Raw genomic sequence first — 69,834 nt, 5'->3', positions numbered from 1 at the left:
ACGTCAGGGAAGAGAGGAGACATCGGCGCGGTTGCCAACGGGGAGGCGCCGCCGCAGATGTCGACGTCCTCTTCCTCCTCGACGCCGATCTTGCCATCTGCTGCTTGGTGCTGTCGCGGCGGCGGCGGCGGCGGCGACGGCGAGAGCGACGCAGAGCGAGCGGCGAGCCGCGTCCTCCCATCCGGCGCCATCTCCATCGGCGCGTCGTCTGTCCGCTCCAAGAGAAACGAAACCTTCCTCTTCCTCCCGGAATTCTCGCCGCCAGCGTCCACCGCCGGTGCACCACCGGATCGGATCCCGGCGGTGGCCAAGAACCGTCCATCCTTCCTCCCCCCGCCGCAGGGAGCCGCCGCCGGCGGCGACGAGGAAGGAGCCGCGCCCTCGGGGGCCAAGAACCCCGCCGCCTTCGCGAGGAGCGCGCGGACGCCCGCGAGCTCCGACCTGAGCCGCGCCGCCAGCCTCCGCCTCGCCGAGGAAGACATCCCGCCGACGGAGAACACCACGCTCCTCACGCCGAACGCGCCGCGCCCGCGCGCCGTCGTCGGCCTCGACGAGGCGGAGGCGGAGCGCTTCCGTCCCAGGGCAGACGACGGCTCCACCCCCACCCCCACCCCCACCGCCTCCGCCTGCCTGACCATCGTCATCTCCTCCCCTCCGCCGCCGGCCGGGCGCGATCTGCTACGTCAGCGAGCGCGCGACCACGCGTGGCAGGGGTGGGGGGAGATGTGTGAAGCTTAGCTAAGCAAGGCGCCGCGCGCGCCCACGAGGAGAGCGCGCTGCGGTGGCCATGGATGGCATGCAGCGCGCGCGACGGCGTCGAGAGCAACTGTGAGCGGGGGTGGGAGTTTGGACTTGAGTCGGGGACATGGCATAGAGATTAATTAATTAATGGGGATTTTCCGTAATAAAAAGGGGTACCTTTTTAACCTTTTTTCCAACTTTTTCTGTTGAATGGTTTTTCCTTAAGAAATGGAGTCCGGCTGGGCATCCCTTATGTGTGGGAAAAGAAGATTGTATTTTCTGGTGGGGAAAAATATATTTATATGAGGAAATTAAATGCTATAAATATTTCTTTGGATGTGATGAATATGTGATACCAGTGTGCAGACCGAAGATTTCACGAAATCAATTTAATTTGTCAGATTTGGATATATGTGGGTTATTGTTATTGATTCGTGTGGGTAATCTCTCCACCCAACCCGCACTCGCACCCGCACACTCATTCCTCTGCAAGCCAAATACACATCGTATGTTGCTCTACTAGTAGAGCCCTACTTCATTATTCAAGTCAAGTGTCATGTGCCTTCAATAACAGCTAAACATGCCAGACTTCCGTTAACAACAGAGCGTCCTCCCAAAAACAAACTTTTGTCATTTACGTACCTTGCTTCGCTCGCCTCCCCATTGCTCTTCTTGTGATGTTCTTTCTCTTATTCGTTGTCCTCACACCTTTCTCCTCCTCGTTCTTAGGTGGCTTTTGCCATTGGATATCCATTTGACGCAACCAAACTATTGTCTTTTCCGATATTCCTATATTGGCACAATCCAATGCCCGACTTTCGAACCTATAGCTACAATATTGTCACTACAGCCTAGACGGTTTCCGTACTTCGCATAGCCACCCATATCTCCAACCTCAAAACCCTAACCCGGTGGACCACCGCTATTACTATAGCCATCTTATCTATGAATCAAATAATAGGAGATTTATAGCAAGAGAATCATGGTATATGAATCCAACCACCAAGATTTTGATATGATAGAAGCCCAACCTAATATGTATGAAACATTTATAACAAAAATGAATTGATCTTACTGCTGGTGAAGCATACTCCTACTTGTAACATCATTCCTCCATAGCTCAGCTCATCAAGGATGCCCACACTTGTTATAACTTTCTCAGAGCGATCAAGGGATGGCTCATGGCTCATTATTATTTTCCAGCAAGGGGTACACTGCTTGCTGATCACACAATAGTCAGGAAAATCCTGTACAATAAATACCAGGATACAATACCAATACTCAACCATTACATATATATGTAATTGTGTACTGACACTATCGATAACCGAGGCCCAATTACAGAACAGCCCATGAAAAAGCCCATATTGCAATCCGGCCCAGTAAAAGCCCATCTCGCGGCCTCTCTCCCAGATCGGGGAGGTTTTATGGCGGCTTCCCCTCTTTCTTCCTCTCTCCGAGGAGAGAAGCCGCTCGAGGAGGCAGCTCCCCCCCAAAAACCCTAGCTCAGGCTTCGGCACCGCCTCTCCCCCCCTCGCCTTCCTCCCCCCACCAGGCGCCTCCAAGATGAAGCTCGTCAGGTAATCCGCGGCTCCCGCTTCGCTCTCCCCTTCCCAGATTTGTTTTTTTTTCTCCTTTTTTTGTGGTTAACTGGTTCGTTTCCCGTGCGATTTCTCCCGCCGAATTCGGGTGCAGGTTCTTGATGAAGCTGAACAACGAGACGGTAACGATCGAGCTCAAGAACGGCACCACCGTCCATGGCACCATCACTGGTACGATGTCTTGGCGACCTTTTTTTTTTGTTGTTGTTGTTCTTTTTGGCGGCGCGTTACTAGGGTTTGCGAGCGGCGTCTGTGTTGTCTATGTGGCGCGGGATTTGATTGATTGGCGCTGTGGTTGCATTTCAATGGCGGATTCGGTAGAAACACTAGGAGGCCTTTGTGCTGAAGCTTTTGTTTTCGTGACGATGCGGAGCAAATCTAGGGTGTTTGACTAGCACAGTTGCATTTTATTATATTGTAGCTCAAAGGGAAAACCTTTGTGGTTCAAATTGATTCAACAGCAGCCTCTCACTCAATCTCATGAAAAAGTGCCATCACTACAACTGAAAAGACCATATGCTTCCAACAGATCATGACCAGCTATGATAGGTATGTCATGTAGTACAGGTAGAACTTCCTTTGACTCCTAAGAATCATCATCCCTTGAAGCAATTGGATTGAACATTTGCTGCCTTCTCCTTTTGGCACCAGCACCATCTTTTCCTTTTGGCATCAGCACCAGACACCAGTTTGGCTTCTTGTGGTCAATGTCTTAGAGAAGGGGTTTATCGTTCTACTCTGCTGACATCCTCGGTGCCAATTTCTCTGTGTTCCTAGCAGCATATCTAGTTGGATGACTTGGCAATACACAATAATTATGTAACCCCAAATGTGACCATTTTAAACGTTTTGCTAGCTGGCAGCTGCATCCTAGTTTTCCTGCTAATTAAAGAGATCGCTGACAGAGGATAAGTACTAAGCTTCAAACGAGTTTAGGAATTCATAAGATAACACCATGCTAAAGGAAGTCTGCTATGATTTACTTATTTTATCCAAGCTATGATATGTGTGGAACAATAACTGAATAATGTGGCATCTGCATTTGCCTTCACATATGGTCTCACTGACAGTGGTAGCCTATTCTTGGCCAGCCTGATCAAGTCTACTATTTGCTGGCATCTTGCTTATGTTAGAGTAGTGTTTATCAAAGTCTTACTACTGAAACAATTTATCTTCTTTGATATCAATATTACACGTGCCATGAACATTTTTAGCATCAGCAGCTTATACTTGAGGTTTTCAACTTTTCATCCTTATTGGGCATAACCACCTTATTGTAGTATGCAACAATTGTATGCAGAATCTCTTTTAGAAAACAATCATTTGCTGCAAAGCTTCATCCATGCTTTCCATCAAAACAATTAACCTTTAACAGGTTATCCCTTTTCCATACCCTGCACCAAAAAAATCAGAAAAGGGAATTAGAAAGCATGTCATTGAAGTAAAAGATGGCATATACTTGATATTGTTAACCAACATTGAAAATCTGAAACAAATCATACATAAATTTGGATGCAAGAATGGACTGATATATATGCGTATATCATGTTCATAAATTTATATCATTATTTGGCTTCTAGTGTATTATGAAGAGTATTTGATTTGATCTATCATTGTTATGTTACACTAGGTTGCCAATATTTTGACTTCATGATAAGTACATGAACATATGCAATGCTTAAGTTCAATGAACATAGTTTAGCACTTGTGCTGCAGTTATTCAGAGGCCATAGGTAGGTTATGCATTGATTTCTACTGCAGAAGGATTAAGAAGCAGTGCTCTCCCATTTTTCAGTGCTCCAGCGTCAAGGCTTACCTTGAACCTAATGCGCCACTCTTAATCTTAATAACCAAATTTGATCAGGAGAAGTCACTCTAAGGTCACATGTGCATAGGTGGTAATAGTCTGTTGATCTGTTCAAAACATCACTTGTGATACACATGAAACATGCTACAGGTTGAAGCAACAGGTGCATTTAAATTTATCTGCAAAGAAGATTTAATCCAATGCATTTACCAATACAATAGATCATCTCAGCTCTAACATATCTATAGTAGCTATTTCCTTGGATCTTGTAATGCTGCATTCAGATAGTCAGAAATTGACCTAACAAATAAAATATACACAATATCGACAGTGAACATTTTGTTGGATCATCAAAGTATATCCCAAACTAATAGTCTGTATGCTGCAATCGGACAGACAGAAATTGATCGACTCTGATCAAATAGGCATAATATCAATACTAATATTCTGATGATTCTAGATTAGCGGAACAGAATAGCCTAGTAAATATATCAGTTAGCACAGAAATCACAAACAATATTAGTCCGGGTCTGGAAACTATCAGAAAAAGTTTTTGGACCCTTCTTTTTCATAAATTAGTCTCTGAACACTGTATCAACAATACAAGCAGAATAGGCAATCTATTCCAGCCCTTCTACTTTCTCTTATCTATCTCAATTTATACTTTTTACAACTCTTTACATTTTCCTCAAACCCACCATAAGTCTTTCATGCACTTGTTATAATTAATTTGCATTGCCTTTTGTTTCAGCAGAGCTATTCTCATGCGGTCATGCCTATAATCACCTCCATAAGTGACTCCATTATACTCCATATGCACATCCTAACTTCCAGGTCTATTTTGTAGGTGTTGATATCAGCATGAACACGCACCTGAAAACTGTGAAACTCACATTGAAAGGGAAAAATCCTGTTACCTTTGATCACCTCAGTGTGAGGGGAAACAACATTCGCTATTACATTCTTCCTGACAGCTTAAACCTGGAGACATTGCTGGTTGAGGATACACCGAGGGTCAAGGCTAAGAAGCCAACTGCAGGTTTGATAATTGTTTTGTCTCTCTAAGTTGATTTTACTGAGCTGCTGAACTGTTTGTCTGATCAAACCTTAATCCGGAAACAGGGAAGCCTTTGGGGCGTGGGCGCGGCCGTGGTCGTGGGCGCGGTCGTGGCAGGGGACGCTGAGCTTCACTCCAGTTCCCTATCTTGGAAACTTTTGCATCCGTGCAAATGTAATCTCTGCTCTCGTGTTAGCTTGTACGGAGTAGTGTTCTGATTATGGCAAAGACGTTGATGTAAGCACTCGGCACCTCTTTATCGATGTGGATTTTTTCCCGGTTGGTATTTGACCAGATGTTCTTGTTCAAGAATATGCTACGTTACATTGTAATTACTGTGCCATGATGCTCTAGCTTCTCAGTGAGTGGTCGAATCCTTCCCCAACTTCTTACTAATATGCGAAATTTGCATTCCATCTCACAGCATCACGTCTCTACTCTTCAGTTGGTAGAAAGCATTGCCCTATCTCCGGATGATTAGTCGCCACAAAATGCTTATACTGATGTTTGGATGTTCAATGGAGCGAAGCTGATGCATACACAGGATAAAGCCGGCTTAAGTTATACTGAAGCAGATTAAACTAATTATGTTCCACAATCGAAAATACCATGGACACTAGCGACTAGTTACAATAGTTACAAACCAGTTTGTTTCTATGGATTATTTGATTGAAGGAATGAATGTAACACACCATTTCATTTAGTTACACATGCAAAAGTACAGAAATCGTGAATGTTTAACTTTACATGACTGCAATGTAGACAAACTACCATGGATGAACATTTTGTGCACTAACACTGAACGTCGGTAGCTGGAAGGAGTAAAAAACACAGTACCAATACCAGCTATTTTTTCCACAAGGCAACATCGAAATATTGAGGGCCATGTTACACATGATCTGACTTTTCAATTTAGGCTGGATACATGACTAGTTGGATACTGCTGCTGCCTTTAGCCGCAGCAGCCACCACCTTGAGAGGATGAGCCAGCTCCACCACCTGAAGCATTTGGTACCGCATAGCCAACTTTGATCCCATAAGACTGCAGCAGTTTTGGAAGATAAGTTAGTAGCTGTGAAATATAATATATCATACTTCCTTAAAATGCGAGAATATTGATAAAGTGGTTGCTGAACTGGAAAAGAAAAATCATGTGATAAGAGGGGAGCCAGCTGGCACATTGACACTCCAACCAACCTCTCTATCAGAATAGTTTCATGTATATGTTATTACTTGTCAATAGTCTAGAATACAACACCACAGCTTTCTATTCATTAATCAATACTAACTGGAGAACTTAACAATAAAACTTGTAATCAAATAGAAGAGGTGTGTCGAATTCACAGATAGTATCATCCTATACATGTAGTTCAGAAAAAAATGTCAACTTGTTCTTTTGGGGGTTCAAAACATAGCATGACCGATGTATGGTGCCATTGCAACTTACGAACAAGATTGAATTCAATTACATTCCACTAATTATCTTTGATTAGCACAAACTGAACTGAGAGTTTAAAAGGGAAAAGGGGCAAGCAATAAAAAGCTCACCTCATTAGATACATCAAAGACACCATCTTGGATTTTCTTGTAAATTGTTCCAGCAGTCTTGATGAATGCCTACATCACAAGAAGACACACGATAAGTTTTCAAGAGAAATGAACCCTGCAACCAAACTCAAATGTACCAGGGACAAACAATCACCTCCTCAACATTTTGTGCAGTTTTTGCAGATGCCTCCATAAATACTAGGCCATGCTCCTTGGCAAATTGTTCACCTTCCTCATAGCTGACAGCACGTCTATGAGACAGATCACATTTGTTACCAATAAGCATTACTGTCATGTTGGCATTTGCATGCTGTCTTGCATCTTCTAGCCAGCTAGCAAGATGATTAAAAGTCTCTCTCCTGAAGTTTAAGTTAGCCAACTGTGAGCAATATCCATATTAAGAAAGTTAAGATCATAAGCAATATATTGCATTTAACATGCACCTGGTGATATCATACACCAAAAGGGCACCAGCAGCACCCCTGTAGTATGATCTAGTTATAGATCTGAACGATTCTTGACCAGCCTGCATTATTGCGAGAGAATAGTATGAGATGGGTGTGTGTCATGACAACAAACTCAAGAAAGTCATTTAGCTGTACAGGCAGACCCAAAACATAAATGCTTCACCGTATGGCATTTTAATTAAGAATTCTTTACTGCCTAACCCTGTTATGTAAATAAAAAAAAGGCTAATATGGGCATGATATGATGAACAAAACCACTCACAAGGATGAACTGATACCCATGGTTTTAGGAACTCAGCAGAGATGTGAGACCTTTTCTTTTTCTTAAATATCAGTGTCACTCATATGAAGTTCAACTGTTAAAAGTCAGGTCAACAATACCTCTGTGAGCATTTCGATTTACCTCATAAGTATGATAGAGTATATTTGTGTAAAACAATTCCTAGCATATTATAATTTTGTGAGATTCCACAAATATTTACACATTTTTGGTACATTAGCAAAGGATAACGCATTTCGCTACACGAAAGCCACCACAATAGAAACTACCCAAAAGCTACGCGATAGCAAAATCATCACCACATCATCAACTGCACAGAATAGTTTGGCAACATGAACATAAACAAAGGATAGGCATCGCTGAGGCAATTACCAAAAAAAATCGAATACGTTTCTTGACACCGAATACATGTGTCGATTCGGTTAACCCTACATCACAAGCGTACTACGCAAGCTACAAGGAGGGGGAGAACCGGAGAAGGGAAGGGGAAGAGTACGGACCGTGTCCCAAATCTGGAGCTTGATGGGCTTGTTGTCGATGGTGATCATGCGGGCGCCGAACTCGACGCCGATGGTGAGGTCGTGCACGGGCTGGAACCTCTTGTCCGTGAACTGCAGCAGCAGGCACGACTTCCCCACGCCTGCAGGGTGACGCAAAGCAAAAAAACCAAAACCCGATCAGACCCAGACGAGACCAAATCAATCTAAACCACACCAGATGCTCCGCGGCGGGGCAGATCTCCCCGGCACCGGCGGCGGCGCGGCCGGATCCAATCCAAGGAAAGAGGGGAGGGAGCGCGCACCTGTGTCGCCGATGATGATGTACTTGAAGAGGTACGCGTACGACATCCTCGATCCCTACTGCGTGAGGGTGCGGGGTGCGGCCGCGGCGGCGGAAGATTCTCCCTCGGGGGGCGGCGCTGGATCGGAGGAGAAAAGCGGCGGCGGCGGATTGATCGCGAACGATCCGGCGAGGGGAGTTGGGGGAAGGGAGAGGATGACGAGGAGAGAGGAGAGAGGAGAGAAGAAGGGGAATTTTGTTAGCGTGAAGGGGGAAACGGAAACGTAACTGACGCGGACAGCTAATTGGCGTTGGCTGGCGTCCGCGTCTCCGCACTTGGCTTCGTGGGAGGAGCATCCAAGATCCAACGGTGCGGTGCGTGCTGGCACTGCACGTCAGTCGTCAGGGCCTTCTCGGCGAAGGAATAGGATGGGAGGATCCGGACGTTTGGGACTTGAACTGGCCTGTGGGCGTCACGGTGTGTTGTACTTCGTTGTGTGGGTTTGAGGTTCCTCTTTTGTGTGCATCACTGCATCTCGGTTATACGTTTCGAATATGGGGGAAATGTTTGGGCGTGTAGGTGATGAGGAAGCATATCGGATGGAATTCTGCTGCGGCAAACGGAACAGTTGACGAGGTTTCAACTTTGGGGTAGCATCACCACACCGACGGATCAGCCTCCTCTACCTTCGAAGGAGGTACGTGCCTTTGTCACCGACATATGGGCCCGATGAATCATGGATCCACTTGTCACTGACAAAGATATGGTGCCTTTGAAGGCTAATGATTTTAATCCCACATCGACCAGGCGACCATGTTGTTTCTTCACAATTTGCACGAACTTTACCAAGCCTTGTCAAAAGAGAAAGAGAGAGAAAGAGAAACAGAGAAAAACCTTCTTACTAAACTTACTTCAGTTTGGTAATGTCTCGAATGGGACTTTCTTCGTGGGGGTCTCTTCCAGGGTCTCTCCCGAATTTCCCCAACAGTAGCACTCTTCCTTCTCCGACCCCTTTTCCTTTTTCTCTCCGATGGTTCGTTGCCGATAGAGGGTGGAAGAGTGGTCAGACGTCTTAGTGTTAGTAGTAGTTGTTTTAGTCGGGTCTTACCATTTGTTTGGACTTTTTCAGTTGCTTTTGCTTTTGTTCTTGTGGTTCTTGAGTCTTGTTGGTTAGGGTGCCTCAAGATCTGCACGAGGAGAGGTTACGCCTGGTCTACACCGACATATCGGGAGAGCTCGTTCCAAGGGTGGAGGCCTTCTTCATCTCCGACGGAAGTTCTTCGTGAGGTGGTTGATGGTGTCGAGTCAAGCCGAGTTGACCCCGACCTTCTATATATGGAGGCCTCTTTTGGGTATGGTCCTCGGTTTTTTTATGCAGATTCCTATGTTTCTTCACCATATTTCGCTAGTGCTATGGATCTAAGCTTGATTTTTGGAACTGTTTCTGTTGCGTCTTTGTTTGGACTTCGGTGGAAATTTTCTGTTGTGTGGTTGAGATTTCGATTTGTATACCATCGCTTGAACCTCCATATGTGTGAGGCCCCTTTTTGGATTATGTGGTGAATCAATCATATGCATCACCTTGTTTTGTTTCAAGTTCTACCGGAATCAAGCTTGAAGTTGATGCTGCAAGCAGTTCAAGAAGGACCTGATTGCGTTTTTCATTTCTTTCTAAGTCCTTCTTTGCAAACTATAGTTGGAAAGTGTAATATGCCCATTGTTAAGAGGCTTCTTTGCAAAACTGAATGTATCCCTATCCAGATCTGTGTTCGATGTACTATAACCATTCATGTAATCTAACTTAGCTAAACCAAAAAAGGCATGAGTTCTTAAAAAAAATGTCCTGGACACCTGGTCCACCCCGTCCTGTGGCCTAGGCTATCCAACTTCTGGGATGCACACCGAACCCATCGGGATGTCACCATACCAGGCCAAAATCTGCATTGCGGATCTCGTCTTGATCTTGCAAATGCACATCACAACTCTTTCAATAAAGCCATCGGTTTTCCTCTTTGGATTCATTCCGAGAACTAGAGGGATGAGGGCGGTGATTTGTTCTACTCGGAGTAGTTCCTTTTCTAGTTAGCTACTGTCACCTACACCCTCGTTCAAAAAATCAACCGTAGCTATAAATCTTGACATGTATTTTTAAGTTGAACCTCACATGAATGGTGAGAGGGCGATGACTTTGGGACACAAAAAAGGTGGAAGATGGGCTACGACGTCCTGGCGTTGCATGATCTCCTCCTTTACCAAGGATGACCACCTCCTCCCCCGTCTCCCTCTTTGCTTCTTGCCCCTCCTTTTCGCTAGCTTTGGAGTTTAAGATTGCTAGATACGACAGCTTCGAGCTTGAGGCTACGACTAGACGTGGTGATTAAGAGGAGGGGCGGATGCCAATGTTGATTGTCTGGCGACATCAACGAGTGGCTGTGCATAACTAGGGAGAAAGATGGTAGAGCTTGGTTGGTGGTGACCAACACAACTTTGACAAGCATGGTGACACTTCCCTTGGCCTCCTATCTAAGCAAAATTACGATGATGAAGTCAAGCACCGATGCATTGTGGCGGCGATGAGCATTGTGCCTTTTGTTTTTAAATATATGACGCCATTGACATTTTGACATAATATTTCGCTCTTATTTGTATTAAAAATTCAATGCAAATATGAAAAATATAAGTCACACTTAAGGTAGCTTTGATATTTTTTAGATTAACGGATAGCAATCCGGCCTCTATATCCACGGGTGGATATACATAGCTAAAATTTATATATAGGAATATTTATACTCCATGCCTCGTACCCAAGGGACACCAAAATACATGAAAGAAAAACTAGACGACAAAGCTTCAAATGTTCTAAGACGTCCTTGCTAACGATCCGACACATCGTTCAATTAGAAACTTTGATGTTAGGATCGTTGTACCAAATATCAATATGGTTATTGACAAGACTTGTCACGTTGAAAGCAGCACTGACGTAATCTTTAAAAACAACACAAACTCTCGCAACCTCCTCAACACATTCCATAGAACAAAGCCTGAAGTGGTTCATCCATGCCGATACACACTACCCTGAAGCATTCTTCAATTACACCGGAAAAATCCTATCAACCGACACTCACCATCCCATAGGGAACTACCCACCATAGACGACCAAGCATGAGAGGAGGGGAGGGGGGAAGGAGGGGGAAGGTGAGGATCTAGTCCGACCCTGTTGTCATCACCGCAAGCCTCCATCCTGCCTTTGAACAATTGTCGTGCGAATGCCATATGCATCTACATGAGGGCATCCATGTTTGCCTACCACTGCCGTTGTGCCCAACACCAACGTGCCTAGTAGGGCCGCCGCTATATCTGCACAAGGGAGGCTAGAACCAGTTGTCCCCATCGTCACTGGCAACGGCCTCGAGTCCACTGATGTCGTCACATCCATAATGTCGCCTTCATTGTTCTATAGCCTAATGAATGGGGAGCTTCACTACTACAGAAATACACTTTTGTGCCAATTGGAAAACCCTCATATATGTCGGATTTCCTAGCCGATACCACTCAGATGGCACTGATGTGGAGAATCAAAGGTCCCAATTTAGAAACTGGCACCTTTAAGATTCTAGGAATGAAAAAATGTTGGCTCGATGCTTCGGCTACTTCGAGCAAAGAACATGCACACAAATTGAATAAAAAAATCACAAATCCAACAACAATGAACCAAAATCATCCTAGAAAATTGCACACATAACATTCATCCCAAAAACTAAATCACAAATCAATACATGGAAGCCTCCATCGCCTTATCTCACCAGAGACCAGGGCCATCACCGCCTATCAAAGGCCAAGGCCATTGTCCGTCGCCACTGACGCTGTTCATAAGAGGCAAAGGATACAGTTGCTGCTCACCACCACTGCTCAAATCCAGAAGACCATAGTTAAATCTGGGGGATGGTGGAAGATATCAGGGAGGGGGATGGGGAAAGAAAGGAGGGGTTACATACATGTTAGTCATGTGGACCGCCGCCGCCGTTGCTCATGGAGAGGTGGGGATGAGGGGAGAATGCTGTCATTGCTGCCGAGGAGAGGTGTCGCCACTCGCCGTGGTTGACGTCGAGCACCAGGGAGGACTAGATCCAGCGGTCCCTAAACTCAAACCTGCCGAATGTGGCATTAGTGCCACCGCCATCACCGTTGCTGACGAATCTAACTGTGGAGCCTGACGCCATGGCCAATGGTGGCGGGAGGACGAGGACCTGACGGAGCCGTGATCGCTGCCATCGTAATGACGTTGAGGAGAGATGGGCCACCATCGTCGTGTTACTTGTCAGCTCTTCGGGAAAGTGGATCGAGAGAGAGAGAGAGAGAGAGAGAGAGAGAGAGGATTAGGCCGAGGACTCTCACGACCGCCTCTGTCGTCCTCCGCGTCGCCCCGCTGCTAGCCATGATGATGACCCGCCCCACAACCGCAGCGATGGGTTCACAGGAGGAGGGAGACGAGACGAGAAAACAAGAGGGAGAGAGTGAAGGTGTCAGTGAGAGTCTATAAGGACAACTCGCAGGAGGAGGGAGACGAGACGAGAGGAGAAAACGAGAGGGAGAGAGCGAAGGTGTTGGTGATAGTGTATAAGTACAACTTGCGAGTGTGGGGCTAAAAAGAATCTCCCACCCCACCGGCTTAGCTCGATTTTTATGGGTGCTGGTTTTTCTTTAGTACCGACACATATAGTTGCTCAAAGGTGTCGTTCTATATTTTTTTTCATCCCATGGAGGTGGAAAACAGTCAGTAGGTGCTAGTTTTAAGTGAATCAACACCTATGAGCTGGTCCATATTAGGTTTTGTTTTTTTGTAGTAGTAGTGCTTCCAGATCTAGGCAAAAGGAGGAGAAAAAACCAGGGGAAAACCCTAGAAACTAGCACAAGCCGCTGCCGTCCTAGACCTCTCAAGGACAAAGCCCTCGGTGCCCAGGCCCATATGAGGACAAGTATGCAGCACTGCCCATGTTTCACGCCGTCGCTACAACACATGGCCATCCATAGTGGTGGCACTAGGTTTCTTCGGGCTTTGCCAGGTATCCGCATCGTTGTTCTCAACATCGCCGGTGACCTCACCACTACATGCGGCAAGCTTGTTACATCAACCGCAACCTGACTCTGCCTCATTGTCCACACCCTGAGCCAACGCCTAGATTGCTACATCACCGTTGTCCGTAGCCCCACCACACCTACATCCATCATCTCCACTGAGGAAACACCGGATCCGATCGCGTAGCGTGCGGATCCGGGTGGCACCATGGCCTCCCCCATCGCGGCTGAGTTGACTGACCTAGAACACATGGGAGAGAAAGCTCCGCATTAAGGAAGAAAGAAACCTCACACCGAAAAGGCGGGAACAAAAAGAGCCCCGCTATAATCGTCCTTGTGGCCGCCCGAACCAGCGAGCCACTCAAGCAGTGGGGAAGCAGGATTACTGACCAAATTAACAAACTTATTTGATTAAAAAAATTAACAGACTTATCTGCTTTTTCTTTTAAAAAACTTTTTTTCTTAACAAAAGGAGATGTTGTCATTTAGTACCAAATTATCAGTTTGCCAAGCTGTTAGTACGTGGTACTCCCCCGATTTATGTTATAAGTCGTTTTGATATTTTTCTACTTAAACTTTATTGAGTTTGACTAAATTTAAAATTAGAAACATTTAAAACAATAAATTAGTTTCATTAAATCTAGTACTAAATATATTTTGATAATAAGTTTATTTTGTGTTAAAAAGCTACTATGTTTTTTATAAACTTGGTGAAAAAAAAAGTAAAAACAACTTATAATATGATGAAATGGTGGTAGTAGCATTTTTTTAACGGTCACAGATGATCTGTTTTCCCTAATGAGCAAATGCATGTAATTCGCACAGATCGCACATGTGTGTGTACCGTCCTCCCGAAACCACATCATATACTTTGCACATGCGGGGCATATGCACCGCGCATGAGCTGTTCAACCAATCGCGTCTTGTCGCATGCATGCGCAAAGCCGCAAATGCGTCGTTGATAGCTTGATCTAATCAGTACGCGACTCTACGTGCACGTTAATTTCTGCGTACATACGTGACAAAAACCGCGCCATATAATCGAATCAGAGGCGGATCCTCCTCGGTTAATTTACGGGCGCCTCACACGGAACAGTTTTGTACCACACGGGAAATTCTCACCGCTCGACACCTGGATAAATAGGGGCGCGCCTGCGATTCGATCGCCGGGCCTGGTGGCGCAGGCTTGTAACCTCGGCTTTGATTTGAGGGGTAAAAGGAGTTGGCGAAGTTGTGTGATGGGCTGTTCTCTTGTTGGGCTGAAGGGAAAGAGAAAAATTAAAGAGACTGCAAGGATCCTAGGCTCCCCTTGACAGTGTTACGAGGTACCTGCGCTCTAAGTTTAGGGCCCCATGGGCTCATACGAGCGAAACGAGCTTCTCCCATTACCGTGGGAAGATGGTCTCTTTGCTTGCCGCCGCAACAAGCAAGCAGGTCGCCATTCGCATTGCATAAATGTAGAGCAAAGTGAACAACCTCACCCACGAGATTGACCAACTCCTTTTTTCGCATTTATCAGATCTTTAATACGTCATCCGTGTATGAGTCGGTTTTTTAATTCGTTTGTTTTTAGAAATACAGATCTGTATTTAAGTCAGGTTTTAAATTTGTTCGCTTTTGAAAATACATAAGGAGTCGTATATTAAATCTCTTAAAAAAATTCACATGCTAACTTAACATGATTTTCTAGAAAATTATATATGCAAGTAAATTTCACATTGAACAATAATAAGATTAAAATAGTTTTCACCCGTTGCAACGTACGGGTATGTTTTTTAGTTAAGAAAAAAAATCCAATTGACTACCTCAACAATCACGTTTGTCTGAAACAAACTCCTACAATAATCCAATAAGGCAATAACACTTATCTTTCTTGGCAAGAAAAAAAAAAGATAAGTCCAATTGACCCCCCTTAGTTGTGTGTGTCTAAATTCTAAAACACATCCCCTTAACTTTGAAACCGAGTATGAGTATCCAACACCCCTTTTTGAAACCGTCTAATTTACCACATAGTAGAAACCAAGGTGCATGGTTCATACCTTCATGACACCTACAAGAAAATTTAGCGATAAAATAAAACATGCCAGCTTGCATGGTTGCCACCTCCCTTTTTTCGCTCATGTACTACCCATGAGCCTCTTCCTGACGGGCTCCATCTCTCATGCTGCTGACCTCCCGATCTCAAAGAGAAGAGTGGTGGCAATGACGGCGGCAGTCTTCACAATGTCAACTTGTCACAAATCAAGTTGTTAGAAGAAGATAGCATGCACGGTTGAGGATAGTTGGAGACGCTCATCCAACCCCCACCGGCTCATGGGAGCCATAGGGAACGCGGATCTCCACTTCATGAGCTCCTCTCCGCCTTCACCCTGCAAACACCCTGAGTTCCACCACTACCACGGCTCTGCTCCTTCCCGAGTGTGAGGATTACTGTTGTATGATCGATACCAATTGCGCCACCCTCCGCTGCATGTATTCAAGCTAGGGAGGTCGCCTCCGCTGTCGGCCGAAGGAAACCCCAAGCTCGAGGTGGAAGGGGACCTCGTGGACGAGGTGCGATATACAACGATAGTGTCCATGACGAGTGGTTCCCACAATTTCTTTTTGATATCAATTTAATATGGCACATGAGCATCATGCAGGTGAATAGCACTCTGATTCCGAAATTCAAGAAATCACAAAAGAAGAAAGGTAACAATAACTCGACAATCAAAAAAAAGGAAAAAACTAGTTTTGCACGGTCGAACCTTCAGGGCCGCAGCACGTCTGGGCTGGGCTGCTCATGCAATCACGCTAGACGTACGCGCGATAGCGTGCATTCCGTCGGCCTATGGCGGTGACACTTGAACGCGTCACGGTTACTTGAACGGTCACCCACGGGACAGGAAAAGTACACGCAAGGTCCCTCAACTTGTTAGCCAGATACATAATCGTCTCTCAACCGTAAAACCAGACATCCGGCATTCCCCAACTTACAAAACCGGTCACAATAGGTCTCTCGGCGGTTTTCACCCTGGTTTTGTCCCACGTGACGGCTGACTCAGCGTGGGCTAACAAGTTTGATCGTAAGTACAACTACTACCACCTCAGTGCTGTCAGCTCGAGCAAGTTCACATCTTACATGCATTTTCTTTTCGATCGATACGGCGTGCCTGCGCAAACGGAATTTGAACATATGTACGTCAGGTTTTTCATGAAAAAAAGGTACGAGCCGTACGCACCAAAAGTTTGATGTGGCTAGCTAGATTAAATTCCGCGTACGTTGTTTTTGGTTGGGTTATATTATATCCTTCATGGTAGAACGAGTATATCCAGCGCTGGAGAATTGTGTAAAGGTGCATTATCATATAATCTATGGATATATAGTCGATCGAGTCCTTATCTTGATTTGTCCGGTATGACATCCTAAGCATGATACTTTTAGATTTGACAACAAATGTCAGAGCAATTATTCTCAGCCCTATGTTAAAAAATGTTCTTCCGTAATTATATTGTTTCTTTAACATGATAGCGGTAATTAGCTCCAGTTACTAACCTAAAGGCTTCTCACTAATCAGCTAAGCAAAAGTTTGAACATAGATGGATGGACACATCGCGTTGTAACATTCAGGAGGATATCAAATCGGCCATAATTAATTAATTAAAGAGAACTTTTAAAGTACAATACAATGTTAGTATATATTGTCAGTATATAGATGGTAAATTAGAAATTTATATATGAAATTGGAAAGGGATTTTAAGTAATTTCGTTGTTGTGAGTTAATTCGGTCCAATCGAAACTTGTTCATGCGTAACGGCGCCATCGCTGGATCTTGTTTTTGCGCCTATGAGAGACGATGGCATGCGTTGTAGTGGCACGATTCATGGTCAATATTGATCATCATTAAAAAAATATGCATACTTGACCAATTACCGGTAATTATGTAAGTTTTGTACCATATATAGCAGATGTGCATGAAACACCTTACACATTTTGAATCTTGCTAGCTAGGTTAACACATTCATATACAACCCAACAATGGTATCATTTTTTTTTACCTAGATCATTACTTTCTTTTTTAAAAAAAATTGATGCCACAGAATAAAAAGAAAAACTAATTTACCCTTATAAATTTTATACTACAATCTATTTAAGTGGAAGATCAGATCAATCTACACCATTAGATTGCTTATACTAGCAGTGTATACTATTAGTATATTAGTATATTGTACCGTATAAATTCTCTAATTAAAAACAAACGGAAAATTAACACCAACAAGGCTAAAACCAAACCACAATCGATCGGGTAGTTTGCAGCAAAGTCAATCATTCCTATCTCAGTAACATTACTCAAAAGAAGATTATCGTACATCTGGAGTCAAGAATTATTTACAGCATGCAAGCTCTACATTTCGGCCTTCTTATTTTGACTTAAGGCACTTGGGTTTATCTCTCTCTTACACCCTTACTCCAGTAAATTAATTAGGAATATGTATATGTTTGTCTAGATAGGGTTGGGAAAAACATTCTATCTCGTCCACTCATATTTGACTCTTTTCAAATGGGTGCATGCAACGATTAAACCTTGTCAAAATCCGACCAAATCTAGCTACCGGACTTTGTTAAATCCGACCAAATCTATCTACACAGTCAGTTAACATGATGGCAGGAATTTCCACTCGCAACATATATAGTATAGAATATAGCTAGATTGATCGAGAGTTGAGAGTGTCAACGAGCTAGGGCTGATATATCGTCATCAACTACTCGATTGACCTCGAGTCCACGATCAGCAGCCTTCATTCTGCCTATAAATACGCTTGGTTTTCGTCCAAGTTTCTCATCAGTCATCAGTTATCAGATCAAACCAAAAAAACCAAGCATACATGGCGCGTAAGGCTCTCATTGTGTTCACCCTTCTCCTCGTTGCTGCTTTCTGCTTCGTCGCCTCAGCCCAAGACCCTCGTGAGCGCACACACTATAGCTAGCTACATATCTATGTTTACTTTTGCGTATATAGGATTTACACATTGCATACGCTCGTTTATATGTTTATATATAGAATTATAGTTAATAATTAGATTTCACTCCTTCACGTATGTTTGCATCAATCGATGTTCCATGTATATGTATGTGATGTACGCCCACCCATCCGTGCATACAGAGGCCAACAAGCAGGGATGCGGCGGTGGCGGTGGCGGTGGTGGAGGAGGAGGAGGAGGAGGAGGAGGCGGGGGCGGCGGCGGCGGCGGAGGAGGAGGAGGCGGCGGAGGAAGAGGAGGAGGCGGGGGCGGCGGCGGCGGAGGAGGAGGAGGAGGTGGCGGAGGAGGAGGAGGAGGAGGAGGTGGTGGCGGCGGCGGCTACTACCCACCTTGGAACGGTGGTTACTACCCACCAGGCCCAGGCCACCACCACAACCCGCATTGGCACGGCTGCCGTTGGGGGTGCTGCCACCGCGGCTACAGGGGAGATTGCCACCGCTGCTGCTAAGGCGGCGCCGGAGCTAGCCATAGCTAGCTCCACCAATCCACAGCGATCATGAAGCTGAATCGATGTATCAGTGGCAACTGCTATCTACAATAAGTGTATGTTATATCAATAAATGAATAAATATACGTGCTTGGAGAAAAAACACAGTTACTAATAAGTACACTGGTATGTGTGCACTTTTGCAAGGCTACTACGTACAGTATCTTGGTATCCACTTTTCTTCTCCAAATCTCTCTTCACTCACTTATATATTTAACTAGTGTAATGTCCCGCGCATTGCAACTGGTTCTAAATAACATTCATCATAAATTAAAATCCTAAACCATATATTACAACTGGACATAAATGATGAAGAAAATACAATTATAGAAATAATAACATGAAACTACAGATAACTTTGACCGAAACGATAATTCAATATAGTGCTAAGTCCTCATTTTTTTTTCATTTAGCTCTAAATAATTCAGTACGATGGAAAATTACAATTTCCAACAATTTTTATTGGATCAAATAGTAAAACTATTACTGTAAATGGAAAAACAACTGAAAATTGGCTATAAATTTTTTTTAAAAAACTTATTTTAGCCTATAGATGAAAATCATATCACTAATTCTGAACACATACTCATTTCTTTGACAGATATTAAAATTTTCCAATTCACCAAACAACGGTAAGGATGGTGGCCGGATGTATCCCACAATGTAACTCGTCCATAGATAATGGCGATTGGCAACGAAGAAAACTAGAACAATGAGAACACTGCTGACAACCACTTCTAGAGAACTGATATTTCGTCGTAGTACCCAAAATCATAAATATTTTGGCTAGATTAAGAACCGGTACTAAAGCACTCCAAGTCGCTGGAAACATTTTTAGTCTCGGTACATTTTTAGTACTGGTTGGTAACACCAACCGAGACTAATGCTGTAGGATCTTTCCTCCCGGTTGGTAATACCAGTCCGGACTGAAAATTTATTTTTAATACTGGTTGATAGCACCAACCCAGACGACTAAAGATATTTTTGGTACCACTAAAAATGCCTCCAGGATTAGGTTAAAAAGAAAGCATATCTATCCAAGTTATATGTGTGTATTAGGTGTAATGGTAACACGAGTGAGGGTTGAGCTGAGAGATCTTGAGTTCGAATGCCCACATCCCACACATTTTTTTTTGATTTGGTATGTATCTTTAGTACCGTTTATTTTAACCGGTACTGAAAATCTATCTTGGTATGTATCTTTGGTACCGTTTATTTTTTAGTCCCGATTTGCTTGTCACGGTTGCTATAACCGGTATTAAAGATCGTTTCTTCACTAGTGAACGATGTGGTCACAACAGAAAGAGAAATGGCAATAGTGAGCTCTAGTGGTGAACACGGCCGAGTGAGTGCGTCAAAACACATTCTTGGATGATGGGGTTCTATTTTCCTTAAACGCGCTACGGTTGGCAATGAAAAACACCAAAACAACAGCAACACTAGTGTCAACGATGTGGTCCTGGCAGAGAAATGGCAAACTCTGGTAGTGAACACGTCCCGGCAGAGAAACGGTAAACTCTGGTGGTGAACACGGTTATTGGTCCCAACATTTATGTGAGTGTTTATGTTTGTAATATATTACACAAAGAATGAAAGGTGTTTATGGTATATACAAGTTTTACGACCGCCAACACGGACTAGTAGACGTGGTCGTGGGGCAGCGAACGGCACCGCCAGCACGTCATCGGGATCCAATCAGGTTTGCGTCATTTGCGTCGCCTTCTTCGACATTCCCCCACCCCAACCTCTTCCATGTCGGCCCACCTCACCCTCCTCCACAGCCGCTCTGCGCGCTACCATCGCCGATCATCTGCGCCGCCAGCGCCCGTGCGCTGCGTGGAGCGCTCGTGCAGGTGCGAGACATGATAGACCGGGGAAGGAACGTAGGGCAAAATAGATATTTCATACCGTCTTTAATTTTACGAACCTGTCTCGTATGTCTGGAGCCAAGAATTATTTACTGCAAGCTCTACATTTCGGCCGCCTTGTTTTGACATTAGACACTTGGGTTTATCTTTCTTACATCCTTTTTCCTTTAAATTAACTAGCTAGCTAGGAACATGTATGCATGTCTACGTAGGGCTGGCAAAAACATTCTATCTCGTCTACTCATATTTGACCTTTTCAAATGGGTGCATGGCACAATATATTAAACCTTGTCAAAATCCATATACAATTGGATTTACGTTTGTACGTACTAGCTACTGGACTTTGTTAAATCCGACCAAATCTAGCTACACAGTCAATTAACATGATGGCAGGAATGCATACTATGTTGCAGATGTTAATTTGCTAGATTGATCGAGAGTTGAGAGTGTCAACGAGCTAGGGCTGATATATCGTCATCAACTACTCCATCGACCTCGAATCCACGATCAGCAGCCTTCATTCTGCCTATAAATACGCTTGGTTTGCGTCCAAGTTTCTCATCAGTCATCGGTTATTAGATCAAACAAAAAAAAAACCTAGCATAGATGGCGCGTAAGGCTCTCATCGTGTTCACCCTTCTCCTCGTTGCTGCTTTCTGCTTCGTCGCCTCGGCCCAAGATCCTCGTGAGCGCACACACTATAGCTAGCTACATATCTATGTTTACCTTTGCGTAGAAAAATAGATTAAATTAAGATCAAATGCATGTACACCTCAACTCTTCGAGCAAACATCGATCTGCACATATATAGCTTTTATATATTGCATACGCTCGTTTTTTTATATGTTCAGTTAGTTTTCACTCTCTTCACGTATGATTAATTTGCATCGATCGATGTTCCATAAGTATACGTATGTGATGTACGCCCATCCATCCATGCATGCAGAAGCCAACAAGCAGGGTGGCGGCGGAGGCGGAGGCGGAGGCGGCGGAGGAGGAGGAGGAGGAGGCGGCGGCGGCTACTACCCTCCTTGGAACGGCGGCTACTACCCCCCAGGCCCAGGCTACTACCCGTACTGGCCCAACCACGGCTGTCGTTGGGGGTGCTGCCACCGCGGCTACTGGGGAGATTGCCACCGCTGCTGCTAAGGCGGCGTGGCTAGCTCCATCAACCAATCCACAGAGATCATGAGGCTGAATAATCGATCTATCAGTGGCAACTACTATCTACAATAAGTGTATGTTCTGTCAATAAATGAATAAATATACAGTACGTACTTGGAGAGAAAACACTGATACTATGTACACGTACTGGTAACTGTGTGCGCTCTTGCAAGGCTACTTACGTATCGTATCTTGGTATCTACTTTTCCTCTCCAATCTCTTCAGTCACTTATATATTTAACTAGTGTAATTCCCTTGCATTGCAATGGGTTCTAAATAACATTCATTGACATAAATTAAAATCCTAAATTATATACTACAACTGGGCATAAATGATGAACATAATATAATTATAGAAATAACAACATGGAACTACAAATAACTTTGGCCGAAACGATAATTCAATATAGTGCTAAAGGCTCATTTTTTTCATTTAGCTACAAATAATTCAATACGAAGGAAAATTATAGTTTCCAACAATTTTTATTTGATCAAATAGTAAAACTAATATTGTAAATAGAAAAAACAACTGAAAATTAGCTAGAAATAAAAAAAACTTATTTTAAACCATATGAAAATTAGATCCATTATTTAGGAACGGGTACCCGTTTCTTTGACACATTAAAATTTTTCCAATTCACCAAACAACGGTAAGGAAGGTGGCCGGATGTGTCCCACGCGATGTGACTTGTCCATAGAACGGCAATAGGCAACGAAGAAAACCAAAACAACGGAAATGCAGCCGACAACCAATACTAGAGAACTGATCTTTCATCGTGGTAACCAAAATCACAAATATTTTGGCTAGATTAAGAACCGGTACTAAAGTAGTCCATGTCCCTGGAAACATTTTTAGTCTCGGCTGGTATTATTTTTAGTACCGGTTGGTGATGCCTCCATGGTTAGTTTAAAAAGAAAGTATCTCTATCCAAGTCATATGTGTGTAGTAGGTAGGATAATAATGCGTGTGAGAGTTGAGATGAGAGATCTTGAGTTCGAATCCCACATCTCACACGTCTTTATGACTTGGTATGCATCTTTAGTACCGGTTATTTAACTGGCTAAAGATCGAGATCTTTAGTGCCTATTTGCTTGTCACGGTTGCTACAACCGGTACTAAAGGGGGTTTCCAACCGGTATTAAATATCGTTTCTTCACTAGTGGGTGATGTGGTCTTAACAGAAAGAGAAACGACAACAACGAGCTCAAGTGGTGAACACGGCCGGGTGAGTGCGTCAAAACACGTTTCCGGATGATGAGGTGTCGTTTTCAATGAACACGCTACGGTTGGCAATGAACAAAACCAAAACAACGGGAACGCGGGCGGCAGCATCGTGGTCCCGGCAGAGAAATGGCAAGCTCTAGTGGTGAACACGGATTACTGGTACCAACGTTTATGTGAGCATTTATGTTAGGAATATTTTACACTGCAAGAATAAAAGGTGTTTATGGTATATTTAAGTTTTCGACTGCCAAGTGCCAACACGGACTAGTGGACGTGGTCGTGGGGCAGCGAACAGCGCCACCAGTGCGTCATCGGGGTCCAATCAGGTTCTCAGTTGGTTGTATTGTGTAAGGATGAAAACGGTAGGAAATGTTTGGAAAACAGCCTCAACCATTTCCATAATAATATTTTTCTCAGAAATGAAATCGAAAACGGTAAGGTCGGAAACGAAAACGATATCGGAAATATCGGAAAACCGAAAACAGAATAATATAGATGGAAACATGTCGGTACAGATCGGAAACCGGTAACAAATACGAAAACATTAAACTATAGAAAACATATATTTAACTTTACATAAGTATGTTATATGTACAAATAAATTCAAGCTATACTGTATAAATTATAAATTAACTCCATTTTAGCCATGCACTCAAATTAGGGATTTGATTGAAGAGTCAATCAATCTCTAAACTGTGGGTCAAGTAGAGACATGCCCTATATATATCAATATATTTAGAAATACGCTATTTACCATATTATAAGAAACAATAATTTTCATAAGAATACGGTAAATACGGAAACGATCGGTATAACCGCAAAACCATTTCCGTTTTCATTTCCATATTTTTTACCATTTTTATATTTTTTTGGTCGATTACCATTTCCGTATGGCTCGGCCGGTATAAAGTCGGAAACGAACACCGGTCGGCCGGGAATTTCCGTTACCTTTTTCACCCTAATTGTGTACTTGAGCTCAAGATCCCAGCCCTGCTACTTGAATCTTGCTATTGCTATCACTTAAGAAACTTGGCCCATGTTCATTTGTCCGTGCAAGAATCCAGTTCAACTTTGTAGCTGAATCGATGATGTTGTTGGCTTTAAATTCACCATGCACTCTCAAGAATATCTTTTTTTTTTTCTTTTTGGGGAAATTCAATAACATCTCAAAAGAAGTAATGTAGTAACTCGAAGCAAACAACCAAAAGCACTGGTTCTGCACAAAGCCACCCGCATCACGTCAGCTAAAATTGCCGAGAAAGTCGATTTGCACTGGTTACTCTGTAACTAGTTCTGTGGTTGAGGGATATAAATAAAACTCGGTGCACAACTGAGGGATGTATAGTGAACTTTTCCCCAAGTAAAAGAAAAAAACAGCACCTGCATACCGGCCGCATCATGTCTGGGCTGGGTAGCCCATGCATGACCGGCCTACTATTTTTGTTTAGAGTTTTTAACCTTTCTCATCCACTGAATCTGAAATGTTTCTCCATCACCACCCCTGTGCTGTCAGCTGGAGCAATTTAACATCTTCTTTTCGAGACGGGGTGCCTGCGCATACGGAATTTGGATTTGTACGTCAGGATTTTTTCATGAAAAAGGTACGATCCGTACGCACCAAAAGTTGATGTGACCGGCTAGCTTGATTAATAAATTCCGTGTTGTTTTTGGTTGTTGATCGAGTCCAACTCACTACTACAGCACCAATTTTTCCGTGCGGGCTAGCCAATTTTCGCATGCGGGTGGACGGCCCGCACGCACCCAGTCGTCGGGGAAAAACGCGATTTTCGCGTACGGGTGGCGCGCCCGCACGCGAAAACGGAGAAAAATAAGAAACCAAAAAAAAAGAAAAAAGGAACCCTAACCTTAACCCTAATCCGCCGTCGCCTAGCCGAGGCCTGCCGTCGTCACCCTCGCGGTCGCCCGCCGCCACCGTCGCCCTCGCGGTCGCTCGCCGCCGAACACATCACAAGAACACATCTCACATCTCACAAGAACACATCAACAAGAACACATCACATGAACACATCTCACATGAACAAATCACACACAAAAAACACAAGTAACAAAGAGAGGAGGGGGAGAGATAGATCCGGTCGCCGGTCGCTCCGCCGGTCCCCCTCCCCTCCGCCGGATCTGCAAGGGAGGGGAGGAGAGCCGCGCGTCGCCGGCTAGATCCGCCGCCCCCTCCCCTGGATCTACAAGGGGAAGGAGGGGAGGGGGCGGGCGCCGCCGGATCCGTCGCCCCCAAGCCCCCCCTCCGCCGGATATGCATGGGGAGGGAGGGGAGGGGGCACGCCGCCGCTGCCGCGTGCTCTCCTCCCACCACGCGCCGCCGGATCCGCCACCCCCAAGCCCCCCCTCCGCCGGACCTTCTAGGGGGAAGGGAGGGGGGGCGTGCCGCCGCCGCTGTCGCCCGCGGTGGCGGCCGCCGCCGCCGCAGTTGCCGCCTGCTCTCCTCCCGCCGGCCCCTTTGCCCGCCGCCGCGCGCCGTGCTGTCGTTGTGGAGGGGAGGGAGAGGGAGGGAGGGGCGCGCCGTGCACTGAGGGAGAGAGAGGAGAGGAGAGGAGAGTGGGAGGAGAGGAGAGGAGTGGAGTGGAGTAGAGTGGGAGAGAGGGAGGTGGAGCGGGCGGTGGGAGGTGGGTGGCCGGGTTAAATGGTGGGCCTGTGCGGAGTTTGCGGTTGGCTTAAGCCGCTCGCACGGGAGACAGCCTGTTGCCCGTTTCCTATTTTTCTATGCGGTTTCAGTTACGAACCGCATGAAAACAAAACGGACGTGGGGGGGGGAGGAGGGGAGGGGAGGTCCAGAAAAATCTATTATGTACGTAGTGACTGCCGGAGCATCGTCAAGGTGGTACTATTAAAAGTCTCTTTGGCCGCTCGGGCCGTTTCTTATTCTTTGGTATCTTAATGATATTTTTTGGTTTAGCAGCAAATGTCAGAGAAATTATTCCAGGTGAGTGTTCAAAATGTTCTCTCGTAGTTCCATTCGTATAAATGTTGCATCCACTTATTAAAATTTTAATATAGAAATATGTCACAATGATTAACGGTGTGGTTCTATAAAACTTTAAGACCATACTTGTTTGTAATGTCACGTGCTAAAATCTCTATTGTTTGTATGTTGAAATAATAGGTGAGATTTAGGGTGTGTTTAGTTCTTTGGGTGTAAGTTTTTGAAGCGTACGAACGTACATTTCAAGTATTAAAATAGACTAATAACAAAACAAATTACACATTCCGCCTGTAAACTGCGAGACGAATTTATTAAGTCTAATTAATCCATCATTAGCAAATGTTTACTATAGCATCATATTGTTAAATTATGGCGTAATTAGGCTCAAAAGATTCGTCTCGCAATTTACATGCAAACTGTGCAATTGTTTTTCCTCACATTTAATGTCCCACACATGTGTCCAAACGACGTTTTTGGCTAAAAATTTTTGGGATCTAAACAAGGCCTTAATTTATAAAATTTACTCTCTTAATTTTTTTGAACGTAGATTCCGGTAATTGTACTTCACTTCTGACCTTCTAACTAAATAAGCAAAAGTTTGAACATATATGGCACACATGCATGCATCGCCTTGAAACATTCAGGAGGATCAAATTCCCCATAAAAACAAACGGAAAACACCAACAAAGCTAAAACAAAATCACAATCGATCGGGTAGCTGGAAGCAAAAAGTCAATCATCCCTATCAGTAACATTACTCAAAAGAAGATATCGTGTGTCTAGAGTCGAGGATTATTTACAGCAAAGCTCAACATTTCGGCCTTTTTTTTATCTTGACTTTTTGACATTTGGGTTTATCTCTCTTACATTCTTATTAGTAAATTAATTAGGAACATGTATGTATGTATGCATGTCTAGGTAGGGTTGGCAAAAACTTTCTATATGTCGTCTACTCATATTTGACTCTTTCGAGTGGATGCCACGATTAAACAATCTTGTGAAAATCCATATATTCAACAGATTTACCGATTGAGCTAGCAGACGCAAATTAAAGCTAGCTACACAGTCAACTTGATACGGCATGCAATTCTTCCACTCATAAAAAAAATATAGAATTAATTAGATAGATCACGATCAAGTTGAGTGTCAACGAGCTAGAGCTCTACTGTCATCAACTACTCGATCGATCAGGATCAGCAAAACCTAGCTTCATTGTGCCTATAAATACGCTTGGTTTGCATGCCCTGTCTTCTCATCACTTATCAGTCATCACACATTGGCAGCTAATAGTAACAATTAATCAGTAACGATCTCAGATCAAAAAATGGCGCGCAAGGCTATCATCGTGTTCGCTCTTGTCGTCGTTGCTGCTTTGTGCCTCGTCGCCTCCGCCCAAGACCCTCGTGAGCACACTCATTATTTTTATTTCTCACACATGAATGAAGGCGTACATGCATGCATGCTTTAATTCACATGTTGAATATGTGATATATGCGCTCGTTTGTATACATATACACTTAATTTCAGGTTAGGTACGTATAAGTACTCCCTCCGTTTCGAATCGTTTGACGCCGTTGACTTTTTAATACATGTTTGACCGTTCGTCTTATTCAAAAAATTTAAGTAATTATTAATTATTTTCCTATCGTTTGATTTATTGTTAAATATATTTTCGTGTAGGCATATAATTTTACATATTTCATAAAAGTTTTTGAATAAGACGAACGGTCAAACATATGCTAAAAAGTCAACGGTGTCAAACATTTCGAAACGGAGGGAGTAGCAGCTAACATCTACTACTCCGTCCCATAAAAAAACAACTTCCTAACTACTAATATGCATGTACGCGTGTTTCAGCCTCAGCTTTTCGCTTATGTTTATCCTTATCAGTTAAAATTAGAATTTTCAACCTTAAATTCAGAGCTGATTTTAGGATTTTTTTTGTCAAAGTTTATTTGTTAGCATTTGCTTCTAGGTCGCTAAAAATACGTTTATTCACAAACTATTTTTCGTTTGCAAATATGCCATTTGGCTTATTCCCTAAATAAGCCAAACGATGAGCCGTTTGTATCAATATTACATACATGCATATTTTCTAATTAGTTTTAAGTTATTGAGTTAAACTCATCCATGCATGAACTAAATAAATATTTGTACGTTCATGCAGAGGCTAACAAGCAGGGTGGTGGCGGACCACCAGGCTACGGGCACTACCCGCCGTGGAACGGCGGTTACCCAGGGCGTCCCGACCGGCCGTGGGACCGCCCTGACCGGCCATGGGACCACCGCCCTCACCCTGGTCCCGGTGGCCACTGCCGTTGGGGGTGCTGCGGCCACCGCAACCACTGGGGGGAGTGCCTCCGCTGCTGCTAAGCTATATAGCTCCACCACTCCACAGCTCAAGATCAACCATGTCGATCGGTGACACAATTACATACTATCTACTATGATTAATAAGTAGTAAATAATAAAGGAATAAATACACGTACACATACGTGCGGCTGATCTAGAAACACACAGTTATAGTACTGTGTGCACTCCTGCAAGGCTATGTACGTACGTGCGCGTGCGTGTGTGACAGTCGTGTCTTGTTGTATTTTTCTTTTTTTTCCTTGTATGTGTCGATGTCTCGTCAGTGTGTGGCTTTGTGATGTAATAATATATACTCCCTCCGTTTTGTTAGTTGATGCTCTAGTTCATTCTGAAATTGTTATATTTGCGCTACCAGTTCAGCCCTCCTCATAGCGTTGGCTAATTTCCGTCTTTGCCCTCCGTCTCACCACTATTACACTGTCGCCTCGTCCTCCTCGCAACCAGACTCGCCGCCAGGGTTTACGAAACCGCGTTGTTACAACGCGGTTATCGCGGTTACTATGCACGATAACCTTTTCAGTTTTTAAAATCACGGTATGTCTCGCGGTTATCGCGGTAACTGCGGTAACCACCTTACCACGGGGTCCGGTAACCACGCCAAAAACAGTAAGGGAACCCTGCTCGCCGCTGCCTCCTCCTCCGCCGCCACCTAGCTCCCGCGCACTGCCGTTGTACTCCTATCCGGGGTGGGATTCGGAGCCCACCCCGAGCGGTGGAGCGAGCAAGAGTGAGGGCTCGAAGCGGCGGCGCGGGGCGGCGAGGCGCGCAGGGAGTGAGCGGCTGGCCAGCAGCAACCATGCGGCACTACATGCTAGGGGAGGGGCAGCAGCAAGGCACAGAGGGAGCCGGGCGGCGGGGCCATTGCTGCCTGCTGCCATTGTTATTCTTGCCGCTCGGCTGGAGACCAAGCAGTATTGCAGATATGACATCGTCGTTCTTGCCGTTCGACAGGAGACCAAGCAGGGCTTCTCATCTCCTTCTGCTTCTGCGTTTGTTGTTGCTAGCTGATGGAGTACTTTATATCTAATTGAAGAATTTAGAAGAAGTGAGCAGGATTTATAAAGATTTGATTTATTTTTAATAGAAAGATGGAGTTGCAAAACTCTCGATTTGAACTTAACCATGTTGGTACCTGAGCCACTCAAGACACCAAACCACATGTACACACCGCATTTTGTTTTCTTCTCTCCTTCCATGAAACTTTTATTCAGCTAACCCTCTACTGCAACAAATTCAGTTTTTCAGACATAACCAGTTTCAGATGTTGCCTTTGCTCTCAACTCCCAACTCTGAATCTGTCATAGTGCTCAGAGTACATGAGAAATCAGCCAGTTCAATGAGGAATTAATTAGCATAAGTTAGCTTGGCTAGCTCAAGTTACTGAAGTAGTCCAAAGCTTTTTCAGCTTGTTTTTCAGAAAAAAAGCATGGAGTTCTCTGTTTGTATGAAAAATTAGAATTATGTCTGTAATGTCTGGATAACGTCAATCGGAAGAAATCAAATACTCTTCCACTTGCTGTAAGATGTAAGATGTCTGTAATGTCTGAGAATTTGAAGCCCTGTATCACTGATGCAAATTGTTTTATGAGAATGTGAATCTCTGCATCACTGTTTCACTTCTCTGATGCAAATGTCATTTGTTGTATCTCGATTTTTGAGATCATGGAGGACAAATGTGACCATTCCATAGGATGTTACTCCTGACAAGCTCACATGAGGTAAAAGCTAGGATGGATTATGAAACTCCAGTAGACCTCGACTAGTTCACTTGTTTCAATGTACGTAGGAAAAGAACGCTCGAAACTTCAACCGGGGATTATTATTCTAATCGGCGCGGTGTCCATTGGCAAATTATCATTATAGAGTGTTTTCCCTCAAAAGTGAGTTCGGGCGGTGTCCTACGGCTAAAACCACGAAGTCGGAGTGTGCCTTTTAAATAAGGACTAATAAGAATTTATGCCTTGCTACATGTATCAAAAAATTGACAATAACTAGATTATGGCTTGATCTGAATTTGAACTCTTCCTTGGAATACTAGCACTAGATAAAGCGTTTAAATGGCTCACCTAAAAAAAAAAGACTTGAGCCATATCCAAATCTAAATTAACGAGGAAGACAAATTTACCCTTATATATTTTATACTACATTCTATTTAAGTGGAAGATCGATCAATCTACACCGTTAGATCGTTTATACTTAGGTATATATTAGTATATTATACCGTAAAAATTCTCTAATCGAAACAAACGGAAAATTAACAACAACAAGGGCTAAAACCAAATAAACCACAATCGATCGGGTAGTTTGGGAGCAAAGTCAATCATTCCTATCTCAGTAGCATTACTCAAAAGAAGATTATCGTACGTCTGGAGCCAAGAATTATATTTACAGCAAGCTCTACTTTTCGGCCGCCTTATTTTGACTTTAGACACTTGGGGTTTAATTAGGAACATGTATGTATGTCTTAGATAGGACTGGCAAAAACATTCTATCGTCTACTCATATTTGACTTTTTCAAATGGGTGCACGCATGGTACGATATATTAAACCTTGTTAAAATCCATATACAATTGGATTTACCGAGTGAGCTAGAATATTAACATATATAGTACGTTTGAACTGCTAGCGTCCGGAGTTTGTGAAATCCGACCAAATCTAGCTACACAGTCAATTGACTTGTAAATTTGATGGCAGAGATGCATGCCTTCCACTCGCAACATTCTGAATATATAGCTAAATCGATGATCGAGTTGAGAGTGTCAACGAGCTAGCTAGAGCTGATATATCGTCATCAATTACTCGGTGTCGACCTCGAATCCACGATCAGCAGCTTTCATTCTGCCTATAAATACGCTTGGTTAATTTGCGTCCAACTTTCTCATCAGTCATCAGTGTTATCAGAGATCAAACAAAATACCTAGCACTAGCATATATACATGGTGCGTAAGGCTCTCATCGTGTTCACCCTTCTCCTCGTTGCTGCTTTCTGCTTCGTCGCCTCGGCCCAAGACCCTCGTGAGCGCACACACTAGCTAGCTGCATATCTATATATGTTTGCATTTGCATGTACACCCTCAACTCTTCAAGCAAATTACATCTGCACATATATCTTGAAGAACATATATAGCTTTTACATATTGCATACTTCGTTTCTTTTATATATATGTTTAGTTGGTTATCACTCTGCACATGTTTAAATCGATCAATGTTCCATAAGTATACGTATATGATGTACGCCCATCCATCTGTGCATGCAGAGGCCAACAGGCAGGGAGGCGGCGGTGGCGGTGGCGGCGGCGGCTGAGGAGGAGGAGGCGGTGGCGGTGGCGGTGGCGGCAGCGGCGGAGGAGGAGATGGTGGTGGCGGCGGCGGCTACTAACCACCATGGAACGGAGGTTACTACCCACCAGGCCCAGGCCACCACCACGACCCGCACTGGCACAACCACGGCTGCCGTTGGGGGTGCTGCCACCGTGGCTACTGGGGAGATTGCCACCGCTGCTGCTAAGGTGGCGCCGGGGCTAGCCATAGCTAGCTTAGCTCCACCAATCCACAGAGATCATGAGGCCGAATTGATCTATCAGTGACAACTACTATCTACAATTAGTGTATGTTCTGACAATAAATGAATAAATATACGTACTTGGAGAGAAAATACAGGTACTACGTACATGTGCTGGTAATTGTGTGCACTCTTGCAAGGCTACTTACGTACCGGTTGATAACACTAAGCTGGATTAAATATATTTTTAGTAACAACCATTACTAAAAATCCCTCCAGGGTTAGTTTAAAAAGAAAGCATCTCTATCCAAGTCATATATGCGTATTTGGTGGGATGGTAATGCACGTGTGGGTTGATGTGAGAGATCTTGAGTTCGAATTCCGGATGATGGGGTTCCTTTTTTCTTGAACGCGCTACGGTTGGCAACGAAGAAAACCAAAACAACAGGAACGCGGGCGGCAACGATGTGGTCCCGGCAAAGAAACGATAAGTTCTGGTGGTGAACACGGATTGTTGGTCCCGATGTTTATGTTTGTAATATATTACGCAAAGAATGGAAGGTGTTTATGGTATATTTAAGTTTTACGACTGCCAACACGGGCTAGTGGACGTGGTCGTGGGGTAGCGAACGGCGCCACCAGCGCGTCATCGGGATCCAATCGATCAGGTTCTCAGTTGGTTGTATTGTGTACTTGAGCTCACGATCCCAGCCCTGCTACTGATCTTGCTATTGCCATCACTTTAGAAACTTGGCCCATGTTAATTTTTCCATGCAAGAATCCAGTTCAATTTTTGTAGCCGAATCGATGATGTTATTGGCTTTAATTTGACCTTGCACTCTCAAGAACATCTCTATTTTTTTTTCTTTTTGGGGAAATTCAAGAACATCTCAAAATAAGTAAGGTAGTAACTCAAGAAGCAAACAACCAAAAGCACTGGTTCTGCACACGACCGCCGTGCTATGTCAGCTAAAACCATCGAGAAAGTTGATTTGCACTTATTACTTTATAACCGGTTTTGTGATTGAGGGACATGAATAAAACTCGGTGCACAATTGAGGGATGTATAGTGGACTTTCCCCCAAGTAAAAGGCCACCTGCATACCGGCCGCAGCATGAATGGGCTGGGCTGCCCATGCACGGCCTGCTATTTTTTTTTAGAGTTTTTAACCTTTCTCACCCACTGAATCTGAAACGTTTCTAATCTTCTTTTCGAGACGGGGTGCCTGCGCATTCGGAATTTGAATTTGTACGTCAGGAATTTTTCATGAAAAAGGTACGATCCGTACGCACCAAAATATTCCGTGTTGATTTTGGTTGTTGATCGAGTCCAACTGCCGGAGCCCGGAGCATCGTCAAGGTAGTGGTAAAAGTCTCTGGCTGGTCGGGCGGTTTTTTATTCTTCGGTATTTTAATGATATTTTTTGATTTGGCAACAAATGTCAGAGAAATTATTCCAGGTGCGTGTTCAAAATGTTTTCCCGTAGTTTTATTCATATAAATGTCACATTCGCTTTTAAAATTTTTGATATAGTAGTATGTCACAATGATTAATGGTATGGTTTTATAAAACTTTAGGATCATACTAACCGGGTTATGGTTCACGTGCTAAAATCTCTATTGTTAGTAGGGTAATTTTACTATTCTTGAGAAGGTATCTAGAGGTACCATATTTTTTAGTGTAAAATTTGGTATCTCTATGTACTACTTCCTCCGTTTCATATTATAAGACTTTCTAGCATTGCCCACATTCATATAGATGTTAATGAATCTTCTTATAACCTAAAACGGAGGTAATAATAAGTATCTTAAGGTACTAAAAATTTTAGTGTAAAATTTTGATATCTCAAGATACTTTCTCAAGTATAGTAAAATTTATTTTATTAGTATCTTGGATTATAATAGATGAGATTTTATAAAATTTACTCTATTTTTTTAACGTACATACCGGTAATTGACTTCACTTATGACCTATAACCTATAACTAACTAAGCAAAAGTTTGAACATAAATACACACATGCATGCATCGCCTTGAAACATTCAGGAGGATCAAATTGCCCATAAAAACAAACGGAAAACACCAACAAAACTAAAAACCAAATCACAATCGATCGGATAGCTGGAAGCAAAGTCAATCGTCCCTATCATCAGTAACATAACTCAAAAGAAGATATCGTGTGTCTAGAGTCGAGAATTATTTACAGAAAAGCTCAACATTTCGGCCTTCTTATTTTGACTTTTTGGCACTTGAGTTTATCTCTCTTGCATTCTTAGTAAATTAATTAAGAAGTATGTCTAGACAAGGTTGGCAAAAACTTTCTATATGTCGTCTACTCATATTTGACGCTTTCGACTGGCTGCCACGATTAAACAATCTTGTGAAAATCCATATATACAATTGGATTTACCGAGTGAGCTAGCAGACACAAATTAAAGCTAGCTACAGAGTCAACTTGATGGCATGCATTTCTTCTTCCACACACAAAAAGTATATAGAATATACTATATAGATATATAGATTGATGAGTACGTTAATGTCAACGAGCTAGAGCTCTACTGTCATCAACTACTCGATCGATCGAACCCACGGTCAGGCCGAATCAGCAGCCTTCATTATCTGCCTATAAATACGTTTGGTTTGCATATACTACCTTCTCATCAGTTCATCACAGGTTCACAGCTAGTAACAAGTGATCAGTAAGGATATCTCTCAGATCATCAAAAAGATCTAAGCTAGTATACATGGCGCGTAAGGCTATCATCGTGTTCGCTCTTCTGCTCGTTGCTGCGCTCTGCTTCGTCGCCTCCGCCCAGGACCCTCGTGAGCACACACACTATATATACTTATATGATATATACGCTATATGATGTTTACAGTTTACCTTTCCGTAGAAAACAAAAGGAATAAGATTTTGATCGAATCTCCGGTAGACACAGCTTCGATCTCTAGCTATATACGTAGTTATGATCTACGGAGTAGCTTGTATAATTGATCTTTTTTTTTTCTCACGCACGATCGCATGCATATATATACACTATTGATAGCTTTTGAACCTACATGTTGCATACATACGTTCGTTTATATATTTAATTTCAGGTTAGGTAGCAGCTAACATATGTGCACACAAGTTTATATATATCGGTATTCTATGCATGCATATTTTCTGGCTAGTTTGATTTTTTAAGTTAAATTGATCGGTGCATTCAACTATTTAAACGTTTCATCGATCCGGGTTTGCAGAGGCCAACAAGCAGGGCGGTGGTGGTGGGGGTGGTGGCGGCGGACCACCAGGCTATGGCCACTACCCGCCGTGGAACGGCGGTTACCCAGGCCGTGACCCGTGGCGCCATGACGACCCGTGGCGCCATGGCTGTCGCTGGGGATGCTGCCACCGCGGCCACCACGGCGAGTGCTTCCGCTGCTGCTAAGCCGGAGCTAGCTATAGCTCCAACCACTGATCCACTGCTCAACCATGAATCAAACAACTACTATATCTACTATAAATATATATATTGTTTCTCAATAAGTAAAGGAATAAAAATACGTACGTACATACACGGCTGATCATGGAGAGGACGAGTTACACTGTGCGCTCCTGTAAGGCTATGTATATGCGCGTGTGTGCTAGTCGTGTCTTTGGTATTTTCCTTCTTTGTTCTTTTCTTTTCTATAAAGTGTGTGTCGTCATCAGTGTGTGGCTTGTGCTGCAGTAATAATATATATATATATATATATATATATAGTACTATGAAATAAAGAGCAGTGCTGCTATGTCATATAGTAATTAATTTTTCGCCGCACTCTTAATCTCTTATAACTAACGCTGGAATGATTGATATATCCTATCATGAATACCAACTCTTTTTTTTTAACGACTCGCACGAGACGGTGCGAAGTTCTATTGATAGAGCAGGAAAAAAGTACAAGATTACAACCATGGAGAGTCGTAACCAGGAAAAGAAAAAAATACCACCACCCACACGACGACATCGCCAACACACACGCCCAGGAGAAGACTAGTACCGGATCGGCCGCCGCTAAGCGTGGCCGACCGCCACTAGACCAACAAAGGCACGGCTGGCGCACCGATGCTCCACCACCGCACAAGCTTTGCCGACATGTGGGACCCCTGCACCGGCGTCCCCCGCCGACCAGCCTTCGTGCGCCGAAGACCGCGCCACACCCACCGGCAACTCCTCCTCATACCTAGGTCGCCTCCTCCACCGCCGGCCGCGCCTCTCTGCGCCAAGCCGGCCTCCTCCACCGGACGCGCCTCTCGCGCCAATCCGGCCTCCCTCCATCGGCCGCGCCTCTCGCGCCAAGCCGGCCTCCATCTCCGCCGCCCGCGCCTCTCGCGCCGAGCCGGCCTCCGCTGCCATCGGCTGCGCTTCTCTGCGCCAAGCCGGTCTCCGACCCCTCCACCGAACGATACCGCGCCGGCCAGCTGCAGCCGTCTCCCACGCCCTCGGCTAGTCAACCAAGGCCGCCATGCCTCCGGTGACCGCAAACACGGTCACCACCACCACATCCTTGGCTCCCGAACACCCAGCCACCTCGCCCCCGACTCCTTCCCCGCCGCCGACGTCGCCACCACCTCCAGAGTCACAGCCGCCGTCGCCGCTGCCACCGACGCCAACCACCGCCTCTGCAAATCGCTGTTGCGCCGTCGCCCTCCACCACCGAACAGCTAGCAGCCCGACGCCATGTCTTCCGCCGCCGTTGCCAGATGACACGGCAGCCACCACAGCCGACACCGCCGTCGCCAACTGCCGCTGGCCCAGTGCCGCCGCCACCGCCGTCACCACACCGTCGCCGTCGTCGCCAACTGCCACCGGCGTCCAGATCCGGCCGAGACCGCCGTCGCCAATTGCCACCGCCGCCGTTGCCGACTACTCCCATCCTCCAGATCCGGCCGAGAGGCGTGGATCTGGGGGCACCGCTGCCGTCGCCGCCAGGCATCGAGCCGCCGGCCACAGCAGCCGCGCCTCCGAGCCTGCCGCGGCCGCCCGCGCCTGCTCCGCCGTCGCGACTGACGCCGCCGCCCGACCGCCCGTGCCTGCGCCGCCGTTGCGCCTGCCACCGCCTGTCGCGGCCGCCAGCGCCCACGCCTCGCCGACGCCGTGCCCGCGCCTCCGCGACCGGATCCAGCTGCGAGCGCGCCAGATCCGGTGGTGGTGACGCCGGATCCACCGCCATGAGCCTCGACGCCGGCGCCGCTCCGGTCGGCCACTGCCTTTGCGTCCACCCGCGCCAGGAGCTCGGGAGATGGCCGCCGCGAGCCCCGCCGCCGCCATCCTCGCGAGCCGCCGGCTTTGCCGGCCGCTCGCTCAGGCGGCGGCAAGGCAGAGGAAGGGGCGGGGAAGGGCGGCGGCGGCGGCTAGGGTTCCGCCGCCCGAGTCGCCCGACACGGGGGGCGACGCATGAATACCAACTCTCACTCGGGTTACGAACACGTGTGCTGGCGGGACGAGTAGTCTTGGACAAATGCAGGATACATCGATGTAAAGCAATTAACTGAATTAATAAGCATGCATTCAGTATGGTAAAGGAACTTGTACTTGTGTACTTATGTGATCCAGATGAATAAATAGCAATACCGGCTTCAGCCAATAGATATAGGGTTATTATTACCTACCAGATAAGGGGCCCGAACCTATATAAAAATCATTGCCTTCATCTATTTTACCTCAATCTCGCATATACCCTGGTACCAAAAATCCCCATACCATCAAAATACCGTAGTCACGATCTCAAACATCGACACAGGTGAATATTGTTTTAATATTATTATTGTTATACGGTTTAGCTAGGATAAAATTCACTGTGGGAATTCGCTTAGATATTTTTTTTAGAAAATCATGAGCTGCAATTAGGAGTCTGACTTTCATCTCAAGTTAGCATGTGAGTTTTTTTAATAAGATTTCTTATACGACTCTTTTTGTATTTCCAAAACAAACGAACTTAAAATTCAATTCAAACACGGATTTGTATTTTCAAAAGTGAACGAATTTAAAAACCGACTCAAATATAGATGACGTACCAAAATACTGATAAAAACATTTTCAATTCTTATATTTTTTTAAAAAATAAGTATGAATTAGAAAAATCAGATTGGATATGTGACACTCTTTGCGGTTGTTGTAGAAAAAAATATACTTTTTGAAAAATAAGTATGAATTAGAAAAATCAGATTGGATATGTGACGCTTTTTTCTCATGGCATATTTGCGGCAGTATTAGTATGCATTAGAAAATCTTCACTACATGCTTTCAAGTTCGCTTCGTGCAAAAAAAATTCAAACTGGAGTTACTGTTAAACGAGCAAGCATCAAGCTACAGCTGTTGCTGCATTGCTGCTACTACTGCTCCTGGCTGCATGCCCAAGGCCAACTTCTGTGTCCAAATTCGTTATTTTTGTGCTTGTCCCCATCTCAGAATGTCAGGTCCCTGACTGATATCAAAGTGCTCAATGATCTCTTTCAACTCATTGCATTCATTCACCTCCCTCCCTAGGGCCAGTTTCTGTAGCAGTGAGTGTTGGCATAGTTAGGGCATGTTTAGTTCGCGATATGAAAAGTTTTGGGTATCACATCGGATGTTTAATCGGATGTCGGAAGGGGTTTTCGGACACAAATGAAAAACCTAATTTTATAACTCGCCTGGAAACCGCGAGACGAATTTTTTGAGCCTAATTAATCTGCCATTAGCACATGTGGATTACTGTAGCACTTATGGCTAATCATGGACTAATTAGGCACAAAAGATTCGTCTCGTGATTTCCTCCCTAACTGTGCAATTAGTTTTTCTTTTAATCTACATTTAATGTTCCATGCATGTGTTCAAAGATTCGATGTGATGTTTTTGGGAAAAACTTTTTGGGACTAAACAGGGCCTTATACAATTAGATCGGTGCTGTAAGGGGAGTCGTAACAGTTAAGAAAATAGCTCTATTATGTATTAGAAATCGTCACTATAATGGTTTTTTGGGTGGGGAGAAACTAAAGAGCAACAATTTTTGGATGATTATATAGATAAATATACAGATAGAGCTTTGAATAAACAACCATACATCGATCGGTTGTTGTCATATCACAACCGGACGTAAAACAACCGGTCATATTTACCAGAATATCTTAAGCTTATTCTCGGAAACGCTCAGAAACGGAATAAAAAAAAGGTAAAGCCCGAAACATAAAACGGTATCTGAAATATTCGTGGAAGGAAACATATCGATATAGATCATAAACCGCTAATAAATGTCACAAATATTAAACTATAAAATCGCATGTTTAACTTAGTACTCCTATAATATTGAACGACTTTTAAAACAGATGCTAATCGTAGCGAGAATCCTAACGAGCGATCAATCGCTCCGGGCGATCAATCCCCCCTCCCTCCACTTTTCTTTTTTAGCACCGTATTACTTTCCTATTTTAGAAAATTTATGCACCTAAAGTTTACACATATAAAGTTTATACGCTTAAAGTTTATACCCAAAGTTTATAAGTGAAAAGTTTATATATCCGATTCAAATTTAAATTTGAATTCAAATAATTTTTATATATAGTATTTCTATACATCTAAAGTTTGTACACCTAAAGTTTATAGACCCAAAGTTTATAAGTCAAAAGTTTATATACCCGATTCAAATTTGAATTTGAATTCAAATTTTTTCATATATAGTATCTCTATACACCTAAAGTTTATAGACCCAAAGTTTATAAGTAAAAAGTTTTATATATCTGATTCAAATTTAAATTTGAATTCAAATATTTTTTATATATAGTATTTTTATACATAAAAATTTTAAATTTGTTTTTTTATTATTTTAAAATTTATGGTGTAGTAGGAAGAGAAGAAGGGGAGAAGGAAGGGGGGAGAGGACGTATAGAGGGATTGGGGGGTCCGCCCATTAGCGTCGCCCTAATCGTAGCTTCCTTTGTAAAAGCGAGAGCTAGTAAAACCACAACCTAGTCGTCAAAATCACAATTGTATGTTCAAGTTGAGGAAGAAAACCACTACCCTTTCGACCACAAAACTTAATAGAATTATAACATGGTCTTGTGCACGAGAACCCGATCGATCTCTTTCTTATAATCTTATTACTTCCTCCATTTTATAATGTAAGACTTTTTAGCATGTCTAGATTCATTAACATATATATGAATATGGTAATGCTAGAAAATCTTACATTATGAAACGGATGGAGTAGCTTTGAATCAACATTCGATCGCCTCATCATATATCCAAGCGATCGGCTAAACAAGATTCAATCGCACCGAAAACAATATGACAAAATTAATTCAACTAGAATAATAACATGGGCTTGGTTTCTGCGTGATCCACACTATTATGCACGCTTGTGTTGCGTAAGACGCAGGGGACGTACATTACCTGCGTATACGGTATACCGTATACGATGAGCCCCCTCGTAAACCAATTTTTAGTCCCACACGGAAAATTTGCTACGGCCGAGAGCTGGATAAAATAGGGCGTGGAGGTGATCGCATCGCCGAGCCTGGTGGTGCGGGCCTGTATCCCCAGCTCTTACGGGGGGCGGGGAGTTGGCAAGGTTGGGAAGTTGTCGTGCGCCGCTCTTTTCAGGCCGGCTCTGTTCCGGGCAGAAGCCTGGCCTGTGTTGTCTCTCCCAGGGCTTTGGCTGGCCACCAACCCTGGTTTGATGATGAACAACTCCACAAGCTTGGACATATTGGTTTCGGCCAATATCGTTTGACTTAAATCATACGAAGCGGAATCTACACGCCCATCCTGCCGGCTCCCTTTTTTTTTCAAGTTTTTATCGACCACGGATGATTTGCTTTTGACCTTTTGTTGTGTTGCAATGTTTTTATTTGAGTGAAGTGCACCAGCGGTCCCTAAACTTGTGCGGGTGTGTCATCTAGGTCCCTAAACTCTCAAAATGTATTTTTAGGTCCCCGAACTTGTCTTGCGTGTCATATAGGTCCCCGAACGCAGGCATGGCTGCAGATTGCCACGCTCCTGCACCTTGCCACGTGAATAGGGCCATGCACTGCATGCATCTATCTACACGTGCTACCGAGCGGAGGCCAGCGAGTAGCTGCGGCGGTCTGGCCGCCGTGTCGCGTGGAGGGGTTTGCTGTGTCGCGCCTGGGTGGGGAGGCGACGTAGCCGCGCGCGGCCGACGGAGTCGCACGTGGCGGCGGCGGCGGCGAGCCGCGCGAGGTCGCAACGTCGACAGCATAGGAGTTGCGCGTGGCTGTGGAGGCGACGGAGCCGTGGCTCAACGCCGAGGCGGACAACCACGACGGCCGGAGCCCCTCGGCGTTGGCAGAGTCGCGCGTGGCCGCGGAAGCGACGGAGCCGCGCGCGGACGCAGAGGCTTGCCGACGCGGAGGTGACTCCGTGGCCCGCGCGGAGTTGGTCCCTCGACGACGCTTGCGGCGAGCCGGAGCTCAAGATGAGGCGGAACGGCCTTGGCCGTGGCGAGAGGCGAGAGTGGAGGTCGTGGAGCGGCATGCGGGTTACTCGGCTGAAGCCAGTGGAGTGCTAGGCGGAGCTAGCCGCCATGCGCGTAGCGTGCGCCCATGCATGCTACATATGCACGCAGCATGGGAATCCAATGCATGCCACCCGTGCATGCAACCATAACTATGCGGGCTAATTGAACAGAAGCCGCGGCGTCGCTTGCGGCGCGGAGGGTGCCGAGGAAGCGGCCTCGGGCGAGGCGAGTGCGGCGTCGCTTGCGGCACGGAGGCGGAGGCGGCGGAGCCCGACGCGGAGAGCCGGCTGAGGCTGCCTGGCCGGGCCGAGGCGGGTGCGGCTTCGCCCGCGGCAAGGAGGCCAGTGTGGCGGAGCCGACGGAGCCTACGCACATAGGCCGGCGCGCGCATGTCGGTGAGCGGAGGCGGTGGTGTTTGACGCTGAGGTAGAGAGGAGAAAATATGGTTTTTAATTTTATTTTTATACATTTGACTGACATGTGGGGTCCTCACCGACACGTAGGCGTCACCGTGGCATGCCACGTCATCGGATGGACCTATATGACATGCAAGACAAGTTCGGGGACCCAAAAATGCATTTTGAGAGTTCAGGGATCTAGATGACACACCCGCACAAGTTTAGGGACCGCTGGTGCACTTCACTCTTTTTATTTCAAGTTTTTAAGTTTTTATCCACCACGGATAATTTGCTTTTGACCTTTTGTTGTGTTGCAATGTTTTTATTTCAAGTTTTTATCCACTATTTAGAACAACACGGCGACATGTGTACACATGCTTTGCGGGCCTGTGGTCAGCTGACCACGGGTTTATGCAGTTCAACCCCGCTTCCAAATTCGAACTTTGGTCTAATCTGATTCATATCCTCAACCGCAATATAGATATTTTGATCCCTAACAATTGAAATCAGAGCAATTTAACTCCTAGGGCAGTGTGATAGTGGTAATCGCTGACGTATCATCCACGTGACGTCCCAGTCATCAAATAAATTTAAAAAATAAGTGGGACTCACCTATCATCCCCCTCTCTCCACTAACCTCTCTCCCCCTGTCCTCTTCTCAGCCTGACAGCAGCAAGGTGCCAGGACGACGACGGGGCTCTCCTCTCTCTCCCACACCCAACCCCTTTTACCCTGACACTGGTGGCGGAGTGGCCAGCCAAGCTGCTCTTATGTTGATGTTGAGTAGGGTTTCTTCCCGACCATGTAGAACTCGAACTCCGGCGATGCGGTTGAGGATGGCGATGACCACCCATGATGATCCGCATGACGGGGCTAGGGAAGATAGATCCGACGGTGGTACACCCCTCCTCTCTCTCTCTCACACACACACACAAAAACAAACTATCCGGCAACGAATTGCAAACTCGAGCTCAACAAAAGAGAGGAGGGAGACGACAAGAAAGCCGAGATTGAGGGAGCCAGTGAGCGAAACTTGGGCTCGGATCCATGGCCTCCATCTGAATCCTTGATGCCTTCCTATGTGTCCTCATGCGGGCCACCAAGGCACATCGGAATGATGGTGGCAAGCTCTCAGGTGGGAGGAGCCGACGGGGACACATATTTGCTAGAGGACGGGGAAGACATCGGCATGTGGTTGTGAGGGTGCATAGCGCTGACCTCCCTTTGCTTAGCGCTCCAACGAGGTCTTCACACTCAACCCGGTCTCAAGCCTCCCCTGCACCCTCAAGATGCTCGACACCATGATCGAGGGTGTCGCTTGGCTACTCCGCATCTTTATGCCACCCCGCATTCCCTCTCGGTCGGCCACTTCATCGCCAGCGCCGGTGGTGCGGAAGGGGCTGGGGTAGCAGAGAGAGAGGAGAGCCCTGTTGTCGCCGCTTCCCGTCATCGTCCCGACTCCCTGCTGCGTTGGGCGTCGAGAAGAAGAAAGGGGGAGCGAGGTTAGTGGAGATAGGGGATGACATGTGAGCTCAACTTTATTTTTTAAAATTTATTTGATGACTAGGCTGCCACATCAGCGAAAACCGCTCTTAAAACCGACGAAATCATTTTAGACAGTTTTAATAGTTGGCGGAGTCGTCATACCTGATTTGTGGTTGAGGTATATGGATATGTTGAGGCCACTAGTGGGATTCCAAGTGGACCTTTTCCCAAAAGTGTTCGATTCCATCTATATAGGGCCTAGCTTTGCACGGGCCGGCCTCGGATACTGGTAGTTGTTGGGCCGCATCAATCAGCCCACTTTTATGTTGTTTATTTTTGACAAAATATTATATGAACAATAGAAAATTTAAAACTGGCCCATGCAGGTCTCGAACCTGCGACCTTCGCGTTATTAGCACGACGCTCTAACCAGCTGAGCTAATAGGCCTTGTTGATGGAAGGAAATTTTGTTCTTATTTATCGTCTTATCTGAAAGCAAAAGAGTGCGAGGGAGAAGAGGAAACAAACCACTAACCATTAACTCTGGCTGCGTTCGTTGGTTGGGAACTAATTTGTTTTAATCGATTAATATAATTTTTTAAAACAGCTTTCGTATAAAAAATGTTTATAAAAAGCACATCGTTTAATAGTTTGGTAAGCATGCGCATTAACAATGTAACGTACATAGTAAGTTAGTAACCTTCATTCGTAGGAGCTGTGGGGATCGGTAGGAGAAGGCTGAAGACACCCACTCAGCGGTGTGATCCGGTCAAGTCTTCGTCTCCGATGATTGTCAGCATCGTCGGTCAGACAAGGAACGGGCACACTCGCTTTCAGTTCGCCATTCCAATCCTCGAGTCCTTGAGACTTTGACTCACTTAATTGCAAGAAGGTCTTTTGTTTTGAAACACAATCACTCTCGCCTCGCCCCTCCGTTGATTATTCAGCTCTCTGCTAATTAGTAATTTACTCCCTTCGATTCTTTTTGCGTCATCAGCTGACATGACGTTGTTCGGGGCTGCTAAATTAATCTTGTCAGTAATCTGAGTGGCTGGTACAATAACTTGTTAATCGACCAGTCACCGTCTTTGTCCCTTCCCTCGATCTTCAGTCCAAACTGATGGCCCAGGTCGCCATCGCTGGACCATCATCTGAAATTCGCGTTCCAAAGATAGTATTTTTTTCGTTTTGATCAGTAACTAACTAATACAGATGGATACACAAACAGGACCGCACGTACGGATACGATGGAGACCTCTCTGAATACGATACGAGGGTTAATCACTTCAGTGATGAAGCGTGCGGATGCACAAGTGTAAGAGTAAAATTTTAAGTCACTGTCAATTCAGAGCTCGAATTTAAGATCAGCACCGTCAGTACGTCGACAGAATTGCGGCGAGAGCGGTATTTGTGAAACAATTTGAGCCGCAAATTTGATCGGCAGACCTTCGCCAAGTTCGCACACCAATCCTAAGCACGAGCAATAATCCATAGTATAATCTCGTTGCTGACTAGTAGTCCAGCTCAGTACTAGATGACAAAGTGTCAGCGCGCTGCTTGACCAAGTGACGAAGCCAAGTCGTCCCTTCCTGCAGACCAGAGACAAGTCTTAAACAAATTTACGAATTGTTGAGTGGCTAAGCCCTTAACCTGTATATATACAGGAGGAGCTCAGGGGACTCTGCTCCAGCTCAAGCTTAACAGCTTTCCCACTTCCCAGCTTCTCTTTCTTGCTCCGTCAATACACCAGCACACAAATCAATCCTAGCATCTACCAAGTTCCTCGGACTCTTCGTCGTTCCAAGTTCTCAAGTTCATCGCAGCAGCAGCAATGGTGGTACGCGGCCTGAAACCAATCTTTTTTTCTCCTTTCCCGTCTCTCGTATCGTCAGTTTCTTGCAGAGCTGCGGCTTTGTTCGATTCACTCCTTAATAATTCTTTTGGACTGAACCATGGCGATATTGTGCTATGTTCTTTGCAGCAAAAGATCGTGATCAAGGTGCACATGTCGAGCGACAAGTGCCGGAGGAAGGCGATGGCGCTGGCGGCGTCGACGGGCGGCGTGGTGTCGGTGGAGCTCGCCGGCGACGACAGGAGCAAGGTGGTGGTGGTGGGCGACGTGGACTCCATCGGGCTGACGAACGCGCTGCGGCGGAAGGTGGACGGGTCGGCGGAGCTGGTGGAGGTGAGCGACGCCAGCAAGAAGAAGGAGGAGGAGGCGAAGAAGAAGGAGGAGAAGGAGGAGCTGGTGTACTACCACCATGGCTACGGCTACTACCACCCCGGCGGCGTGTATCACCACCACCCGGGCTACGGGCCTCACGGCTGCCCCTGCGGCTGCAACCCGAGCCCGGACAGCACCTGCTCCATCATGTAGAGGAGAGGAAATGCAATCAGGGCGGAATCCAGAATGAGTTTGGAGGGAGGCTCGTCTTTACGACCTCCCTTCTTCTTCTTCTCCATCCCCCTATCTTCTCTTCACGGAGATTTAGGGGGACAGGGGAATTGAAGAAGGGAATGGATGTCGAGCCTTCCAGCATCTATTCTGGATCCGTACGTCCTGTTCATACTTCACAGTAGCTGTACAGTACTAGCATGAGTTTTGTGTATAAAGATTACGGTTTGTTTTGCTGATCCCTCTACTATGAAGTGGTGTTTTGTGTCTCATGGTATGAAGTGGGGTCGAGGATGTGAGATGATTTGAGGTTTTGAACAAGGCGATCTTGGTATTTTCAAATGGTTTTTTTCTTAGGCCGTGGACCCGTGGTGTAACGGTTTTACGTCTGAACTCATACTGTTCTACTGAAATTTCCGACAAATTAAAGTACTTGCTTCAGTACTAAAATGATAGAAGTGATTTTATTGTTCTTACCCGGCACTATTTATTCTTGTAGTACCAATTTTACTGGCACTTACTCTCTCCGTCCCAGATCCCAAAATATAGTTAACTATTTAAAGTTTGTCCTAAATATAGCTACCTACTATGTGTAAAAGCTGAATTTTAAGGTTAATCTTCTCATCTATTTTGTTAATCCACAGCCAGTAGACCTTGTTGACACCGTTGACACTTTCCGACCACCTGGCTAGGTTGCGTGGTGGCATCAGAGATGGGGAACATGTGTGCACGTAAAAGTGGCGGCTAGTGGTACTGATGAAGGGAGGGGAAAAAAATAGAGTTGGTCGTGTGGTACAAATCTCATAGTGATCCAAGTAGGCCTGTTCATTTGATATTTATTACCGATTCACATATCCATATCCATATTATTTATGTAGGTTATGGGTAACAAAATTACCTATTTAAAATTTGGATATGATCGAGAAGGGTAATATCTATTTTATCCACTTTATATATACCCATCTGAGTTGTGTAAAACTCAAACCACCCATGTTTGCATTATAGAAATTTATCAATTTTGACTGAAATTTGGAGGGATGATTTATTATATAGAAAAACAACTTTTAACAATTTTTGATTCGTTTCTATATGTAAGACCCATATATGTCTCTTGTCTTATCTTATTCATTAGGTTACTCGCTCATGTATATCTATTAGGTAATACTCACTTAAATTTAGGTATAGGTAGTCTCTTTGAAATATGTACGTGTATGAATATGTAATCTCTAATAGGAGGTGCTAATAAAGATAGGGTGTACGTGTATACGTTAATAGAGGTGAGTACTCATAGATGTATGATGTGCATAAATGCGTTAATAGAAAGAAGTGATCATATGGATATGGTGTACGTGTGCGTCCATAGGGGTGAACGAGCGTGTGCTATGAGCACATATGTTTATACCGTGTTTCTAAGAAAAACAAAGTTTATGCGCAATGAGATCTCCATAGAAATCTGGTTAGTTATCAATTTTGGAGCCCACTCGTTTTGGCACTCCGAACGTCACATCTCAGCATCCCAATCCATTGACCTGCGAGTCGTCATGCAGGCTCTTCTGGAATATTTGTGTTCAAGATCGTCCCATGTGCGCACTGACTTATTAAAATCTGCATCTTGCAAATCGCCCGCGAAGATGAACCTTCAGGTGAGGTGATGATACGGTTATTCAAATGCAACATAACATCATGTTGAGACAAAAGATCGCTGCATATATAATAAAGTTCAGACAAGTGGTTTCTCTGACGCGTTCACTTTTAAGCCCAAAAGCAACTTCAGACAAATCACAAATGGCTCTCACGCGGTCAGATAGATGTTCGTAGCTTGGACCGATGGACTGAGACCCAGCCGGATTCACCTCTCCGACCGAGCCGAGCAGTTCGCCGGAGATCACCGGTCGTCGTCGTCGTCGTCTTTGTGTTGCGATCTTCTTGCTTGATTGATGGGCCAAGATCGCTGTCGTCGCTGGGCAAGTACTGACGCTCGATGGAGGTGATACTTATCTACTTGTGTCCAACCGTTGCTATCTGTGGCATTGCAGTACTGTAGCTGGTATGTTATCTTCTGATGATCTTCTGGTAGCTAGGAGTTATTTTGTAGTACTTTCAACACCTTATTTTCAACAAGGGGGATACAAGAAGATCGAATCAAAAGACTGCGATCGAGACTACTAACCTGAATACCATGGCTAATTACTTCGGCTAAGCACACAGTAATGACACAAAGTAAAATTTAATCACGGTCAATTCAGAGTTTTGTGCAACAGTTTTAGCAGAGAGATTATCATCAGACTTGTGCGTTTACAACTTGCTTGGTCGCCAAGTAGGAAACCAACTATAATTAGGACAAGCACTAACGCCTAATCTCGTCCAGCTGACTAGTAGCCTAAGCACTAGTCCAGCTCGAGAAACAAAGTGACAAAAGTGTCTTGTGTCCTAATAAACCAAGTGACAACTGACGAGACGATCGAGAAGCCAAGTCGTTCCTTCCTGCAGACCAGCTGAGAGACGAAGTCTTAATTAAACAAAGTATGATTTGTTCATCTGCCAATATGTGGGTGGTTAAGCACTTAAGCTGTGTATATATATAGGAGCTAATGCCAGGGGACTCTGCACCAGCTCAAGCTGAACTGCTTTCCAAGCTCACCTCTCTTGCTCGACGATCCACACACGAATTTCCTCGACCTCTTCGTTCATCCCAATCTCATCGTTCGATCGATCAACAATTCTCCTCAGCAATGGCGGTAAGTGATTCTCCCTTCTCATATATATCATCGCCGTTCTTGAGTTCTCTGGACTCAACAACCATGGTTCTTGATCTTTGCAGCAAAAGATCGTGATCAAGGTGCACATGGGGAGCGACAAGTGCAGGCGGAAGGCGATGTCGCTGGTGGCGGCGACCGGCGGCGTGGTGTCGGTGGAGCTCGCCGGCGACGACAGGAGCAAGGTGGTGGTGGTGGGCGAGGTGGACTCGGTGAAGCTGACGAGCTTGCTGCGGAGGAAGGTCGGGCCGGCCGAGCTGGTGGAGGTCGGCGACGCCAAGCCGGCCAAGAAGGAGGAGAAGAAGGAAGAGAAGAAACCTGAGACCGTCCCGCCGTACTACTACTACTACCCGTACCACCATTACAGCCCTTACGGCTACATCATGTAGAATACCATGTGTACACATACCGTCCGTATGTATGTACACTGGTAGTGTATACATCGCGTAGTGCGAATATTCTTTTTGTACGGTATTGCAAGAGAGATTATTATGGTGATGTTTTGTTTTGCTCTCCCGCGATAAAAAATGTGTGAAGTGGGAGCGCGGGGATGTGATGATTGAGGTTTTGAACAGAAGACACAGAGCTTTGCGGTTTGTTAAGTTTAAATATTTTGAGGCTATCATCCGACTTGCAGAGTACATTCTCTCTGTCGATAAATAATGCATTTGAAATTTATCTGTAAATAGGAAGATTTATAGAGTGCTATACATGTTTATCTAACCACTTCTCATTTACTTCCTCCGTTTCATAATGTAAGTCATTCTAGCATTTCCCACATTCATATTGATGCTAATGAATCTAGACATATAATTAGCATCAATATAAATGTGGGAAATGCTAGAATGACTTACATTGTGAAACGGATGGAGTATATTTTTTCGTCAACTTTACTTCAACCATCTTCCCACTTCTAATCTCCCCTAATAAGGGGTATGAAATGTTTTTTTTTTCCTTTACGTTTCTTTTTTATTGTGGTAGACAAGATAAAAAAAAACAACAAAGCCACTTGAGTTTGTGGCACCTTAACTTCGTGGCATTACTACCAATTTCCTCTGACCTCTGGTATACTGATGCCTCTCCCCTGCTTTTCAACCGTGCACTGTACTGTCACGCACGCACATAGTCGACAACAATTTTTTCGATTCCACGGTGTTGATTTGTGGAGCTAAGGTCTCGCAAAGTTCTACAAATGGATGCTTCGATGTAATTTGGATCATATAGCCCATTTTGACTTTTAGGACTTGATGTGTGGAATTAATTTTGATCTTCTTGTTTCTGCAGTTGTCCAACTGGTCTTCTCATGGCCGCACTATCACCAAACAACAAACTGAGAGTTAAACAGAAGTCTCTGGAGAGCTTGTGGGAGAATAGGCTTCTATAGTAAAATCCCCCTCCCCGACCCCTCTTCCCCCCGATTCCGGTGGTTCGCCGCCGGTGAGGGCCGAAGGAGGGGCCAGGCCACCTTCCCGTACTAGTATAAAGTAGGTTAGGTCGGAGTTCTTCCGTAGTCAGGTCTTCCTGTAGCTCGGGTTTGTCCCTTTTGGAGTTTCGCCGGTGTTGCTTCATGGCGATCGGAGAAGACGATGGTGGCGGTGGTGTTTGTGGCCGTGGCTGTCCCAGTGTCGTCGCTGAAGATGGATGGATCTGGGGCGTTTGGCGTCCTTTCCATGGCGACAAGGGCTTGCGGTGGTGGATCCGGTGCAGCTGGCCTCTGTTCATTGCTTGCCCAGAGTGATGGAGATGGATGTGGTGTTTCTGGGCCGGCCGTCTCAGGCTCCCTGACAAGGACGGATGGTGGTGGCTGCAAGAGCTGCTGCTGCTCATGCTCGTTGGTGGGCTGAATGAGCTGCTCCAGCTTGTTAGTTGGTTGAATCTCCACATGCTTCTGCTTGTTGAAGCTCTTGGTGGCAAGCTTGTTGGTTGGTTGCTCAGGCTCCTGCTTATTGAAGCTCTCTGCGGCAACATTTTCCCTTCCATCTCCGGTGTTGCGTACCTCCGCCAAATCGTTACAAGACAGGGGTTCAGTCGCCGCCATCCTAATTCTTGCATGTTCAAGGCAAGTTGGAGTATGGAGACTTTCTTCAAATCTACTTGCAGTAGTATTCAAGTTGAGGGCTCCATTCGGGTTGAGTATAGACCGTCTAGTCGGCTCTTGTCGATAGGATTGCAGTCTGTGCTCCTCAGATTTGATGGAGAACTCCTTGACAATATTTTGTTGAGTCCGGTGAAGCTTAAGAAAAATTTACGACTCAACAACAAACCTCGAATAGCGCCGTTTCCGTGGAGGCAGCCGAAGGGGTCACCGGTCTGTCAAGCGGTGTGCGCGTCTTCAGTAGAGGCTCGTGGACGTGGTCGTCGCGGCATTACCGCAGTCCCCTGTCGATCGCGTTCTTTACTGCTGTTTGGATTATCTTGGAGGATGTTTTTCTTAGTTCAGCTAGCTTTACCTTCTGAATGGATGGTGTTGTTTTTTATGTCTTATCTTTTATGGCGATGTTCTGGGGATGCCATTTCCTTTGAGCTCTGTCTGTAATCCTCACTATATGAATAAATTTATGAGTTTTCAAAAAAAAAAACAAACTGAGAGTTGAGGTTGTTGGCTCTTGTCCGCTCTGAACTTACACGGCCGCATCGATTGACGATTTACTTTTTGAAATTTATTCTAAAATATGATATTTTTTCTATTTACATTTTGTTCTCAATCACCCATCAAATTCTTTAAGTACTTTATCTTCTCAACCAATCATTATTATTTTCTTATTTAGTTTTTTCATTATTAATACACATGTGTCTAACTTTAAAAATATATATATATATTAAAAAAGAGATAATATATTGGATCTTCAGTCAATCGTATAGTTTAATCGTTTGATGTGTGGCATGAGATCTGCACACACACATATCAGTTAATTAAATCATATTAGTAGTACAAGAACTTAAATATAATTTAGCATCTATCTGAATTTGTAAAAATACTCATTATGATTCACGGATTTATCTGGTGCGTGAGAACCAAATGTAAAATAGCACAAATTAATCAGATAAGTTACTGGTAATGTGGAGTTCATGCGCTCCTTTTGGCACAGTGCGAAGGAGGTCACATCTCAACATCCCGATCCTTGACCAGCAAGTTGTCACGCTGTTGTCCTTGCGTGGAAAACAAAAACAATTGCGCGTGTTTGCGTTCTACTAAAAATTGTCAAATGAGAAAAATCAACTTGATTGGCATTATCCATGGACGGCGCGACGACCGACAAATTGAGGGGATGTTTGGTTGCTTACTAACTTTACCAAACTCCATATTAGGCAAGGTGTGGCTGCCACAAAATGTGTGGCTAGCAAAATGCAAGCCACAACTTAGCCAAAGTTAGCAAAAAATACCAGTGTATGACATGTGGGGCCATATAGAGAAAATGTGTGGCTAGCCACAGTTGTGTCATGAACCAAACAATAGCTAAAAAACTGTGGCATGACTAACTTTAGGCGTGGCAATTTGTGGCATGCAACCAAACAACCCCTGAACCTTCAGGTGAGGCGATGTAAGTTAAGCAAACAATAATTAATACAATACTACATGGTACATCAAAGTTCAAACAAATGATCGATAAAAAAATTAAAAGTTCGGACAAATATGATTCTCTCTACCGCGTTAATTAACACAATAAGTCCAAAAGGAAGAAGAAGTAGGTTGTTCACGCACTCGATCGAATAGATGCAATTAAGCTCGGACCGGTGGACCGACTGACCCGGTCGGATGAATCCATGGGGTGTTCGCCGGCGTGCACGCCGGAGATGACCGGTCGTTGTCGTCGAGCTAGGATCTTACTGAGTATTAATTCTTGGATTGATTACGCGATAATTAACTGATAGTGATATTGTCCCCAGGTGTGAGTGGCAAGAATTCTGCTCCACTGTTGCTAGTTTATTCCACTTATACCACGTTGGAGTTAATAACTAAGGATATAGATTAAGGACTTGCTCACTTTGTTGCACAAATTAATCATAGTACTAAATTTTGGTAATACCGAATTTTGACTTATTTTGGTATTATGGAATTTCGGTAATGTTGGTTTTGTTTGTTTCCATGTTCTCCTCAAATTTTGATAGAGTTTTAAGATAGGAAACTTTTAGAATTGCCAAAAATTTGGCAAGTTAGTAAGGGTTGAAGTGTTATCTTATAAAAATTTGGTAAGGTTGCAAGAACAAATTGGACAAGTCCTAAGTACAGACACAGAAAAAAAAGGCATAAGCATATTGATTAATTGGATTTTTAAACTTGAAGGTGGATTTATCCAATATTTTAAATAACTTCTATATAAAAAGCTTTCGTAACAGATACACCGTTTAACAGTTTAAAAAAAATATGCTAATAAAACGGAGGTATCTTAACCGAGGAAAAACGGGGCCTCAGTCAACGTGAGCAGACTTCAGATAATCACCAGATTCTTGAGTGGCAAGGAAGATACGGACACATCACAATGATCGGTCCAAAGAAATTAAACGTTCACACTTGTTCTTTCCCTTTCTGTTTTTCCAAGCCGACGTCACGCAGTCGACGTCATGTATAATTAGCTAATGAAGGTATTAAACTTGTACTACCTCCGTATTTTAATATATGACGCCGTTGACTTTTTATCTAACGTTTGACCATTCGTTTTATTCGAAAAATTTATGCAATTGTCATTTATTTTATTGTGACTAGATTCATCATCAAATGTTCTTTAAGCATTATATAAATATTTTTATATTTGCACGAAAATTTTAAATAAAACGAATAGTCAAACGTTAGTCGAAAAGTTAACGTCGTTATACATTAAAATATGGAGAGAGTACTGTCAATCAAAGCCTTTGGGAGGAAGGATGAAGGAGAGTGCTTAGCTTGATCTCCAAGCTGGTCACACATTAATCTAGTGATTTCTAGTTAAAAGGGTCCAAAAGGCACATGCATACTAGTCGCTGATTTCACTGGAAGCAGCAGCACTGGAGTACTGATCAAGACACACAACCACACTGAGACACACACGGTTTCTTGCCGCGTCTGCAGCACATCGTCTTCTCGTCTCTGCGAGGACCAGAGCCAAGTCGTTAACAATTTCTGAAATCCCAACTGCTCGACGTAACGCATCGAGCGGATCGATCGGTCCATCTCTGAATTCTTCAAGCGTACTGTACGCGTCAGAGTTGGGACAGGACAGCATCAGCTCCTATATAAAGGAGCGCAGCCCTGGAGACTCTCTTATCTCACTCATCCACGCCAAGCTGAGCTAATTCCCAAGCTAGTGAAGAGTACAAAATCACACAATTCGATCAGGGTTTTGCTAATTAGTAGCCTCCGATCTCGTTCCTGCCAAGAAATTAAGCAAAGCAATGGCCAAGGTACCTAATTACTACACATCACTTGCTTCTCATAGTTTCTTACAGCTTAATTTGGTTTCGATCGCTGTGTGTGCCGAAAGCCTGAAACTGAATTTTCTGAAACAAACTGGAACTGAATTTGGTTGTGTTTGATAATTTGATTTGCAGCAAAAGATCGTGATAAAGGTGGAGATGTCGTGCGACAAGTGCAGGTCGAAGGCGATGGCGCTGGTGGCGGCGACGGGAGGGGTGGACTCGGTGGCGCTGGCCGGGGACGGCAAGGATCAGGTGGTGGTGGTCGGCGACGGCGTCGACTCCATCAAGCTCACCGCCGCGCTGCGCAAGAAGGTCGGCCACGCCACGCTCGTGACCGTCGGCGAGGTCAAGAAGGAGGAGAAGAAGCCGGAGCCCGCCGCCGCCGCCGTCGAGTACCCGTGGAGCTACCACCCGGCCTACACCTACGCGCCGCCGGCGCAGCACGTCTTCTACCAGCAGTATCCAGCCAGCTCGCCGTGGTGGTGCTAAGTGCTTAACTACTCGTATTAGATAAAATCAATCAATCTGGTCCGTTGGATCGAAAAGATCAAGATACGTGGCGTCCATGTTTCTCGGATTAAAAGTGTATAAAGTAGGATGGTCTGGGTTGTTTAGGACAGATCGCTGAGAGATCAGCATGTCGTCCCCCCCTCCCTCTCATTTTTGGTGATTTAAATTGATTCAGAGAAGATTTTGGCTTTGTGCATCTCAAATTTTCGTGACTGTCCCGTTGTCCGTTGATTGGTGATAAATTAAGCCTCTATATTTTATTTTAATGTATAACGTCGTTGACATTTTATCTAAAGTTTGACCATTTGTTTTATTTAAAAATTTTATGTAATTATTATTTATTTTATTGTGACTCGATTCATCATCAAATGTTCTTTAAGAATGACATAAATATTTTCATATTTGCACAAAAAAAATTGAATAAAAAAAATAGTCAAACGTTTGTTAAAAAGTCAACGGCGTCATAAATTAAAATACGAAGGGAGTATTAGATTTTTGGATTAAATGGTTTGTGCGTGTCTGTGTATACTAATCGTATCGGCGTCCCATGTGCACTCTTGAGAATACTTTGATCGGCACACGCGCTGACGAACCTTCAGGCTGAAGGGGGAGGTGATGAAAGTTAAGAATAATAATATCGCTAATCTTTCAACCAGACTTCCAAATTTTGTCTGCGGGCGTATATTAATCGCAATGAGTCCAAAAGATGTACTAGCGTTTGTTCACGAGTTCATATGCATGTGTTGCCGAGGACCGTAGCTTCGGAATGGGCAGTACGTCGGATTAATCTCTTCGAGCCGATCGAGCAGTTCGCCGGTCGTCGGCTTTCCTCTTCGTCGTGTTGCGATTTTCTCCTTGGATTGATTGGCCAGATCGCTGTCGCTGGACCAGCAGCAGCTGTGACCGGATGAAAGATTAGCGATGATATGGCTCAATCCAGTGGCTCCTTTATAGTAGTGGCGCTCTGCTGAGGTGTTTGAAACTGACGAACATAAAGATTAAGTTGATGGGTGTAAAAAAAACATTAGCACATGATTAATTAAGTTTTAATTATTATAAACTTGACAAATGTATACGTTTGATATTTAAAGTAATTTCTAGATATAAACTTTTCGTACGGAACACACCGTTTAGTTGTTTGAAAAACGTGCTACCGAAAATCGAGGAAAAACCTTTATCTTAATGAGAAAAGAACCGGCTGAGCCATTTACTCAATGTTTTCAACTTCACTCCACCTTTTTTCGCACGCACGCTTTCCAAACTGTTAAATAGTATCGTTTTTTTAATATATATATATATAGAAAAATTGTTTTACAAATCATATTAATCTATTTTTCAGAAAATCTAATACTTAATTAATCATACACTAATATACTGTTTCGTTTGGACTAGTTCTGAAGAAAGGGATGATAACCAAATTATTTTGTCCCATACAACCCTTTCATAAATTGAAGCAAACCTTTAATAAGTCTAAACATTTTTTTTAAAAAAAATTAGCAACCTTTTCGCAAACCAAGCAATACTTTCTTTAGGCGTCCTCGGATTGGCCGGAGACATCACAATAACTGGAAAAACTTCATACCTGTCGTACTTTTCGAAATAATGCGATATTAGTTTAATGTTAGTGGAGATACGTACCAAAAGCCTTCTGGAGGAAAGAGGAAGGAGACTGCTTGGTCACTAATTTAATCTGCTACTACTCGCAAGTATACGACTTTGAAAGCAGTCCAACAAGCAGCGCAGCAGAGTAGTACTTCAGTATACTCACAAGACACGGTTTCTCTTGCCGCGTCTGCAGCAGCAATCAGCAAAGCAGCCAATGGGATTCATGCCATGAGCCCATGACCCATGGTCATAATTCATAAACAAAATCAGAGAATCCCAACTGTTCCACTTGACGCATCGATCGATATCTGAATTGTTCAGCGTACAGACGATGTAGCAGAGCGGCACACTCCTATATAAAGAGGGAGCTCTGGACTCTGCTCTCCCTCATCCACCGCCAAAGCTAGCTGCCAGCCAAGCCAATCTCCTCTCCTCTCCTCTCCTCTGCACAAACACGACTCCAGCTTCAGTTCCAAAGTGAAGAACAGCAACACGATTCAGGCTTTTGCTAGTCAGCAGCCTCTGAATCTCATTCCACCCAAGAGAGCATCAATGGCCAAGGTACATAATTTACTACTCCACATCTTATATTAGCAAGTGTGTCATGCTGAAAGCCTGAAACTGAATTTGGTTGGGTTGGTTTTTGCAGCAAAAGATTGTGATCAAGGTGAACATGGCGAGCGACAAGTGCCGGTCGAAGGCGATGGCGCTGGTGGCGTCGACGAGCGGGGTGGACTCGGTGGCGCTGGCCGGGGACGGCAAGGACCAGGTGGTGGTGGTCGGCGACGGCGTCGACTCCATCAAGCTCACCACCGCGCTGCGCAAGAAGGTCGGCCACGCCACGCTCATGACCGTCGGCGAGGTCAAGAAGGAGGAGAAGAAGCCGGAGCACGCCGTCGTCGAGTACCCGTGGAGCTACCACCCCTACACCTTCGCGCCGCCGGCGCAGCACGTCGTCTACCAATACCCGGCCAGCTCGTGGTCTATATTCTAAACAAATCAATTTGGGCTGTGTTTAGTTCCACGTCAAAATTAGAAGTTTTACTAAAATTGGATGTTTGAAGAAAAAAGTTGAAAGTTTATGTATGTAGAAAAGTTTCTGATGTGATAGAAAATTTAGAAGTTTGAAGAAAAAATTGGAAACTGGGATCCTCTCATTTAAAATCGGAGGGTGGTTGCTGACATGTCTATTCTATTATCTCTAACTGTGCTCAATAAAATGAAGCTCGTATTATTATATGATTAATCAACTTTCATATAAAAAGTTTCTGTATAAATCACATCATCTAACCGTATAAAAAGCGTTCGCGCGGAAAACAAGAGATGTGGGTTGAAAAAATAGGAGAATGAACACAGCCCTAGTATCTATGCACACACATCAGGGAAGATGTAACGTCAGAGGATTTCATTCCCAATATATGGTCTTCATGTTTCACGGATTAAAAGTGTATAAACCAGGATGATATGATGGTTTGCGTTGTTTAGGGGCAGGGCAGATCGCTGAGTCGATCGGCATGGTTTTTTTTTTTTAAAAAACTTTTTGGTGATTCAATTGATTCATAGAAGATTTTGGCTTGTCGATCTCAAACTTGTCGTGACTGTCCCGTTGATTGGCGATAAAATAGATTCTTGGTTTAAGTAATGCATGGGTCCTCGATGGTTAAGTAGTGCGTGTCTGTATTTACTAATCGTCCCATGTGCCCTCAGAGTCTTAGACTAGCTACTTGATCGGCCAACGCGGTGACGAACCTTCAGGCTGCAGATGAGGTGATGAACGCTAAAATTAAAGAAGTTCAGACAAATGGCCGTTCTCTGCCGAACGAGTCCAAAAGAAGCAGTAGCGCTATTCACTCGCTCAGATATATTAGTCGATGAATAATGGCAAGTCCTCGCAAAAAAAAAAAGATGAATAATGGCAAGTCGGATTAAATCTTCCGAGCCGATCGGGCAGTTTCGCCGGCCGGGCGCCGGCGTGCACGGCGGGGATCACCGGTCGTCGGCTTCGAATTCGTCTTCGTCGTGTTGCGATTTTCCTCTTCGATTGGATTGGCCAGATCGCTGTCGCTGGACCAGCTGTAGCTGTGTCGACCGAATTGCTTACTACTCCCCCGTCTTTAAAAAGCTAAACCCTGGGTTTCCGTGTCCAGATCGTTCGTTTGATATGAAATTTTTTTATAATTAGTATTTTCATTATTGTTAAATGATAAAATATAAATAATATTTTATACGTGACTTGTCTTTTTAATCTTTTTTATAATTTTTTCAAATAAAATAGACGGTCAACGTTGGATACGGAAGACAGAGCCACTGAGCAACTACTCCGCTGAGTACGCCACGGAAATCTTTCAGCTCACGAAAAAGAGAAGTACTACTGGTCGCACGAACCGTTTGCTCTGAGTCTCCGCTAGCTGCACTGTACTATGCCCCTAAGGCCAGTCACAATGGCTAGTGTCATTGCACGGCTACCCAAAATATTATACCATCTTCTCTCAAATGAAATCTTTTATGAAACAATCCCCACAGTGGAGGGGTTTCACTTTGACGTTTCCAAGACTAAGCAAAGCATTTAATTGATACAAGTTGCTGGGATCATTTGTACCCAAAATCCGGCGCGGCGCGGGAGAATGCGGAGGTCGCACGGCGGAGGCGGACGCAAGAGATCCGGTGAATGAAACGAATCGGCCTCAACGGGGGTTTCACTCTGTTACCGAGGACTTGGAAACGACGCTGACGAGTTTCACCAGGATGAAACTCTTTCCTTCTCTCTCATCCCCATTTCATGCAAATAATCATTTTTTATTCAGTCTTACCCCTATTAAATGTGCATGACACACCAGTGAAACCCCCATTGTGACTGGCCTAAGAGAGTACTCCCTCCGTCCTAAAAAAAAAGCAAACCGTGGGTTTGCGTGCCAACGTTTGACTGTTCATCTTATATGAAATTTTTTTATAATTAGTATTTTCATTGTTGTTAGATGATAAAACATGATGAATACTTTATGCGTGACTTATCTTTTTAATTTTTTTATAATTTTTTTAAATAAGACGGACGGTCAAACATTAGACACGGAAACCAGGGTTTGTTTTTTTTTTGGACGGAGGGAGTAGTTCTTGTGAAAAAAAGGCTGCGCCCCTAGAAGATTTATAGAGGAAACTTAACGTGGACACATATACTCTGAGACTATACCATCTACATAATGTAAGACCATAATTATGCTTAAGTGATGTCTTAAATTTTTGTCAACACCTATCATCCCCTATTTTGGCCTTTCATTATTAGTTAAATTTACAATGATAAACTTTAATATTTTGCACTGGACACAAAAAAAACATATAAACAACTCCCCGCTTCCCATCTCGATCATTCAGTCACCCTCTCCAACCCAATGGGGATTGCCTGCAGTACTGCTGGTGCAGTAGCAGTGCCTGACATGTGGGCCCGGGTCCACACGTCTGCCACTGCTACTACACGAGAAGTACTGTAGAGGATCTGCACTCTCTCTAACCGGCAACAATCTCCCCTCCACTATATATTAAAAACCATTTTCCCAAACACTCCTCGTGATTTTAGAAAAAAAAAAGAAGACAAGTAGAAACGCACCGGGGACTTTGGTCCAAACCACCGCAGAAATTGACTTTTCCAGATGGTTACTTAAGAGACTAGATAAAATTTACTTTTATAAACAATATCTAAGAGGAACAGCCCTCTTAAGGGACCACCTACAAAAATAAATTTTCAAAATTTGACTCGTCTTTCATATGCGCTCACATCCCGTGTATGCCAACAATTTCACCTCCACTTGCACTGTTTGTTACTATGATCATCTTTCATAATCTCCTTAATTGTTTGTACATCAATTTCACCTAACTCGACTTCCAATCCATCATCAGCGATACTCATGTGATCTCAAGACACATATACATAAATAAACAAAAAAGAACAATATACAAGCAGAAGTCTTTGTCATCTTTGACTTATGTTAGCATACAGAACAATTACAAGCCTTAAAAATTAAGCACTCAAATTCACTGGGAAACCCCTCTAAATCCGGAGTTCACGAACTATCTAGGAGTAAGTCTAACTGCACACACGGCTCCAATCAGACCACCGCTACCTTGTCAGTCGAACCAGCCACATGCCACAGGTCTACTAACTGTCCTTGATACTTGATCAAGTCAGACCATCTGTCTACTAACACTTCACCAATAAACCAGAATTACCTATATAATCCTCATAATATTTAATTGTTTATTATAAAATAATAATCATGATAATGATTTGACAAATACGAGTTCCGTATGTTTCAAAGGAAAAGCATCGCACAAAGTTACTGCTCAGTACTCCATTAAATATATGCCGACCAACAATTTCAGATATGCTAATCATCAAGTTCTTCGAGATCAAGGAAGTCGTCATGTAGATGGTACACCTTCCGTTCCAAAATACTCCCTCCGATTTTTGACCTGTTTTTTTTTCATAGTTGTTTATGTATTCCCCATCTTAAAATATAGCAACCTATAATGAGTAGGTAGTAGAAAAAGTAACAAATAGTATATTATTCCTGTTGGAGTATGGGAACACGTTAAAGTTTGTGCTTATTTCTCAACGCATGTGCTAATTAAGTACATTGCATAGCAAGCAAACGAGTAATGTAATCTGAAATGAACTGCCAAGCGTCCATATGAAATCCAACGGATTACAAATTGTCAATGACATGGCTCAATGTGATGGATTCTTATTTCTTATATTAATTGCAACTAGTGCGTTGCAACTTTACTCTTTCAATCACTGGAAGAAAACGTTCGTCCCTGTGTCCTACTTCTCCAAGCTGACACCAACGCAGCAGTCGTCATAACCGCACAACCTGACGGCATGGTACTAGACTACTAGTATAGTGTGATCAACCAATTGTGCGAAATTAGTTTAATGTCTTAATGGAGATATGAACAAAAAGCCTTCGGGAGGAAGGAGGAAGGAGAGTGCTTGGTCACTAATTAATCTGCTGCTCCAAGTATAATACAGTTAAGGAGTCCAAACAAGCAGCAACAACAGTAGTAGTATACTCACATTAGAGCACCCGCAATGGTAAAGTAAGATACTCTCTATAAAACATGTACATCTCAGCAATAGACTAGATTAATAGTAAACCACCTCAATAGTATGTCTGCATGAGTATCTATAGCTCTCTCATGCATTGTCTCGTTTTTCTCTATAGACTATCTCTAAGTTAGTAGATAGTTTTGCTCTCTCTCTTCATTTAATATCTTCCAAGTAGGAAAATATGCTGATATGGATCTCTTATAGAGAGTCTATAGATAACCATTGTGGGTGCCCTTACACGGTTTCTCGTGCCGCGTCTGCAGCAATATTGATCAGCCAAGTGACTAATGGGATTAATTACTGACATGACCGTAGTCACACCAAGTCGTAAACAAAATCAGAAAATCCCAACTGCTCCACATCTGAATTGTTCAGCGTACACATATCTAGCAGAGCGGCACACTGGGTGTATTCGCAAGGGGGGTGTTCCCAACATTTCCCTCTCGTTTTCCACACGCACTCTTTTCAAACTGCTAAACGGTGTGTTTTTTTGCAAAAAATTTATATATGAAAGTTGTTTAAAAAAATCATATTGATCCATTTTTTTAAAAAAATAGCTAATACTTAATTAATCACGTGCTAATGGACTACTTCGTTTTCCATGCGCACTATGCATGTTCCCATCCTCCCCTAGCAAACACAGCCATATAAGGAGGGGAGTTCTCAGGCTCTGCTCTCCCTCATGCACGGCAAGCTAACCAAGCTGAGGTCCTCTGCACAACAGAGCTCCAGCTTCAATTCCCAAGTGAAGAACAGTTACACCATTCAGACTTTTGCTAATTGTAGCAGCCTCTGATCTCATTCCTCCCAAGAGAGCAGCAATGGCCAAGGTACATACATAATTACTACAACTTGCTAGCTATTGCTTCCTCCGTCCTAAAATATAAGCATTTTTTAGTAATGAATCTGGACAATAGTGTGTCCAGATTTATAGCTAAAAGTTGTTATATTTTAGGACGAATGTAGTAGTAGTAATTTACTACATCTTATTAGCAAGTGTGGCATGCTGAAAGCCCCTGAAACTGAATTTGGTTGGGTTGGTTTTTGCAGCAAAAGATTGTGATAAAGATGAACATGGCGAGCGACAAGTGCCGGTCGAAGGCGATGGCGCTCGTGGCGTCGACGACCGGGGTGGACTCGGTGGCGCTGGCCGGGGACGGCAAGGACCAGTTGGTGGTGGTCGGCGATGGCGTCGACTCCATCGAGCTCACCACCGCGCTGCGCAAGAAGGTCGGCCACGCCACGCTCATGACCGTCGGCGAGGACAAGAAGGAGGAGAAGAAGCCGGAGCCCGCCGTCGTCGAGTACCCGTACCCGTGGAATTGCTACCCCTACGGTTACGCGCCGCCGCCGCAGCACGTCGTCTACCAATACCCGGCTAGCTCCTCGTGGTGGTGGTAATAATCATACGTATAAATAAATCAATCAATCTAGTCCGTTGAATCGGAGCGATTGGAATGAACGACAAAAGTTATATTGCAATTGCATCTGTTGAATCGGAACGATTAGAATGAACGATACAAGTTATATTATAGTTACATGTAATGTAATTATATCATAACTGTACTGCATATAAATGTATAGATTTGTTTAGAACATATTGCTAATATTGGCATGTCTTTTTGTTCGGTTTTTGGTGACTTGATTGGTTCGGAGAAAGATTTTGGCAGCTTATGTCAATCTCAAACTTTATTGTGACCCTGCTGTTGATAGGCGATAAAATTACAAGACTTTTGGTTAAGCAATATTGGATGGGTGAACGCACGATGGGGACTAATAGTATGCAATTGGGCGGCAATTTCCTGGCAGAGAAAGTTTTGATCAAGGAACGGCCACGTACGACGACGCGACGCGAGAGTGCGACGACCCGCGCTTTGCAAAGTAAACTCCACGCACCAAACTGAGTTACTGGAAACTGACGACCACGTACGCGTCCCTGCCTTGGTTGCTAATCTTGGAACATTGTGATGTGTGTTGAAAAGTCGAATTTTGGTTGTTGAGTCAAAAATCGAATTGTTCAAGAGGAAACCTTTTGATGAAGTCTATACTAAAAGTTCACAGGCTCCCACAGAAGTTAAATTAGTTATGTATAAATTTGAGAAACTTATAGCCAATAGATACAAAAAAGAAAAGAACTTAAGGTGTTCTGCAGAGGGGTTCGTAGCATGTTCTTAGATTTAATGCAGTTCATATACCGTCAACAGCTAAAGATTCTGAAGGATTTATTTTAACAGTTAACAATCTGACCATCAAGCAGTATATGATGTCTACATTCAAAACAGTGCATTAACATGGAAGGTGGATAAATGACATCCGTCACAACCTCACTGTCACCCTTCTTTCAGAATACATAAAATCTGGGAGGTCTTAGCACTCGAAAGCCCACAATTGACAGAAGGAGTGGAGGATTCGATCACTTAGAGATGTACGGCAAATGGGGAATACAGCGTAAAATTTGCCTATCTTTTCTAATTTGAGGGAATGACAACCTCGCCGTCGGCAACGCTGTCTTGGGAGGCATGGGTCCCGGCGAAATGCAAGATCTTCAGTTGGCTTGCGATTCAAAATCGGGTATGGACAGCAGATATGTTGCAAATCAGGGGGTGGCCAAACAACTACTTCGGCCAGTTATGTTTTCGAAACCTTGAAACCATCAACCACCTGCTATTCGAATGCTCAGTCTCGAAGCAAGTTTGGTTTGGCGTGCTCCATTGGCTACGACAAGGGCACATCATCCCGAGGTGGAGCACTAGCAGGGATCTGCTGGATTGGTGGACACAAGGAACAAGCGATCTAGAAGTAACAAAACACAAAGGGCTCAAATCAGTTTTCCTGCTAGTTGCTTGGGAAATTGTCACACCCCAATCCGGCACCGTCGTACAACGGCACCTGATAGGAGCGTGTCGTAGGAAAAACGGCGCGAACCGCTTCCTACGAAACCGCGATCTCGGTACCAGTCCCAGGACATAGTGCTGGTACCCACGGTGACAAATATGAATCATTGCAAATCCTTAAAATAAATAGAGGACTTATTTACCTTAACTTAGGTTGCAGCTCAGAACAACCCGAGAATGCAACCGACGACACGGACGAGGAAACACCAACAACAGCAGAAGCAGCGGAACCAACGAACTAACACCCAACACCACAGGCGACGGCTGGGAACCAGGACGAAACCCTAATCTTCACTTCACTTCATCTTCAACTTCAGGGCGGCGGAACTATATATATTTATATAGAGCAAGGGTGAGTACTTTCGTACTCAGCAAGTCACGGGAACTTAGGTGTTTAATGCAAGCTTGGAAGAGAGGCAAGATAGTTTTGCGAATCTTTTGTTTGAAATCATTTTGAAATCACTAAGTGATTTATTTCTTTTTAAGTTTGGGTCGAAAAGAGACTTGCGTCTCAAATCGACTTAAGAGATGCTTTTCAACAACTCAATTGGTAATGTACCGACCTCCCGGGTCAGATCATTACTTCTCGGCTCCCAGAGCCATTTCACTTGATTAGGCGGCTTCCAGAGCCTTTTTCAATTTCTCGGACTCCCAGAGTCCAGTTGCCCAGCAGCAAAGCAATCCGCTTCCACTCGGGAAGCCTAGTCTATGATGCCCGCAGACATCCCGAATCACACAGATTCGTTTCTGACCACTCAGGTCATCCATCTGCCACGTAGGCTGATTCTGGTTACGATTCCCACACCACAACAACTTTTCACAAAGTACAGGCAAACAAATCTACGCAACGGGAACCACCTCACGTCCGCCCATGACCGTGGGCACGGCTGTTCGAACAGTTAGTTAACCTCTGCAGAGGGGTACACTTTACCCACAATACACGAACTTACTCCAGACACTGGCCGGTGTCAGAGGTTCGCGACAAAGCCTTTCCCAAGCCGACCCAGGGTTACCTCATGCCACATAGAAGGATCAAATCCTCACGTAAGTATAGGCCATTTTAGGCATTCACAAATCAAACTCCAACCACCTTGATCGGTAAGTCAGCAAGCTTCTTGTCCTTGCCTTACCATGAACCCGGTTTGTCCGACCCCGCCCCGGCGTTCCCAACTATTGGCATGCGAGGTTTCCCTGAACCGACTAGTTACTTAGCCAGGGTGTCCCATTCCACCTTGTGGTTGCACTTTGATTATGCTCGATGAGTTTCCCACAGGAATCGGTCCTTATATGCGAATACGGGACAGTGCCACATAGGCACAACCCCCGCATCGCGAGTTTTCACAATTCATTTTATTTTCGAACACACCGACACCACATGTCGGGTTTTGAAGGCTTCACAAACCCATTTCCCAAGTTTTCGACAATCAACGGTGTATGTGGGATATTAGGTATACGCGCTTAGAGAGCACGGATACCGAAGTACCACAAGGGTGGAGCGACAAGGAATCAGGGTAGTACAGCCTACAGGAATTGGTGCGACTACTAGGTAGGTCCGTCGGTTTGGCATGCAAACCGAGGCCAAGCAAGTTAAGTGTGTGATTCTAATAATACAAGTTGCAAACAAAATAATAATGATTTTCCAATTATAGGAGCAATTGATCAAAGGGTGACTTGCCTTGCTCAAGGTCTTCACGAAGCTTCACGAATCTTCGAGAAAACCCGCGATCGACGAAAATCCGGTAACCGCAACTATACGCAAACAATCAAAACCTAAACAAAAGACCAAGAAAAATACCCTATTTAGACTAAATAATAGTGCCATTAAATAGATCTCAATTTTACGGAATTACTGGAAGTGGAACGGAGTCAATCGGATGAGCGGTTGAGAAGATATGGATTTTCTAAGGATTAAGGAATTTTCTGTCTAAAGGAAAAAGGATTTAATAATTTGTTAAACCCTTTTTGGAAAGAAATTGAAGGAGGGATATGATTTAGACTTCCTCGGGCGGCTTGGGTGCGGCCCGAGAGGAGAGGCACGGCTCGGCCAAACTAATGGGCCGGCCGGCCCGGAGAGGCGGCCCAAGGGGGCGCGGGGAGAGTGAGGGAGGGAGAGGGCCGGTGGGCCGGGCTCACCTCGCGTGGTCCCGAGTGGGACCCGCTTGTCGGCGGCTCGGCTCACCATGAGCGAGGTGCACGCGGAGCACGCTAGGGTTTGGGAGGGGGAGGCGCGGCGCACGCGCGGCTTGCAATGGACGCGGGTGTGGCGGGCCCACACACAGCCTCACGGCTCGCGGTGGACCGCGCGCGCGAGCGGGACGGAGGGGAGCGGCGGACCGGGGTCAGCCTTGACCCGGTCGCGTCCGAGGTGGCGCCGACGTGGCGGCAGCCACGCGGGTCGGCGGGAGGAGGAAGACGAGGCCGGCCGGGAAAATGGACGGCGGGCGGCGGCCGAGTTCTCCGGAGCTCGACAAGATGACTATGGTCAAGGGGGAGCACACCGGATTGGCGAGCGGCGCAAGAGAGGACGAGCCAACGGCTCGGATCGCGCCGGGAGAGGTCAAGGGCGGCGGATTGCGACGGCGGCCACCGGCGGCAAGCAAAAGGGGAAATTTCACCGGAGCGACGGGAGTTCGATTCAAAGGGGTGGGAGCATCTCCGGGGCTCGGGGAATCCGTTTCCGGCGCCGGATGGGGAGGAGAGGCACCGAGGAGGGCCAACGACGAGAGGCGGCCTCCGGGAGCGGGCGGCAATGGCGGCGTGGCCATGCCGGGCGGCAGCGGGCATTGGGGCGGCGTCTATGCGCGTTCGGGACGGCTACCGAGCTTCTGTGCGAGCTAAAGGAGGCGAGGGAGAGCGAGGAAGGGGAACGGGAGGAGGCACTACCGAGCCGGGCGGGCAGTGATGGGCGGTCGACGGCGCGGGGCGAGTTCTCCGGCCTTGGGCTGGGGAAGAGGAAGAAGAGGGGTGGCCGGAGTCCTCTTCGGCTCCTCGCGCACTCCGGCTTCCCGGCACACGCGATGGCGGAGGGAGGCGAGGACGGCGGCAGCAAGGCGGCGATGGCACTGCAGCGGTAGAGAGGGGATGAACGAGAGGGAGATGGGGCGGCTCGGTTTTGGGCTTTATAGGGGTGGTGAAGTCGGTTTGGGAGGAAACCGACCTAGGCGGTCAAGGGCGGGAGATGGCGGTCGAGCGTGGTCACGGGCGCGGAAGAGGAGGCGATGGTGCCGGTCGGGGAAAAAGCAAAAGGGGAGGGAGGAAAGGGGGCTCTGCCCATGCCATTCTGGGAGAAAGGAGGAGGGAGAGAGAGCTCTGCCTCCGGGAGTTGGACGCACGCGGCTTGGAGCGGCCGGGCACGCGTCGCAGGGGGGTGCGGGGCCGAGCGGCGCAGGTGCGGCAGGGCTGACGGTGGCGGTGACTGGCCGGTCGGCCACGCGCGAGCGCGCGCGAAGGCGGTGGCGGTTCGAATCGGCGAGGCGCTGGCGCGGCGAGGAGCGAGGGCGAGCGGGAGAGAGAGAGAGAGAACGAGAGAGCGATCTCTCGGCTCGGCTCGGCGCGTGCAACACACGTGCGAGGCTGAGGGAGGGGATAGGCAGGGGGAAAATGGGCCGAGAAGAAACGGCCCACAAGCCAGAGGGAGGCAAACTAGACTTTTTCAGATAGATTGAATTGGAGAGAATTTGGAGTTTAGGTTTGAATTCAAGGATGATATTTAGGAACATAGGGTGGAGTCAAGGAATGGATTCAAAACGGGAATTGAATATTTTTGTAGTCGGAGCGAATATTCGGCAAGGATTCAAAGCAGGCGATTGAAATTTGGAGACTTGAATCGGAATTGAAATCTTGAGGTGGGCGATTTTGATAGCGACGAGAGGGAACAATGAGAGATTGAATTGAGATCCATGGCACGACTTAGACTCGCACACAAAGAACGAAATTTTCGCAATTAGGATTTTGCAGAATTAATTTTTAACGTCTCACGAAAAGCGGAGCGTTACAGAAATCTGGAGAGAAAGAAATGTGAGAACCTTCAGAGGCAAGGAGGCGACAACCCATCAAATAATCAACCAAATTCAGGACGAGTTGGGCTGCTGGAGTTTGGCTGACGCAAAGCACGTTGCGAGATTGTTGCCATGAGGTGCAAGGTGGTCTGACGTGCAAGCATGTTTGCAGTCAGCAATGTACAGTTTTTCATTTTTTTTTCAGCTTTGCTGTGTACTTAATCTCCTTCTATCAATATAACGCCAAGCAACCTGTTTGGCCGTTCGAAAAAAAACAGTGCATTGAGGATTATAGACTCGATATTCAGACTATATTCTTGCTTCAGATGGGGACAACCTTCTATAAATAAAGAGTCAATCCATCAACAAGCCATAAACTAAGGCCCTATTTAGTTATCAAAACAAAATTTTTCACGCTGTCACATCAAATGTTTGGACACATGCATAGAGTATTAAATGTAGGAAAAAAAATTATACATATTGCGTGTAAATTGTGAGACGAATCTTTTAAGCATAATTACGCCATGATTTGACAATGTGGTGTTACTGTAAACATCTGCTAATAACGGATTAATTAGGCTTAATAAATTTGTCTCGTAGTTTCCTGTCGGAATCTGTAATTTGTTTTGTTATTAGACTAGTTTAATACTTCAAATATATGTCCGTATATCTGATGTAACAACCAAACCTAAAAATTTTACCCAACTAATTAAGGCCTAACCATATAAAAACTGATGTAGATTGTACTATGCAAATCACATTCCATGGAGCTGCCAGTTCAGAGAACTTCAAACTTCAACGGAATTGAGATCCTGTACAGTCCTAACTACGGCTGCAAGTTAGGAACTGCACGTAATCTCAGCCATCATTTTTTTAGTGAATGGCTTAGGGGTTGTTTGGTTCACTACCACAATTTGCCTCATCATGACACAACTCAAGTTAGCCAGGTTTGACTTAGTTAAGCATTCGTTTGGTTGGTGCCACACTTTTGGCAACATTCTTTCTCCATGATGTGGGTCCCACATGTCATTGGCACATAAAAGTGTGGCAAGTTTACTCTCCTATGGCTGAAGTGTAGCTTCAATTTTGTTGGCCACATGTTAGGCATGTTAGCTAAATGAAGTATGGCAAGTTTTGGTAATGTGAGTATGCCAACCAAACAACCCCTTAGATCTGATGTTATAGTGCTACCACTAAAGTGCCTCCACCGTTTTTTCTACATATGAACAGTCCTTAGTAGATTTTGGACCCTTAGATTTGCATCAAATAGTCCAAGTATGACTGCTTATGTTGCAGTCACACTAGGGACTATACCGGATCCAGGAATTGAGATCTAGTACAGTTTTAACTATGACTGCAATTTAGAAACTGCACATAATCTATGCTATCATTTTTTTCGTGAACGGTTGAGATATGATGCTATATTACCTCAACAATTTTTTTGACGTGTAAACAGTACTTTGTATATTTTAGACCCTTGGATTAATTTGCGTCAAAGAGTTGGTGTCACACTAGGTACTGCACCAGAACCAAATCCACTTCAACGATACCATCATTGATCATGATGTGGCCTTTATAATACACTCCTAAAATACCTTTCGAGCCCCTTAATCTACGAACTAATGACGTCGTTACCAGAAATTTAAACAATTGATTGTCCAAGTTAATAGCAGTTTCGGAGAAATAATCCAAACCACGCACTGTCATAGTATATCATACATACGTCGTGAGCACATTGTGGAAGAAGTAATCCATAAGACCACAGTCAAATGCGCCCCATGGATGTTAACATTGGACAAGTGAAATTTGTGCATAGTGGTCTGTGACCTGTATACATCGGAGTGCTGGACGATTCATCTTC

The 69,834-nt window shown here is 44.8% G+C and overlaps 9 protein-coding genes, 2 long non-coding RNA genes and 1 other non-coding gene across 12 annotated transcripts in view; 8 read left to right on the top strand and 4 right to left on the bottom strand.

Moving 5' to 3' along the window:
* Positions 1–638, bottom strand: part of LOC136355268 (uncharacterized) — a 2,601-nt gene extending 1,963 nt beyond the window's left edge. The window contains exon 1 of the mRNA XM_066307653.1: positions 1–638. This exon is cut by the window's left edge and continues 1,241 nt beyond it. Within this exon, the coding sequence (XP_066163750.1) occupies positions 1–638 (638 nt within the window).
* A 1,519-nt stretch (positions 639–2,157) lies between these two features.
* Positions 2,158–5,538, top strand: LOC4329810 (small nuclear ribonucleoprotein SmD1a). Its single transcript, XM_015770799.3, has 4 exons — positions 2,158–2,321; positions 2,437–2,513; positions 4,997–5,188; positions 5,272–5,538. The coding sequence occupies exons 1-4, from the start codon at positions 2,308–2,310 to the stop codon at positions 5,331–5,333; spliced, it is 345 nt and encodes a 114-aa protein (XP_015626285.1). The 5' UTR covers positions 2,158–2,307; the 3' UTR covers positions 5,334–5,538.
* Positions 5,539–5,839: 301 nt separating this feature from the next.
* LOC4329809 (ras-related protein Rab-2-B) lies at positions 5,840–8,502 on the bottom strand. The gene is made up of 6 exons (XM_015770798.3): positions 8,304–8,502; positions 8,002–8,141; positions 7,198–7,280; positions 6,909–7,113; positions 6,755–6,823; positions 5,840–6,248 (listed from the first exon to the last, which is right to left on the bottom strand). Exons 1-6 carry the CDS (start codon positions 8,347–8,349, stop codon positions 6,159–6,161), a joined length of 633 nt encoding a protein of 210 aa, XP_015626284.1. The 5' UTR covers positions 8,350–8,502; the 3' UTR covers positions 5,840–6,158.
* An 18,839-nt stretch (positions 8,503–27,341) lies between these two features.
* Positions 27,342–28,794, top strand: LOC4329808 (uncharacterized). Its single transcript, XR_001543138.3, has 2 exons — positions 27,342–27,483; positions 28,248–28,794. It is a non-coding gene; the product is annotated as an uncharacterized lncRNA (long non-coding RNA).
* Positions 28,795–35,877: 7,083 nt separating this feature from the next.
* LOC107280009 (uncharacterized) lies at positions 35,878–38,386 on the bottom strand. The gene is made up of 3 exons (XM_066307652.1): positions 38,294–38,386; positions 36,832–37,471; positions 35,878–36,782 (listed from the first exon to the last, which is right to left on the bottom strand). Exons 1-3 carry the CDS (start codon positions 38,384–38,386, stop codon positions 36,427–36,429), a joined length of 1,089 nt encoding a protein of 362 aa, XP_066163749.1. The 3' UTR covers positions 35,878–36,426.
* A 5,308-nt stretch (positions 38,387–43,694) lies between these two features.
* Positions 43,695–43,768, bottom strand: TRNAI-AAU (transfer RNA isoleucine (anticodon AAU)). The gene has a single exon. It is a non-coding gene; the product is annotated as a tRNA-Ile (tRNA).
* Positions 43,769–45,008: 1,240 nt separating this feature from the next.
* Positions 45,009–45,949, top strand: LOC4329806 (heavy metal-associated isoprenylated plant protein 16). The gene is made up of 2 exons (XM_015768606.3): positions 45,009–45,157; positions 45,302–45,949. Exons 1-2 carry the CDS (start codon positions 45,152–45,154, stop codon positions 45,695–45,697), a joined length of 402 nt encoding a protein of 133 aa, XP_015624092.1. The 5' UTR covers positions 45,009–45,151; the 3' UTR covers positions 45,698–45,949.
* Positions 45,950–48,089: 2,140 nt separating this feature from the next.
* On the top strand, positions 48,090–49,112 carry LOC4329805 (heavy metal-associated isoprenylated plant protein 12). Its single transcript, XM_015768755.3, has 2 exons — positions 48,090–48,453; positions 48,537–49,112. Exons 1-2 carry the CDS (start codon positions 48,307–48,309, stop codon positions 48,858–48,860), a joined length of 471 nt encoding a protein of 156 aa, XP_015624241.1. The 5' UTR covers positions 48,090–48,306; the 3' UTR covers positions 48,861–49,112.
* Positions 49,113–49,380: 268 nt separating this feature from the next.
* Positions 49,381–51,054, top strand: LOC4329804 (uncharacterized). The gene is made up of 2 exons (XR_001542979.3): positions 49,381–49,677; positions 49,756–51,054. It is a non-coding gene; the product is annotated as an uncharacterized lncRNA (long non-coding RNA).
* A 2,658-nt stretch (positions 51,055–53,712) lies between these two features.
* Positions 53,713–54,571, top strand: LOC4329803 (heavy metal-associated isoprenylated plant protein 47). Its single transcript, XM_015768542.3, has 2 exons — positions 53,713–53,850; positions 53,998–54,571. Exons 1-2 carry the CDS (start codon positions 53,842–53,844, stop codon positions 54,352–54,354), a joined length of 366 nt encoding a protein of 121 aa, XP_015624028.1. The 5' UTR covers positions 53,713–53,841; the 3' UTR covers positions 54,355–54,571.
* A 1,798-nt stretch (positions 54,572–56,369) lies between these two features.
* On the top strand, positions 56,370–57,164 carry LOC9268845 (heavy metal-associated isoprenylated plant protein 47). Its single transcript, XM_015768616.3, has 2 exons — positions 56,370–56,541; positions 56,630–57,164. Exons 1-2 carry the CDS (start codon positions 56,533–56,535, stop codon positions 56,972–56,974), a joined length of 354 nt encoding a protein of 117 aa, XP_015624102.1. The 5' UTR covers positions 56,370–56,532; the 3' UTR covers positions 56,975–57,164.
* Positions 57,165–61,763: 4,599 nt separating this feature from the next.
* On the top strand, positions 61,764–62,696 carry LOC107278046 (heavy metal-associated isoprenylated plant protein 47). Its single transcript, XM_015769302.3, has 2 exons — positions 61,764–61,911; positions 62,132–62,696. Exons 1-2 carry the CDS (start codon positions 61,903–61,905, stop codon positions 62,480–62,482), a joined length of 360 nt encoding a protein of 119 aa, XP_015624788.1. The 5' UTR covers positions 61,764–61,902; the 3' UTR covers positions 62,483–62,696.
* The last annotated feature ends 7,138 nt before the right edge of the window (positions 62,697–69,834 follow it).

This window comes from Oryza sativa, chromosome 2 (genome assembly GCF_034140825.1).
Source record: "Oryza sativa Japonica Group chromosome 2, ASM3414082v1".
Taxonomy (NCBI): Eukaryota; Viridiplantae; Streptophyta; class Magnoliopsida; order Poales; family Poaceae; genus Oryza; species Oryza sativa.
This window is presented reverse-complemented; position numbering and strand designations above follow the sequence as displayed.

What these genes read in the sequence shown, in the direction of transcription:
- LOC4329810 (XM_015770799.3), top strand. An exon ending in CGTCCATGGCACCATCACTG is followed by an intron (nt 2,514 to 4,996) that starts GTACGATGTCTT and finishes TCTATTTTGTAG; the next exon opens with GTGTTGATATCAGCATGAAC. An exon ending in GGCTAAGAAGCCAACTGCAG is followed by an intron (nt 5,189 to 5,271) that starts GTTTGATAATTG and finishes ATCCGGAAACAG; the next exon opens with GGAAGCCTTTGGGGCGTGGG.
- LOC4329809 (XM_015770798.3), bottom strand. Translation starts at nt 8,349, where the DNA reads ATGTCGTACGCGTACCTCTTCAAGTACATCATCATCGGCGACACAG. An exon ending in CATCATCATCGGCGACACAG is followed by an intron (nt 8,142 to 8,303) that starts GTGCGCGCTCCC and finishes GTCACCCTGCAG; the next exon opens with GCGTGGGGAAGTCGTGCCTG. An exon ending in CTGCACAAAATGTTGAGGAG is followed by an intron (nt 6,824 to 6,908) that starts GTGATTGTTTGT and finishes CTTGTGATGTAG; the next exon opens with GCATTCATCAAGACTGCTGG.
- LOC107280009 (XM_066307652.1), bottom strand. Translation starts at nt 38,386, where the DNA reads ATGGGGACAAGCACAAAAATAACGAATTTGGACACAGAAGTTGGCCTT. An exon ending in GCAGCAATGCAGCAACAGCT is followed by an intron (nt 37,472 to 38,293) that starts GTAGCTTGATGC and finishes TTATTAATTCAG; the next exon opens with TTAATTGCTTTACATCGATG. An exon ending in AGTAGTCGGCAACGGCGGCG is followed by an intron (nt 36,783 to 36,831) that starts GTGGCAATTGGC and finishes CGCCGGTGGCAG; the next exon opens with TTGGCGACGACGGCGACGGT.
- LOC4329805 (XM_015768755.3), top strand. Translation starts at nt 48,307, where the DNA reads ATGCCAGGGGACTCTGCACCAGCTCAAGCTGAACTGCTTTCCAAGCTC. An exon ending in AATTCTCCTCAGCAATGGCG is followed by an intron (nt 48,454 to 48,536) that starts GTAAGTGATTCT and finishes TGATCTTTGCAG; the next exon opens with CAAAAGATCGTGATCAAGGT.